Genomic DNA, 70,891 nt, shown 5'->3' with positions numbered 1-70,891 from the left:
AAACATTGAAATAAACAACAAACTAAACTTTGTCAAACCTGTCATCGAGGAATGGAAATCATGCAGTCGTCAAAACACACCATGGAGTACATTTCAGGTCATCTTCTCAAAAGACACACCCACACCTGACACTCAGCTTCATACTTATGAAAGATGACAAACCAATGTGCAAGGAGTGTGGATATGAACTAACAATAAACCATGTTTTACTTTCATCTGTGCCAGACTCGAGAAAAAAGGAGGAAAACATTTTGTACAATTTTGCAACATCCCTTTCCATCCCAGCATGATCCTAGGAGAGACTGCACTAGTCCAAATACCCTGCATTTTTGGTTTTCTAAAATGACTCAACGTTCCTGAACAAGCCGCATCCTAAAGAACACTACTCATTACACACAAAATAAATACATTAAACCTTATTCTTGGTGCATGGCAGCATCAGTCGGGTATGCATCATAAAAACCAACCCAACGCTTATAAGCTTTCAGTCTGATGTGATCCTTATTCACGTGACAGCGCTGTCATGCGGGTCTAATGTCCCAGCGATCGGAAAGTGACCTTTTCTAAATGCTAGCATAAATTTAAAAACTGTGAAGGCTATTCTGCCGATCTATAAAGACGCGCGGGTCTAAAGTTACGTCGGACGTACCTTTAGACACTTCGAATTTCGAAGTGTCTAAAGATACGTCCGACGTACCCATTAGATTCTCGTAAAGATACGGCGGACGTCGATATACAGGCTCATGGCTATATGCACGTCGAACGCGTTTGTCGCACCGCGACTCCCGATGAGGTGCTACGAAGAGTTCATCCATTCTAACATAGATTACGCTCTTCACTCAGGATTGTGTACGGCAAACATCGCTTGTCACGCACATAGCTGCAGGCGATGCGACGTACTGCACCAGCTCCACCAGCTGGCATCGAGATACGCACATTTACGAGCAGCTTTCGCTTCGCACTAAACTATCACCTCGATCTGCCTGTAATGCAAGCGAGCTATTCCTAGCATTTATGCTGTCTTAGGTCCTGCATCGACCTCCGAAGATCTAGCGCCGGCACAACACACACACACACCTCGCCGTGCAGAACATTCGGCAGTCCAAAGTATGTATGGGAAATGGCATTATGCTCGTTCCTCACATGCAGGCCGAGGAAATAGGATGTTTCTAGCTAAATGCTTCGTTTAAATTCTACCTCAGAGCCGTGGCAGAAGACATGCCGAATTTACTAGAGGCCTGCACATCGACTCGTCAAGGCGAAGACCTACTGCACCGCACCGCAAGAGTGCACAACCGGAAAGCCGGAAGCGCGAATGATCCGAATTCCCTGTGAACAGCAATGTTCTTTGGTATTTAGGGGAAGACTAGACTAAAGTGCTTAGCCTGCATCTACTTCTCGTCATTGAATCTTGCGTACATGTAGTTTAAACACCCGCATGCTCGAGGTTAGCGTGACGCGACTGAACGGCCGCGCAGCTTTGAAACGATCGGGATCGATATGCATGCATCGCCGGACTTAGGTACGCGGTAGAAAATGTGCGCTGCACATTTCGTTGCAGAAGCTGACTCTTGGAGTTTTGCAGAGTGTGCCATGCAAGTGATCGTTGCTACAACCACGCATCCATGTTCCCACGGCTGGCCTACCCCGAGGCGCATAAATGTTCAACCGTGGACGTATCAATAAGAGAGGACAGATTTTCACAATATTGGGCGCGAAATCGATAGCTACCAGTGCTCAGTGTTAGACAAATTCTGCCTTGATCATGCGCAATTCAGTGTTTCAGGTGTGGTCAGTAGCTATAAGTTTCAACAGTTCACCTTTCAAGTCAGCGACGCCAGCGATGGACCGGCGGAGCGATTTTCCACGCTACACTGCTGTCTTGCTAGAAAGCCTACCTAGGTGGCGTTTGACATTCAGCTGCTTTTTGTAGACCCCGTAATTGAAAGCAACGCCTTCAGAAACGCGTTAAATGTTCAAAAATGTATTCTCTTCAACAGTTTCACTCCAGGCTGTCAAAGCAGGCGGACGTTGATAAAACAGTTGAGCACTCCAGTCTTTTGAAATCTGTAGAATCGCCTTCAGTTTGTAAAATTATTGAAATAGGTCACTTTCCGATCACTGGGACATAGACCCTCATGACAGCGCTGTCACGTGAATAAGGACCACACCAGACCGAAAGCTTGTCTCATATAACATAGCTAACCAAGGTGTACCTTACAGCATTGTGTTGATTTTTATGGTGCATAAGCGACTAATGCTGCCATGCACCAAGAACAAGGTTTAATGTATTTATTTTATGTGTAATGACTAAAATGTTCTTTAGGATGTAGCTTGTTTAGGAACATTTTAGGAAACCAAAAATGCAGGAAATTTGCACGTCTCTCCTAGGATCATGCTGGAATGGAAATGGATCTGTTGCAAAATTGTACAAAATGTTTCCTCTTATTTTCTCGACTCTGGCGCACGTGTAAGATATGGTTTATTGTTAGTTCATCTCCACACTCCTTGCACATTGGTTTGTCCTCTTTCATAAGTATGAAGCTGTGTGTGAGGTGTGGATATGCGTTTTGTGAAGATGACCTAAAATGTCCTCCATGTTGTGTTTTTGATTACTGCATGATTTTTATTCCTTAATGACAAGTTTGGCAAGTATAGTTTGCAGTTTATTTTAATGTTTCAAAACTCCTGCCATTTCACTCTCACTTTTCTTTGTAAAAGCTTCTTGGTATCTTCATGCAGCATATTCACCCTCTGCAATTTAGCATTGCGTCAAGGTAATCTGGTTATTTCGTTTCATCACCTTTCAAGACAACTGTCCCGATTTCATAAAGTGTAGGGTTTCTGACGACAGGAACTCCTTGGAAGTCATAGAAATAAATGAGATCCACAATCATGAGCTATCTAGGGTATGCATATATATGTCCATCGCTCAGTGGAATGGTGTCAGTACGCTGTTAGAACAGGTCTTGTGGTAACAACAACCATTGTCTGAGGTGGTCCTTTAATGAGCATTGAAATGCTATGTAACTACAGGTACTGATAAAACTCTTGATCATGTTATGTGATGATGCGATTCTTGCATGTATATATGTATACATTTCAGAATCTGCAGTGCACCACTTGACCATTTGCCACCAGTTTGTGTGAAAATGTATTTTTCATGCATGTTAACCAGTATTTAACAGATGAACCCTGTGCACAAGCCAAAAGTGCCACGAGCCAAATGTCACGAGACCACACGACATGACAGGAGCTGTTAAGTCAAGCTTAAAGAGTTATATTTTAAATATGTTCTGGGATGTTTCAGCTCCAATTAAGAAAGGTTGAGGCTTACGGAGGTCTATGCCAGGTTGTCTATCACCTAACAGGGCAGCCTACGACCGTATGCTAATGAGTATATCTGAGATAACAGAGACATGAATTAAGGAATTATTAATTATGTTTGTAGCAAACGGCATGTAAATTAATGGGAATCCACAGTGGGATCTGCAGACAAGAACCATTAACACTGGCACAGAATACCCTTACAGGTGGAGATTAGGTGCCTCCCTATTTTTTTTGTCTGCTCAAGGTTTTTCATTTCCTTCGTTCTTCCAGGTGAGGAAGATGTGAAAATGATAGCATCGAGAATGCCAGAGACCATCGTTAACAAGGATGCTGATCTGAACAGCATAAAAAATATTTCACAAAAGATAGGTGACTAGTAAAGCTGGCAACAGTTGAAGCTAAGTGGAAAGGCATGAAATTGAAATGCAACATATGCAGAGATATGTTGCGAGACGACCAGTCTGTGGTGTGCGACATCTGTCTCCGTTAGTTTCATCAAGTGATTGGCCAAAGCAGATGGGGCTTGTGGTTTTGTGATAAGTGCAGTGTAGTAGCATAGATGCAACCTTGCCCATTCATAATTGGAGTGGAGTAAGTGCATTGTTTTGTTTTTGTAAGATGTTCATGGTTTCCATGCAAACATTATGAGAAATTTTTTCCTAGAGAATGTTTGCTGAAATTTGAATATAATGTGCAATAAAACTAGTGTTTTCTTGCTATTTACTTTTCCTTGTATACATTAGTTCTGTGAAGAAAACCACAGGCTAGAAGGAAATGTAATGGCATGCATTTTGATACTTGGCCCCGTTGTGCTGGCTCAGTAGTTAGAGTGCTTGGCTGCTGAACCCAAAGATGCAGATTTGGTTCCAGCCACAGCAGGGGCATTTCAATAGAGGCGAAACAATGGGCCGTCATGCACCGTGCGGTGTCAGTGCATCTAAAAGAATCCCGGGTGGTCAAAATTATACCGGAGCCCTCAACTATTGTGTTCCTCATAGCCGTAGTTATTTTGGGATGCTAAACCAGATATATATCACATCATACTCTGAGTAAGATGCTATTCATGGTCAGTTAATCATACACTAAATGATCAATTCTTTTCTGCATGGTACAGCAGCTGTTGTACAATTTTACTTTAGCCTTCATGAAGAATATCACACTGGCTCCACATGGCCTTCTGTTGACCCTTGATATGCGTCACAATCACACACCCGAGTATGTATTTGTCTAAGGGCACCTATGCATGCAAGGAGGGGACCGTTACTTTCCACTTGTCAGAACTGAAATGCATGATCCACATCATTTCTGTAATTCAGCTACCTGCTATTTGAACTGAACTGTCCAGCATTGATGCAAGTTTCAAAGAACTGCAATTAGCAAATTAATGCAAGCAGAAAATCATGCCAAGAACTAGTTCGGTTTCATCTTTAACAACTGTTTGAGAACTAAAATTAGCCAAATGTTGCAAAACATAGATGAGAGGTTACAAAATCTAAAAAAACAATGCAGCCTACCTGTGGCATGTAGGGTTTCACATCCTAAAGTGACATATGAAGCTTTGAAGAATACCGTAGTGGAGAGCTCCAGACTAATTTGACTGCCCGGGCTTTGTACTTTGCGTTGACATCTTGCAGGAAACAGAAGCATTTGCATTTCACCTGCACCAAAGTGCGACTGCCATCACTGGCATTAAACATCACGACCTTGGGGCAAGTAGCCGAACGTGCCACTAAAATGTCGCAGCGTGTACGTACAGTCGATGTCACCCCTGTGTAGAGCGCTCGATCGGCGCACTTCCCTGCATAAAAATCGATAGCTCGTCACAGTTTCTGCATTTTACAAGCAATGCTTCTAAGGAAGTAGAACCACACAGACCTATGAGGAAGATGAGGATGAGCACTTTGTCCGCAAATGGTGGGTTCATTTTTAATTTGTTTTTTTATTGCGCGATGAGCACTGCCCGAGCGCCCTACACAAGGGTGACGTCGACTGTACATGCTATACACGTCAACCTTTCTAGCATTAAAGCTGTCACATGCATGGCAGATATTCATGCTGCAGCTTTGGACTGACAAGTTTAAAAGTGTACTATTTGTGTTTGTCTAGCATGAAAAACAAAGGAAGCTAAGGAAAAACGAAAAAAAATGAACATATGTTGAAAAAGCACGTCATTAACACATAAAGCATATTCGTTCCTTTATTATGATAAAGTGGCCTTCAACAATAGTACAAAGCCTGAACATTTAGGAAGGTGCTGTGCCAGGCAGCTATTTTACAGAAACCTGAACCATTTCACCTGTAGTAATGCGCATCCCGGCGGTGTGGACTAGGCACTTATTTTTGGGTCCACTCCAACATGCGAAAACTGCATCATGTGCATTCCTATTTTCCAAGTTTTGAGCTCTGTAGCGCAGGCTAACAAATTGTCGATGACTTATTTTCGTCTGATTGTTGCACACCGCGTGTAAATAAATTACCACTGCACCTAATAAACACTGACATGCACGTGCAACATCGCCGATCATAAATGGACACACTGATGTCCGTCCGGACATCGGCGCACTCATCACAGCACTCTTCGTAGTCTCACACAGTACTCTAGTAGGACATAATCCGTACATCACAGCATCTCACGGTAAGCACAAACCACACCTCCAACAAACACGAATGACGCGATGCTTGGGCTAGAGACACGCCGGCGGTGCCCAGCTTTTTCAGCGCCGCTTGTACTACGTAGAACTTGCAGCACCAAACCTCAATGCGAGCAGAAAGCGACGCGTTACGTGACGCATCTCATCACAGATGGAAGTGAGGTAACTTTGAAGAATCAAAACTACATAACTACATAAAGACCGTTGTAGACGTTAATCCACATGATAACGAGGACCAAATGAGCGGGCGTGCGGGCTGGCCGTCAACGCCGCGATTACATGCGCTTGCGCTCTGGTCGTGCTTGCCACCCTGCCGCAGTCCAACTCACGTAAACCTATCATCATGCCATCACGTAGTATATCACCCCTTCTAGGCACTATTCGTGCCACTGTACTACTCTTTGTAATTTCACATTTCACGCATGCAGTATGTAGTACATACTTCTTGCACCTCGGCCTCGCACGTACACCTCATACCAATTTCGATTTGGCTACATATGGCTACCATGTTGTTGCTACCTGCAACCACATCTGGGGATCTCGGATCCGTCCGGCTTTCCCGACGGATCCCAAGGCCCATATCGGAGAAAAATGCGTTGGGTCCGTCGGAAGAACCCTACCGATCGGGTCCGTCCGCCGTACCTCTGAAAAATATTTCCCGGATCCGTCCGACGTATCTCGAAGAAAAACGCACCGGGTCCGTCGGACATACCTTTAAGACCATTGATCGGGTCCGTCCGACGTACCTTTAGACACACCCTTCCAGTAAACGTAAACGTAGGGTGTCCGCCTGGGGGCAACGGCTCCTGTTGAAACGATTACTTGGAAGTCCGTCATTTGTTCGTGTCACTGATAGACTTCCTCGCGATTAAAACGTGGGCGCAAAATACTGACCAGGGTGTTAAAAAACAGGGGCATGAAATACCCAGAGTGGCAGAATATAAATATCTCGGAGTATGGGTAAACAAAGGATTGGCATACATTTAAAATTAAGGCAAAAGGGCGAAGGGCATTGTGGGGTTACAAGAGGTATGAGCTAGGTCTTAAGGGGTATTTGGAAAGGAATTATGGTGTCCGGGCTTACTTTCGGAAAAGCGGTTTTGTGCTTAAAATCAGAGGTACAGTTAACATTAGAAATAAATCAGAGAGCCGTCGGACGATTAGCAGTGGGTGCGATTAGCACCACAAATGAGGCGGTACAGGGAGAGATGGGCTGGGCATCTTTCGAAGTACAGGAAGCTCAGAATAAAATATTATATGAGGAACGTCTGAGGAAATTGGACAGTAACAGATGGGCAGCTAAAATATTTAAATGCCGTTGACTCACAATGGAGGAAAGAACTAGGAAACTAACCAGTAAGTATATGCTGGTCACAAGAACGAAGAAATAAAGAACGTTAAGTAACAGGTGAAAAACACAGAAGGTAAAAATTGGATAAATTCTACGGAAAAGAAGCAGTGTGGAACTATACCGAAAGTGGAAAAGGCAGATCAGGAAGGAAACTTTCTTTGATAACTCAAGAGGCGGTGCCCTACTTTTTGAAGCTAGATCAGGGTGCCCTAGAACACGCAGCTACAAAAACAAATTTAACAATGAAGATGACACATGTGCAATATGTGGTAAATCCACAGAAACAATTACCTATATTATACTCGAATGTAATGGTATCCATCAGGAAGTCGATGCAGGCTCAGTCATGCTTCCTTAAGTTCTGGGTTTAGAGATACTGCAGTGGCCGGGTGAATGAGCCTGCGGTGGAAGCTTGCAAAAAACGATTGGAAGATTGGTGGCTTAAAAGCAGAAAAGTGACATATAATGTTATGTAAATTCAATAAATAGAATATGGTATAGTTAACCAGTCTAAACAATAATTAAGATATAGGGGTGAAAATGAGCATGATAGCAACTGCTACCATCCCATTTCAAAGGGGACACTCCTATATTCCATTCCATCCATGCATCCGGGTACAGGGGGGTAGGGAGCCATGGAGGAATTTTCCTTTCTCCGTGGTAGGGAGCCTACATGTGGGTGGTGTCACGTTCGCCGCTCGGCGCGGGCGCCACGGGAGCGCGACTGTAAAGCCTCTTTATTGTTCGCATGGTCATGGTAGCGGAAAACGCCATGGAAAGGCTTCAGACCCGGCTTTAGGCGCGGGGACACGGCCGCACTCGCCCCGCCGGGGTAAGACGCCCGACTACTGTGCCGGAGTTCCCGGGTTCGAACCCGACCGCGGCGGCTGCGTTTCGATGGAGGCGAAACGAAGAGGCGTCGTGTGCTGTGCGATGTCAGCGCACGTTAAAGATCCCCAGGTGGTCGAAATTACTCCGTAGCCCTCCACTACGGCTCCTCTTTCTCTCTTTCCACTTTCATTCCCTCCTTCCTCCCTTCCCTTACGGCGCGGTTCGGGTGTCCACAGAGCAAGTGTGACAGTTACTGCGCCTTTCCCTTCCTGTGAACCAATTTATTTAACGGCCGCACTGAACTGTCTCACTTGTTTCCTGTGGACACCTCAACCGCGCCGTAAGGGAAGGGATGAAGGTAAGAGGGAAAGTGGAAAGAGAGACAGAGGAGCCGTAGTGGAGGGCTACGGAGTAATTTCAACCACATGGGGATCTTTAACGTGCGCTGACATCGCACAGCACACGGACTCCTCTTCGTTTCACCTCCATCGAAACGCAGCCGCCGAGGTCGGGTTCGAACCCGGGTACCCCGGCACAGTAGTCGGGCGTCTTACCACTGCACCATCCCGGCGGGGTCAACCGCGCCGTAAGGGAATGAGTGAGTGAATGCAGAGAGAGAGAAAAGGGTGCCGTAGTGGAGGGCTCCGGAGAAATTTCGACCACCAGCGGATATTTAACGTGCGTTGCATCGCACAGCATACGGACGCCCCTTCGTTTCGCCTCCTTCGGTGGTCGAAATTATTCCGGAGCCCTCCACTACGGCACTCCTTTATTTCTCCGCTTTCGGGCCGCCAGGGGGCGCCGAGGAGTGAAGACGCTGCCACGTCGAGCTCTGCTGTTAATGGCCTTTTTCGGCGGCTTTTGGGTGCACCCAGCAACATCTCACTTCGGACCGATTTTCGGTGCCCCGCCGGGGTGGTGCAGTGGTAAGACGCCCGACTACTGTGCCGGAGTTCCCGGGATCGAATCCCGGCCTCGGCGGCTGCGTTTCGATGGAGGCGAAACGAAGTGGCGTCCGTGTGCTGTGCGATGTCAGCGCACGTTAAAGATCCCCTGGTGGTCGAAATTACTCCGTAGTCCTCCACTACGGCCCCCTTTCTCTCTATCCACTTTCACTCCCACCTTCATCCCTTCCCTTACGGCGCGGTTCAGGTGTCCACAGAGCAAGTGTGACAGATACTGCGCCTTTCCCTTCCTATGAACCAACCAACCAACCAACCAACCGATTTTCGGAAGTCCCGAGGATCAAGTGGAACCAACTCTCTAAAAGGTGGGACCACCAAATTGTTCTTTACGATACTTTGAAGTTCGGAGCAACAACGCCGCCAAGTTAAGCCTAGCGTCCGAGCCTAGCGTCCGGCCTAGCCGCCCTCGAGGGAAGACCCTCGGAGCGTGGACGGCATGGACTGGCAGGGCGAGGAAAATCAGAGCTACCAGCCGAACTCTGACACTAGTAAGGACGGAAATATGGAGGCGGTTGAGGCCTTAGAAGAAAATTCATGGTTCCGCTGACAAGGAGGCCGATATGTGAAGGAATGCGACGCAGCGTCCCAAGCGAAGAAGGAGGCACCCGTGAAGGGGAGCGAAGGGACCGAGGCCGCCAAATCGCGGCAAAAAGCGTTAGGAAGGTCACTCGCCGAGAGATCCGTAGGCACGGTCAGATCGAAAATACCGAAGGAGATGTTCCGCGTAGTGCTGCGACCGCACGGCGGCGCCGATCAGCTGACAAGGAAAGCGGGACCGAAGCTGCGCCAGATCCTGGTTACGGCTTCAGGCCTCAAGCTGAACGGGGAAGACAGATTCATCGCCAACCCGAAGAATCAGTCCCTACTAATTATGACCCCGGAGCTCGGCAGGGCGAAGCGGTACGAGCAAATTACGACCATAAAAATCGGGCCAGTTGAGATAGACGCAACTACTCACGCGGCCATGCCGGAGGGCGGCAAGGGGGTCATATACGACGTTCCGCTGGACGTCACGGAGGAGGAAATTCGGCAGGGACTCAGAGATAACCCTGGCTACATTGGAGCGAGGAGGCTCGGGAAAAAGTCTAAAACCGTGCTCATCATTTTCGAAGACCAAGAAGTCCCGCGAGAGGTGTGGTTCAACGGATTGCTATACCGGTGCAACCTCTACAAAAAGAAATTCGATGTGTGCTACGCATGCGGCAACCTAGGACATCGGCCGGACGTCTGCCCGGACCCCACCAGCCCTCGATGCCGAGGGTGCAGAATGCTTAATCCACCGGAGGGGCACGAACAAAATTGCGAGCCGCAATGCCTACTGTGCGGCGGCTGCCACCCCCTGGGGCACAACCGCTGCAGAAGCATGTACCGGACCCCGCACATTCTCAAAGTCCGACAAGCAGAGAAAGAAGCCACCCAGGCTCAAAACAAGCAGCAAGAGCCAACGCAAACCCGGGGCAGATCGAGAGGAAGAGGCGACGCCGCGGGCACAACGGGTCGTGCGAGAGACTCCAGCGCATTCGTCACCAGAGATGAGCCCAGATCCAAGAGCAAGAACAGGGGGCCGCCACAACCACCGCCACCCAAGGACGACAAGAACCACTGGCCGAAGCCCGGGGAGACGCCGGCCGGACAAGCAAAGAAGAATGAAGAAGTTAACGCAGGCGGTAAGTCGGTCAGCTTCGCTAGCGGGGTCTCCAAAGAAAAAAACTTGGAACTTTCGGAATTACAACAGACTCAAGCCGAGCATAGCAAAGAAATCAGAATCATTAAAGAAGACATCAAAGAGATTAAAGAAACCCTCAAATCCCTAGTCGAGGTAATTAAAGAGTTAAAAGAGGCAAAATCTACACCTGCACCGGCACCTCCGATGCTCAGGCCGCCCGTCATACGGGGCCCCGGTGGGGCAAGCGAGAGCAATTGTGGCAGGGACAGTGACGACTCAGATGAAATGAATATCGATCAGGCTAGACCTGCGAAACGTAAATCAGACAAGACTAGTGTAATTGGACAAGCCAGAAAGCACGTGGCTTTTAGAAAATTAATCAAGGATGAAATCATAGACTTCGAATTGAACCTGAATAAGAAACTTGAGGCGAGATTTGGAGTGCTAGAAAAGATGCTTCAAGTCCTTTGCAACGCATCGGGTATACAATATCAAAATCATAATGGATCCCAAAACGTCTAAAATTTGGCAATGGAATTGCCGGTCGTTGTCAATGAAGCGATGGCTCTTGCAACAGTACGTAGCTAGCCAGAACACACAGCCTTTGGCAATGGCTCTGCAGGAAACGCGAGGTGTATGGAAGCTTTCGGGGTACAAAAGCTACGATAGCGGGAAAGGAAGCAAAACACAGGTCGTGACGTACGTCAAAAACAACGTCGCCGTCGTCCAGCACGAAGTAGGTAACAGGGAGACCGAAACGGTCTTTGTGGAAATCCTGACCGGTAAAAAGAACAGAGGCAGCATATTTCTACTCAATGTGTACAGCTCCCCGAAGTGCACGAAGGCGAGGTTTGGCCCGATATTTAAGAGAGCGATTAGCCTGGCAGGTAAGAACCCACTAATAATAGCCGGCGATTTTAATGCCAGACATCGAGAATGGGGTTACACGACCAGCAGCCCGAAGGGTCAAACGCTGTTCGAAGATATCACTGAGTCAAACCTCTACATCGCTAACGACATTAGATGCCCGACGAGGGTGGGCAACAGTGTGTCAGCGGACACAAACCCGGACTTGACTCTCTGCCATAGAACTGGCATAGTCAAGTGGACGAACAAGCATCAGGATCTAGGTAGCGACCACTACGTGCTAGAGGTAGAACTAAGTAGGAAAGTGAGCGTTAAGCGCGCTGTGTGTCGGACGGAAACCCAAGTGGATTGGGATAAATTCAGACAGATCAGAGAACGGGAAGAAATTGGAGATATAGAGTGCATTCAAAATTGGGCCGCCCAATTAATTACCCATGTCAACGAGGCCACCGAAGAAATTAAAGGCGAAGCTCTGCCTGAGGCGATGGATAGCAGGCTATTCAGCATGTTCAAAAAGAAAGAAGAGCTAACGAAGAAGCTCAAAAAGCAAAAGTGGAACCGCAATCTCAGGAGAGAGATAGCCAGACACAACGGCGAAATAGAAAAATACGCCCGGAAACTCGAGTCGCAACGTTGGGATAACAAATGCGACGAGATGGAGCGCACCATGAATGGGGCCAAGACGTGGCAACTGCTCAGGTTCCTGATAGACCCGACTAAGTCCAAAACGGTCGCCAATATAGAACAGGTCAAGGCGAGGTATAACTTTAAGGGTACGGACAAACAGCTCATTGACAAGCTCAAGTCCATGTACGTAGCTCCCCCCGCCACAGCGCTTTACAGAGATTACAACGGACCGGCGAACAGCGAGCTTGACGCGTCCATAACAGTGGCAGAAGTCAGAGCGGAGCTGCACGGCCTAAAAAGACGCTCGGCCCCCGGGCCGGACCTCGTTAATAACAAGGTGCTCGCAAATCTGGACGACGAATCGATCAATGCCCTAACAAAATATTTAAATCAGGTGTGGGAGAGTGGTCAAGTACCCCAAGAGTGGAAGAGGGCTAAGATCACCCTAATCCACAAGCAGGGAAAACCACCGGGCTTGGAGAATCTCCGCCCAATATCACTAACATCCTGCGTAGGCAAACTACTTGAGAAAGTTATTCAGAGGAGGCTAACCAAATACACCGAAGAGAATGATGCGTGGCCGGCTGAATTGGTCGGATTCAGGCCCGGCCTTTGTACGCAAGATACCATGCTCAGACTACATAACGATGTTGTCAGAGACTTCAGGAAAAAAAATACGAAAGCTATTCTAGGCTTAGACCTTAAGAAAGCTTTTGACAACGTCAGTCACGACGCCATTCTCGACGGGCTCGCTGAGCTTAGAGTAGGCGAAAGAACCTACAACTACATTAGATCATTCCTGCGAGACAGGACGGCGATCATCAGCTTTCAGGGCTTATGTTCGGAGGAGTTCCCGCTGGGTAACAGAGGCACTCCGCAGGGGGCTGTGCTCTCACCTTTCCTTTTTAACATCGTAATGAGGAAGCTCCCCAGTAAGCTTGGCCATCTCGATGACTTAAAACTAAGCATCTACGCGGACGATGTGACCGTCTGGATGTGCGAAGGGAACGACTCGTACATCACATCCAGGCTCCAAGAGGCAGCAAATATAATCAGCTATCACGCAGAGGACGTAGGTCTATGCTGTTCGCCAGAAAAATCGGAGCTCCTGGTAATGACCAGCAGTAGTGGGAAGATAACTCCAGATATCAAAATTAAAGTCAACGGAAACGAAGTCCGGAAAGTAGATGAAATTAGAATATTAGGTATGATTATCAACCGCAGGGGTAGTAACAAAAGCCTGATTAAGAAATTAAAAGATCAGGCGGAGCTCGTAGTCAGAGTATTTAAGAAGACGTCCAACAGAAGGAGTGGTCTCACGGAGGCTAGTAGACTCAGACTCGTACAAGCTTTTGTCACGAGCAGAATGTGCTACGCGACTCCATTCCTAAATATCAACAAGACCGAAGAACACAAATTAAACACCATAATTAGGAGATGCACGAAGTGCGCTCTAGGACTCCCCATAACTACTTCTAACGACATTCTAGAGAAAATGGGGTTGCATAATGAGTGGAAAGAGCTGGCTGCGGCGGTCAGGCTGTCCCAGAGAGAGCGACTCGCAGGGACGGCGGCGGGTAGGCAAATCCTCGATTGGGTAAACCTACTAGCGCCTGGGGAAGGCGAAAGTGTCAGAGAAAGCATAGATCGAGAAATCAGAAAGCATCTATACGTCTCGCCCATACCGAAGAACATGCACCCCGTACACGACGAGGGGAGGAGGAAAAGCAGAGCTAAGCACCTCGCTAACAAATTGGACAAACTCCCGCCGGGATCGGTCGCCTACACCGATGCAGCGATCGGGAAAGAAGGCGACGTAACCTCGGTCGCCCTATTGGACACTGGCATCGCCATAGGAATAGAAAGAAATCGAGATCTACCGCCGGTAGAGGCGGAGGAGATTGCAATAGCCATTGCCATTGCACGACCAGGCGTGAAACACGTCATCAGCGATAGCAAAGCGGCGGTTAGAAATTTTAGCAAGGGTAGAGTCAGCAATCGTGCTGCAAAACTTCTGAACGAGTCGTCTCTCGCCGAAAGCGTGACCATAATCTGGACCCCAGCACACGCCGGTCTCGCCGGCAACGAGGCTGCCCACTTGCTCGCCCGCTCCTCGCTACCTCGGGGTGCTGCGGACGCCTCCACAACATCTAAAACCAAAGAATGTATAGGTACCTTTAGGGATGTAACCGACAACTTGAAGAAAGACCGGAGGATATATCCGCCACCGGTTAGATCCCTGAGTAAAAAGGAATCGTACGACTGGAGAAGACTCCAAGCTAGCAATTTCTTTTCGCCCCTGTGGAGGAGTTGGACAGGTGCCAGAGGGCGGAAGAGGGACGGTGCAGAAACCGAAATTTGTAAATTTTGCGGCCACGTGGCAACATTAGATCATATAATATGGAGATGCGTTCGTGCCCCAGGGCGCAACGCGATTAAAACTAGCGATGAATGGGAGACCACGCTAAGAAGCTCCGACGAAAAAACACAGCGATTCGCCGTCCGCCTGGCGGCCGAGGCTGAAGACCTCTTCTCCTAGACGAGGCCGGGTGTCCTCTGGCCGCGGTGTGACAGACTGCCTCCCCGGACGCCTGCGTGCGGACACGTAGGTGGCTGCTGCACCATATTCGGCGGAAATAAATGTTCTTCCTCCTCCTCCTCCTCTCCGCTTTCGCTCCCACATTCCTCCCTTTCCTTTCCGTTTAAGTTAGGTATTGGTGAAATGAAGGTGCAGTATACTTTTGGGCGAACACCTACGAAATCATGGACAGCCTTACTTAATTATGTCAGGACTTGAAGGCTAAATTTAGTGTCACATGAAGACCTGCTATACTATAGCGTAGTGAAGCTATCTATCGGTTCCATTATAAATTGGTTTATAAGAAAGCAAGGGCGCTGTACCTGTCAAGGTCACTTGAAGGTGAAAACTTCAATGTCGGCGACGGCTGCCCAAAGTAGCGTAATGAAGCTTTCGCTGCAAAAAAAAAAGAAAAGAACTACCAAAGGGAAAGAATTTTCACCATATCATTTCAACTCCTTCGCCGCACCATACCATAACTCCCAGAGGCCTGTATTGTAGGACTCTAGTACGCACCTACAAGGCTGGAAACAAGGCCACCGAAGCTAGAGCTCGAGTATACAATAACCGGGCTCCACTGCCAGAGTGATTTCGAAGAACCTAGAGCTTCCCATGAAATATACTTACATTACCCTGCCTTACAGACGTAATGCATTATGTTCTCCACATTACCTGAAGCGAACATTTGAAGAAGCTCTCCCAACACCGTTGGCGTTTGGACGGTACAACATCGCTCCTGTCGCGTGGCGTTCCTTGGCGAGCGTTCAGGTGTGGGACTGCAGATGGCAGGAACGCTAGACAAAATGAGACTTCTGGTTGGTCGCTTCGATTTTGGTGGCTGGTGATGTCACTTCTCTGTCGACCAATGTTCACCTTGTGAAAACTCTTAACCAACAGTCACATCCATGACCCCTTACGATCATCTTGAACACCGCTTACAGTGTGGATTTTGCCAAGTACCAAACATCGTAGCACATATTGTTTAGAGCTACAAGGAAGAGCGTTGAATCACACCAAAGACATAGCTTAAGGTCAATGAGAGTCTCAGCTTTCAAGCCCCAGCCTGTATGATCAGCTTAGTCTGGCCAAACGGACTGGGTGATGGCTTGGCTCGATGGTTTCATGTGCTAAGGAAAGTACCCACATAAGAGGAGTCTTCTCACCTGCTCTGAATAAAGGTATAGTTTCTCTCAAAACCGCTTTCCTTTCATGATGTGGTTCGACTACAAACACGGTGTTTGATAGCGCATTCTTATGACTCATGCACAATTCTTGGTAACGATATTTGCTTTTAGGAATGCCGCTATCGACTACAGGGCATAGTTTGGGTACGACGGAACTCGCCCGAAATAAGAATACCAGTGATAACAAATATACGCTTTTCTACGCATTTGCGAACACTATCAGTAAGACGCAGGAAAGCACCTATCGTACCGGCACAACTGCGAACATATAGATGGCATAAGTAATTTCATTATCAGGGAGCCGCACTGTCCTGCGGCTTGACGTATACTTTCGAGGTCCAGCTGCAAGAACAATTATAATATTCACGTCAAAAGTTTGCTGATCACCACACGCGCTTTGTACTGCCGACAAACTACGTTTCCTTTGTCCTGTTGAAACGACAATGCGTCCATTATAAACACTGGTAGCCAACGTGAAAACAGTTCTGTAGGGTTATTCAGAAGACTAAGCTCTCGTCACGTCTTTTTGTTTTTATAAAACATGATCTAGAACGAAGTTCAGCTTAAACCTACGCGAAATCTATTCTTCCCATTGTTACCCATTCTTAATTTTGCTGTCGACAAAGCCTGAATACAAAATATGCTTTAATTTCCATTTTTTCTTGTGTCAGCATTAAGGTTTACAACGACGAAAAATGGCGGCGGACGTTTTTTTCTCTATTTTACAGTACTGTTGACAGGGAAATGCCGTTACAGGGTGGGGGCAGACAATGCAGTTTTTCATAATAAAAAATCAATGTTTGTAGAAAGAAACAAAGCAACAAATAACAATAGAAACATGGATAAAAGTTAAAGTGTATTCAAGATGCAATTCAAACGTTTTTATTAACCAAATTTTCAGATGAAGATGACGTTTTTGTCTTCAACGGCAACTGACAAACAATTCCATCATTCAGCTCTAGTATGGGGGAAAATGAGCGTATTCATTATTGTGTGATTGTGAAGTGCGGTAATTACAAACATGCCTTCTTCGTAGATTACTTGTTTCTCGTAAAACTAAATATTTTGTCGTGTCTATGTTAAAGACGGCGAAAGAACCAGTTTCTTTTCGGCCGTTGAGCAAACCTGGTCCACGTGGGCATTCCAGCTCGTCACTTGCTGTTTCCGTAGTGCCTATAATGCAACTGTAATCAAGTGCATGCTTCGTCTTGCTAGTGACTCTTAGGACGACTGTTTTTGTCTCATTAATTTTTATTTTCCACTGGTAACAACAGTTTTTAGCCCTAATCATGGCGTCACTTAAATAGTCTTGATCTGCCTTGGTCCTTATTTCTCGATAAAGTAATTGTAAGCGAAAATACGTACGGTAGCACATTTATTTATTATTAATAGTGACGTCGTTAGTATAGATTAAGAATAAAACTGGCCCGAGGACAGATGTCCTTGCGAAACTATGGAAGTTAAGCTTAAGCATTCCGATTTATGACTGATTTATTACCGTTAATCTCAACATACTGAGCTCTGTTTTATAAGTACGCAGCTATCCAGGACGGGCGGACGGACGGACGGAGTGGGGAAAAGCATTTATGGCGGAACGTACGCAAGGTAAATTAACCTGTAGTCATACAAGCCACCGTCGTACAACAGCGTACCATCCTCAGATAAACGGACTTACAGAATGTCTGAACAGTACCATCTCATATATGATTGTCATGTACAGTCATAGACAAAAGTGGTATACTCCACGTGATCCACAACGATTGCATTTTTTTAGTATAAAAAACTGTGCCACACAAAATTGCTTGGACAAGATGGCAAGTATATCAAGGAGGGCATGTTATGCGTATCTCCGAAATAATTGCTTCTCTGGCGGAAAAATCTCGACGCACCGCTTCCGCATGTCACAGAAGAGGACAACATAGACGTCGCCGAGTGCTCTGCCCTGATGGGGCTGGTGCAGGTGGGTCACCGCTGCTTGCGGCGGGGGCTGGCCTGGCACCGAATTTTTATCTGTTGTAGGCCGTCATTGCACACGCCACCGCTGGTGGTGGACGACGGCTGTTGTTGCGGCGCGCGTCTTTCTTTCCCTCTTCCTTTTCTTTCTTATCTATATTCTCGTCTATCTGCACGAGGCAGCGGAGGTGGCTCAGCTACAGAGCCAGTAGCAGGCCCGTGCATTTTCTTTTCCTTCTTCCTGCAGCCACAACAACAACAACCCTTCATCGAACTGCAGAGGAAACCCATCGTCTCGCCCGGATGCGTATTAAGAGCAGCAACACCCGACTCCATAACTTGTTTGTTTGTTTGTTTGTTTGTTTGTTTGTTTGTTTGTTTGTTTGTTTGTTTGTTTGTTTGTTTGTTTGTTTGTTTGTTTGTTTGTTTGTTTGTTTGTTTGTTTGTTCGTTTGTTTGTTCGTTTGTTCGTTCGTTCGTTCGTTCGTTCGTTCGTTTGTTCGTTCGTTTGTTCGTTCGTTTGTTCGTTTGTTCGTTCGTTTGTTCGTTCGTTTGTTCGTTCGTTTGTTCGTTCGTTCGTTCGTTTGCTCGTTCGTTCGTTTGTTTGTTCGTTCGTTCGTTTCTTCGTTCGTTCGTTTGTTCGTTTGTTCGTTTGTTCGTTCGTTTGCTCGTTTGTTCGTTTGTTCGTTCGTTTGCTCGTTTGTTCGTTTGTTTGTTCCTTTGTTCGTTTGTTCGTTCGTTTGTTCGTTCGTTTGTTTGTTCGTTCGTTTGTTCGTTCGTTTGTTCGTTCGTTTGTTCGTTTGTTTGTTCGTTTGCTCGTTCGTTTGTTTGTTCGCTTGTTCGTTCGTTTGTTCGTTCGTTTGTTCGTTCGTTAGTTCGTTCGTTTGTTCGTTTGTTCATTTGTGTTTAGCGTCCCAAAGCGACTCGGGCTATGAGAGACGCCGTAGTGGAGGACTGCGGAAATTTCGACCCCCTGGGGTTCTTTAACGTGCGCCGACATCGCACAGCATACGGGTGCCTTGCTTTTCGCCTCCATCGAAAAGCGGCCGCCGAGGCCGGAATTCGATCCCGCGTCCTTGGGCACAGTGGTCGAGCGCCCTAAGTACTGCGCCACCCCGGCGGGGCTCACAACTTGTGACGACGCGACGCAGAGTGCAAGCCAAGAGGCCAAGTCTGGGTTTGGACATCGATACGCCATCGCGGTCTAAGTGAAAAAGCTCTTTCTAATGTTTATGTTTTTCTAATAATTTTCTAATTTTCTAATGTTTATGTTTTCTGCTGTGCGATGTCAGTGCACGTTAAAGAACCCCAGGGGGTCGAAATTTCCGGAGTCCTCCACTACGGCGTCTCTCATAGCCTGAGTTGCTTTGGGACGTTAAACCCCACAAACCACCACCACCACCATCTTCTCTGTTTATTTTGGAATATCAGACCGATGTTTCTTTAAGGGGGGAGTAATGTCGCGAACCTTTGGGAGCTCTATTAGTTGTTTTTGTTAACAGCCTCCAGCAAGCCGCCTTATCATTTTGATATTGTAGAGCATGGAACGATTTAGTGCTACTTTGCTTGTCTATGCTCAGTGTCGCTAAACTGGCCTTTATCATTTTCTTTGTAGTGCGAGATGCGCCGAGATTAGTCTAGAATGGCTGCAAAGAAGTACAGCGAAATCCGCGTTGTTCCACACTTTTCCAGTATCACTTGTGGTCTATTAGAAGTTTTTGTGCCGACTTTAAATTGAGCACCACCGCAATCAGCGGACATTCGTAGATCAATAACCGCCGAGCACGCTTGCTGCTATCGCCACCGTCGATTCACTTTGTTCTTTAGCGGGTGTTAGTCAGCCCAATACAGAGTTTAATTAAGTGCTTTACAATCCCTACTGAAAAACCAAAAGTTCTACCGGGCAATAACCTCACAAAATCTCACCGAATCGCATAGACTCTCATACGGTGGACATCATTATCATAAAATATTTCTCATAATTTATGATAATGTGCAAGAAACTATGAGGCCTTATGCAATTATATGCGATTTGTATGTGATTTTTTATGCGAACTGAATGAGATTGTGTGAGAAAATGTGAGGTTATTGCCTCATACAATTTTTTCAGTAGTCTTCTGTAAGAACGAGGTTATAGATAGCTATCATTGTTTCGTGCCCACGCACACTCGCTTGTACAGTACTATGTACGAACTGCATGGCTAACATCAATTTTGTTTCCGACAAGCATTCTGCAGATTTTAACAGGTTTTGATTTTAAGTATGTATCTATTAACCATACCCCTGACGACCACGACCATTACGCAGAGGGAGTGTGGGTAACAGTGGGCTAGAAACTAAGACAGTGCTTAGAGGAATGTTGAATAGCACGCGAATAAAATTTTAGCTTAGGCTTCCAGGAAGTTCATGTTAATTAATGCGCGCGATTTCTGCGAAATGGCGGTTTCATCCTGTTATGGCTGGAGGAAATAATTATTTTCCGAGGACAATGGTCAGAGAGGGAGGACAGCATGCAAGCCCAGCTAGGTACCGGCAACGCAACAGGTCTGCGCGTCCAGTCCCTATGTTCTGACATTCCTAGAATTGCTAATTTTCTTAAAGCGGTGTTTCCATTGAGCAAGTTTATCTGTACAAACTACATTAGCTAACAGCTGCCGCTATGTTAACTTACCATTTTGCAGCGTTTTAAGCGGCGCGTTCTTCTTTCCGATTGCACGCATGAGTGATCGCGTAGAGTTAGCGTGTACCCAATGAATTTAAATATTTCACTCTAATTCAGTTATGGCCTGTGTTTCATCAACTGAACGTTTCATTGTGAAGAAACATTAACCTTTGAATCATGGCAGGCACACAACCTATACAATACGGGGTGGTTGACGTTGCGAGTAAAACAATAATTATTAATAGCTTTTTTAACTGGTGCGTTTCCCTTGGCATAGCATTATGAGTAATGGTGTGCAATAGGCTGAAGGTAAGTTGTCCTGACAGTCAGTGTGGTTAATTATTGTTGAATCATTAGTTTGTTACTTATAATGCTAGGCTTCTGATACAATGTTAGGTTTGTAGCCCATTTGGATGGATGGATGGATGGATGGATGGATGGATGGATGGATGGATGGATGGATGGATGGATGGATGGATGGATGGATGGATGGATGGATGGATGGATGGATGGATGGATGGATGGATGGATGGATGGATGGATGGATGGATGGATGGATGGATAGATGGATGGACGGACGGACGGACGGACGGACGGACGGACGGACGGGTGGGTGGACGGACGGACGGGTGATGGATGGATGGATGGATGGATGGATGGATGGATGGATGGATGGATGGATGGATGGATGGATGGATGGATGGATGGATGGATGGATGGATGGATGGATGGATGGATGGATGGATGGATGGATGGATGGATGGATGGATGGATGGATGGATGGACGGACGGACGGACGGACGGACGGACGGACGGACGGACGGACGGACGGACGGACGGACGGACGGACGGATGGGTGATGGATGGATGGATGGATGGATGGATGGATGGATGGATGGATGGATGGATGGATGGATGGATGGATGGATGGATGGATGGATGGATGGATGGATGGATGGATGGATGGATGGATGGATGGATGGATGGATGGATGGATGGATGGATTGGACGGACGGACGGATGGATGGACGGACGGACGGACGGAGCGTCCCCTTTGAAACGGAGTGGTAGCAGAAGCTATCATGCTCATTTTTCTCCCTATATCTTAATTATTGATTTAGATTGGTTAACTAAACAATTATTCCATTTATTAAATTTTTGTTTCTACATTACCAACATTATGTCACTTCTCTGCTTTTAAGCCACCAATTTTCCAAGGACGGACGGACGGACGGATGGATGGAGCGTCCCCTTTGAAACGGAGTGGTAGCAGTAGCTATCATGCTCATTTTTCTCCCTATATCTTAATTTTTTTATTTAGATTGGTTAACTAAACCATCATTCTATTTATTAAATTTTTGTTTCTACATTACTAACATTATGTTACTTCTCTGGTTTTAAGCCACCAATCTTCCTGTCGTTTTTTGCTAGTTTCCACCGCCGGTTTATTCAACCGGCCACTGGTATCCCTAAACCCCAGAGCTTCAGGAACAGTGACTGCGCCTGCATCAACTTTCGGATGGGTACCATTATATTCAAGTATAATGTGGTCAATTGTTTCACTGGAGTTACCACATACAGCACATGCGTCATCTCCACTGTTAAATTTCTTTTCGTAGCTGCGTGTTCTAAGGCACCCTTATCTAGCTTCAAAACGTAGGGCACTGCCTCTTGAGTTACCAAAGAAATCTTCCTTCCTAATCTGAATTTTCCACTTTCGGTATAATTCCACACTCTGTTTCTTTTCCATCGAAGTTTTCCAATTTTTACCTTCTGTGTTTTTCACCTGTTGCTTAATGCTCTTTATTTCTCCGTCCTTGTGACTAGCATACTTACTAGTTAGTTTCCTAGTTCTTTTCCTCCATTGTGAGTCAACGCTTTTTAAGTACAGGTATTTAAATACTTTAGCTGGCCATCTGTTAGTGTCCAATTTCCTCAGGCGTTCCTCATATAATATTTTACTCTGAGCTTCCCGTACTTCGAAATATGCCCAGCCCATATCTCCCTGTACCGCCTCATTTGTAGTTTAGCCGTGGGCACCTAGTGCTAATCGTCCGGCGGCTCTCTGATTTATTTCTAATGCCAACTGTACCTCTGATTTTAGGCACAAAACCTCATTTCCGAAAGTAAGCCCGGGCACCATAATTCCTTTCCAAATACCCCTAAAAACCTCCTGTTGTATTCCCCGCAATGCCCTATGCTTCATTATCCCGGCATTTCTTCGCCCTTTGGCCTTAAGTGATTGTTCATGCTTTCCAATGTATGCCAATCATTCGTTTACCCATACCCTGAGATATTTATATTGTGCTACTCTTTGTATTTCATGACCTTGTATTTTAAGACCCTGATCAGTTGAGCCGTTGACAATCATATACGATGGATGGATGGATGGAATGGATGGATGGAATATAGGAGCGTCCCCTTTAAACGGGGTGGTAGCAGTAGCTATCATGCTCATTTTTCTCCCTATATCTTAATTATTGATTTAGAATGGTTAACTAAATCATCATTCTATTTATTAAATTTTGTTCCTACATTACTAACATTATGTCACTTCTCTGCTTTTAAGCTACCAATCTTCCAGTCGTTTTTTTGCTAGTTTCCACCGCCGGTTTATTCACCCGGCAACTGTTATCTCTAAACCCCAGAGCTTCAGTAACAGTGATTGCGCCTGCACCAACCTCCGGATGGATACCATTACATTCGAGCACAATATGGTCAATTGTTTCACTGGAGTTTCCACATACTGCACATGCGTCATCTCCATTGTTAAACTTCTTTTTGTAGCTGCGTGTTCTAAGGCACCCTGATCTAGCTTCAAAAAGTAGAGCACTGCCTCTTGAGTTATCAAAGAAATCTTCCTTCCTGATCTGCATTTTCCACTTTCGGTATAATTCCACACTCTGTTTCTTTTCCATCGAATTTATCCAATTTTTACCTTCTGTGTTTTTCACCTGTTGCTTAATGCTCTTTATTTCTCCGTCCTTGTTACTAGTATACTTAATGTTAGTTTCTTAGTTCTTTTCCTCCATAGTGAGTCAACGCTTTTTAGGTACAGGTATTTAAATACTTTAGCTGCCCATCTGTTACTGTCCAATTTCCTCAGGCGTTCGTCATATAATATTTTACTCTGAGCTTCCCGTACTTCGAAAGATGCCCAGCCCATATCTCCCTGTACCGCCTCATTCGTAGTTTTGCCGTGGGCACCTAGTGCTAATCGTCCAACGGATCTCTGATTTGTTTCTAATGTCGACTGTACCTCTGATTTTAGGCACAAAACCGCATTTCCGAAAGTAAGTCTGGGCACCATACGCATACGCCGTCTAGCGCCGCCTAGCGGAGACATTATGATGACGTGATTGACATATACGGTGCATTGTTTCCGATAGATCTCATTACGACAAATCGTTTGGTACCACTCCCGTTTATTTACGGCTGCCGGTTACAGAGTTATGTCCCCCTTCGTAAACGTCCCAAATCAAAATCGGATTCGTTTGAGGGGTTTCGGCGGTCCAGGATTCGGTCGCTAATTTGATATATTAACGGTTTAATTAGTAATTCGAAGTGTTCAATGTGTAGGTTTTATTTAAATGTAATTGTATTTGTATACCACAAACCATAGGGTTATACTTTCGAACTAAATTCGGTATACAACTGTTCCGGGAAATGTGGTTCGTGTGGTAGGCGTCAGGCAGCACCACAAGACACGAGCCGTGGCTCCCGATCGCGCTCACCGACGGTCGATGACCGCGTCACGAGACATTTCCAGGCGTGAATCCCCCTTCCCATCTGACAACTGCAATAATAGTATGGCGGTGCAGTGTGTGGTTTGCTGACTAAATAATGTCACCTTATTCCAATCAATGCTCTGGTCAGACATTTAATAAAAACATAACTTCAATACAATTTGTCATTCAGCAATATCAGTACACGCTGTCAGCAATTCGGAGTGCCACTATTTGATATGTGTGGACTGGAAGTCAACATTTGTGTGTCTTTTTTGTGAGACATGTATTGATTGAATTTACGTAAGTAAACAACTGGAACACATACTTTACACTCATTTTTGTAAGGGAGAAAAGCAGTCTGTCACGTGTCCAGAGGCCTATAGTAAAAGGGGGTAGAGAGAGAGAGTAGAGAGAAAGTCTTCAACTCTACCTCGAGTCCTTTAAAAACTTATGCGCAAATCTACTCCACCTTGGGGGATTCCCCTAAATATTTGACCGTCATTGGAGTACATTGATATCTGGACGGTGGAAGGGAGGTTCTCTGGGAGGGCGATGAGTGTTCGATTAAACAGAGGGCTGAGCACACCACCCTGGGGCACGCCATGGTGGGTAAATACGCTGGAGTAGAGCCACCTCTGTACTGAATAAAAAATGCTTGTCAGATAGCTCTCTATCCCCGCAATCTTCCGACCACCGATGCTCACAGTTTCTAGAGCATCAAAGATGACTTCATGGGCCATGTTGTCGTAGCGCCTTTGACATCCAGAAAAAGTGCCACGGACAGACGTTTCATTCGTTTCTGTTGCTGAGCCGTGGACACGAGGTCAACGTTATTGTCGATAGAAGACCCACCGAGAACCCACCGAAAGCCATCGATTGCTTTAGGATATATATTATAGTGCTCGAGGTTCCACTCAAGGCGCGTCAAAATCATTCTTTCTTTGATCTTTCCCACATAGCCGGCCAAAGCTATTAGCCTGTAGGATGTGAGCTCTAGCGGAGGTTTCTCTGGCTTTAGTAGGAGGGGGCGCAGGCGAACGATGAGCTAGTTGGTCACACATCTCTTGGAAGAAGGCAGCAGAGCAGGTAACACCAACACAAAGCACAAAGGACTACGCACACAACGTAGTCCTTGTGTGCGTGTGTGTGCCTCTTGTGCTTTGTGTTGGTGTTACCTGCTCTGCTGCCTTCTTCCAAGTAATTATCGTGACCTTCTTCACGCGCTCAATTGCGTAATGAACACTTCCGATCAATTGAAGACCTTCTGCTTCGTGATTTAGCAATTCGACTAATATAACTCACCGATACATTTGAGATTAAATATCATACTGAGTTGACAGAAGTATGCATTGTAAATGTTAACTATCAGACACTGCCTCATGCTGTAGTAACGTACGCTTCAGCTTCCTTTTCTTCCGTAAGTAATGCCTTCTCATTTATTATAGATTTATGGGCGAATTATGCGGATTCTTAACAATCTTATCGTTTAGCACCTTGCTCTATTCGATGATGGTGGGCATGTTTTCTCAGCAGCAATGTTGTATGAAAAAGAAATATTAAGCGCAAAAGTGCCGGAGGACAGAAAATCCCAACGTCACCGCGATGGTTCAACTGATCATTTTGTTTTATTGAGTAGCAAACAAAACGCCAGGAAGAGAAAGCGTGATCAAGAGTACTGAGGTGTATCTTAATTCGCTTAATATGGTACCAGGCTGCGTAAAAAAGGACGCATGATCAGCTTCGGTTACTGCCTTGGCGTTCGTCTCTTCTCTGTCCACGTATTTTGCGCTGTTTCCCATTTTAACTTTAGCTGTGAATTCCCCCCCCCCCCCTCAATTACACTTGGTGAATAGCGAGAAGAACTGTACCCGAACCCAAAGCGAACCCGAAAAAAATCTCTTTCGACACCGTGGTTTTAGGGTCCCTTAGCCTGCCTTAGAAAACAGGCATACAGAGATCATATGATTTGCATATTTAAATGACAGTGGGCATCTCGATAAGTTCTACTTTCTACCTTGCATGTTACTAGCATTAATATTTCGTGCACTGAATTTTGTCCGCCCGTTTGTCGGACCATGCATTTTATCATTTCATGTAACATTACTCGACGATGCACCTTAGTAAGCATTTATAGGCTGCATTATGTCCTCCCCGTTATTTATTTTCTTTATTTACCACACCGGAATCCATCCATCTTCCTCTCCCCAATTTCCTTTCCCATGCAGAGAAGCGGGCCAGAGAATTTTAACAACAGATAAATTATGTTTTTTTTTTTTTTCATTAAATGGTTTCTCACTCTCCACCGGCGACCGAAAGGTTCCCTTTGTTAAGAAAGTCGAGAAAGGTAGCGTTAGTATCAGTGTCAAGCGTCGTTCGCTGGGAACCTGTGTAGTCTGTAACTCGATTATTTGGGGAGACATTGTGCTTAATTCGACTTAGAATAAAACTTCTTGAGGACACAAGGATCTGTCAAACTGCTCGTAACTTAAGGGCACTATAACTATATAAATCACGGCAAAAGAGCATGCACCTTAAGAAAGCTATATTAAAAACCAACGCTGGTGCTTTTCCTCATCCTTGCAACGGCGCAGTGCAAGCTAACTACTATAGTTAGCTTGCATTCCCACACTTATTAGGCAACAAATGTGTAGAATCTATACACAACATTTGTACGTATGTTAAGCACCTAGGGATGTAGTGAAAGTCGCGTATTGATAGTTGCAGTCTGCTTACAAAGGGCCCCTGAAATGCTACTGGCGGTAAAATCTTAATGCGAGAAATCCATAGATGTTGTCTTCGTGAGTACTCGAGTGAATCTTGAAAGCTCTAGGTGCAGCCGATAATTTGCATATGAATTTCAAAAACTGCGCTTCACGACTGCTAGCGACCGATTTGGGTGACACATTCACGCTCGAAAACCTCCCCCTGACGTCTTCGGGGCAGCTGCGGGCACGCCCGATCATTAGAGGCTCCCTAGCTACGTCTCCCGCGACACAATAGTGGTGCAGGAGAGATCCAACTTAGGATCTCAGTCTACTCTGTCCCTAGCTACGCGGGTGGGACAGGGTGTATTGGAGCGCCATAGAGACTTGTTTTTCTTGTCTTGCGCGCCGGCATGGACTGAGTTCAGGGGCAGAGGAGGAGCGTCATTTCCGATCACCGATATGATCAGCGCGAATGAAGCTATAGCATTTTTTTTTTCGGTGCAAACACGATTGATGGGATGCACATTGCTTACGTGCGTTTTATAATTTGATTACATAACTCATGTGCCCTTTAACTCCGCACACGTAAGTTCGGTCATGGGCGTATTTCTTCTTTGGTTTAAAGCGTATTTGACATGTTAAAATGTATGTACAGACTGGCCGGCAAAGTGACGCCCGCTTTTAAGCAAATTCACGCATCCAATCGGCTTGCTGCTCTGTTCTATTGAAATTTGGCAGATACTAAATGATGAGGGATGGAGTGACAAACGATTCCAACCAATGGGCGTCGATTATCAATCGTCATTTATGTGTCTCCTAAGTGTTTCGTCTAAGTATTCATGCTAACCTTTTTTTTAAATGAGGCAGCAAACATTTTGTTACACATAATTTATTTTCTGTATCTTATTTCTTCTGTCATTTATTTGTACTTATTTAAATAACAATTTGTCTCCTCTTTTGGCTCTTCTCATACAAGAACGCACTTCTTGTTCTACGGGACAGACGACTGCCGCCGGAGCTTGGTTCTTCGTAGTACTCAGAGCCTCCCGTAGTGCTCTTGGCGGACAACATCTTGTGGCTGCAAGTCGTGCACCGATCGTCGGCCTGCAATGTCCATTCAGTGGTTGCATTAACGTCTCGAACAAGCAAAACAAATCTTGGCGCCAGAGACTCTGAAGTTCAACATTGCATTGAAGAAAATCAAAGATTAAAAAAAAATGGCAAGCATCCATACGATGTGAATCGACAAACTGACATTGCCAATAGTATAACACTAAGTTTCAATTTTATATGGGCCGCCTCTCTGTTTCTTCTGTGAATATGAGTTTACCCACGCTTATTCGATTCTCTGCACCTTTGGCTTCTGATGGCGAAGCCGGATGGCGGAGGCTTCACACGCAGTTTTCGGGGAACGTTCCTCATACTCGTGACGTGGTAAGGTAGTGACGGGAGGGTAATATGCCACAAGTTCGCTACAGAATGGCTTTCAAACTTTCCCACCAGTGCGTTTTAAAATGTCACTAAACGTGCCTCTCAGACGATTGCCGTGCCCAGCCTCATTCCGCTAAAAGGCATTGTGAAGCCTTTAGTTCCACCGAAGATGAACCTGAAACTGCAGTAGAGAACGCCTTTAACGCGCTTCGCCGCATTCCTTTCTAACTAGTGCTCGATAAACACTTTCGTGAACAAAAATCCCCTTGCACCTGTATTTGCACCTGTATCCCTACTTAAAAACGAAAAGTTCTATGGGGCAATAACTTCACACAATCTCATCAAATCACATAGACTCTCATACGGTGTACATCATTATCATAAAATATCTTCCATAATTTATGTTAATGTACAAGAAACTATGAGATCTTACGCAATTATATGCGAATTGTATGTGATTTCTTACGTGAATTGAGTGAGACTATGTGAGAAAATGTGAGTTTACTGCCTCATACAATTTTTTCAGTAGGGATATGCTATTTGCTTCACGCCCGCAATGGTTCGCTACTAGTTAATGGCAGCGATACTAGCCAATGCGTTTTCTGTAGCGGAAAAATATGACTCGCATCTGCATTGACATGGGGCCTATAGTGTAAGTTTTCGTTTTCGGAGTTCGCAGGCTGGTACTGCATCGTATGCGTTTCAGCTACCTGTTGTTCGGAGCAGTATTTTTCACAATAAACTTCGCTTGTTCTTCTTACTCAGGTGTGATAGCCGAAATAGACCGTTATCATTGGCATTGCAAAGTTGCCTGGTTTAGCATTAGTCAAGGGCAGTGTTCAGCAAGCAAATAGAGAGAAAATGAGTTGCTGTACGTCATGAGAAACGTAAGAAGGGAGCCTAGAGCCAGTGACACAAAAGAAAAAACAAGAAATATATCCGATGTTGGTGTATGTGAAGTGACCAAGTAATTGGGGAGATAAATAACTAGAACGTAAAATAAAACAGCCACACGCCGTTGGCGGGATCCAAAGCGCACACATTCGATATACCGTGTCATGTCGATATCAGTATTTCATGTGAAATGGCGTGACGTCAGCCAAAAAGTGGACTAATGTACCGATGTCTGCTACACGCGGGGAAATTAATTCGTCCCTCAAAGATTTTACGCGAAGAAATCTTTTTCTTGTTTTTTACTTGTGCAGCGCTGCCAAGTTGATCAAGACGAAGTGCGTAGTTCCAAAAGAATAGTATCTGTAAACACGGATAGACACATCAAGGAAAATAAAATATCTTGTGTGGTTGACAACTGATTTTCTTTCATATCATGCCTTGCGCAAATTGTACATTTTGTAACATTTTCACGGACCTCTTGTAGTGCATTTGCAGCCCCACAAGATTTCCTTAAGTGAAACCATATAACGCGTCCTGTAAAACTCCGTGGGTGTTATTAATGCGTAATCACTGTATGCCTAGCCTATGTAGGCGAGCTTTGCATGGGCGTGACATTGTCCGAGCTGTAAAAGAGAAACTAGTTAGTGTATCGGAAAAAAAATGGTATACCATCGGATAGAGCGTTACGTAAAGGTGTGCGAGTGACAGAATGACTGATGTGGGTTAATTAGGTAATTAACCCATATCAGTCATTCTGTCGCTCGTAATTAATTCGAGCCAATTAAGTGTTATTTAAGAGCCAAGATGGCCGCCAGCCAACTTCCGTTTTCGGTTCTCAGCTTCCGGTCACGTGTCTCAGTGCAGAAATGCGAAAGCCTGAGCGTTGGTGCTGCACACGGTAGAACGCTCGTTCCTTGTCGAACACAACCAGCGTTCAGTTGAAAGCACCAAAGTTCACCGGCGTTCTATAATTGGGTTACAGGAAATGAAAGGCGCAGTATCTGCCTCTCGCTTAATCTCGCTGACACATCTCGCGGACAGCACAGCAACGCTTAGGCTTACGCATTTCTCCAGTGCAGATTCTGCAGTGATCTCGGAAAAATTTTCCCATTCACGCGTTATCTCACCTTACATCAAAACACAGCCAAGACAGACTCGATTGAGCAGCACTAATAAAATTGCATTTATAGTAGTAGTTTCGGCCAGCATGCTTTGGTATTTTTTCGCTTGTTGTTTTCCCCACAACACCGCGAAGTAAATTCGAATGTTGTGCTGACAAGCACGAACAGGACTAGAGCCTTAATGGCGCACAAATTACTTTTTTTTTAAACACTGTTAGTATAAGAATGATTCAGAGCTTACCCATCAGCGTCAGAGCCCTGTCGATTTCTGTCCTGAATATGTCCAGCATCTTCATTACACCCGACATACCCTAGAAACGAAAAATATATCCGCGCACCCTAAGTGCATCATTCGTGAAAATACACTTAACGAGCGCTGGCATAGTCGAAGTTACCTATTAGCTCCAATCGTCTGTAAATAGGTTTGGTTTGGTTTGTTGGGTTTAACGTCCCAAAGCGACTCGGGCTATGAGAGACGCCGTAGTGGAGAACTCCGGAAATTTCGACTACCTGGGGGTGGTGCACTGACATCGCGCAGCACATGGGCGTCTTGCTTTTAGCCTCGATCGAAAAGCGGCCGAAAACTTCCAGACACAAAAAAAAAAGTAGCAAATAAAAGATTAAAAAAGAAAAACCCCTCAAGCCTAAACGAAGCTTAAACTAATGCTGAAACTTCTTAAAAGGAAGTATATATGCGAGTATATATATGTATAAGCATGCCCCTAATGAATAACTACGTGTTATAAGGAGGGTTCGCTCGAAGATTAGCACATGGTATATTTTTTTGGATTACCGGTTGAAGAAACTTTGCTGTTCCGCTTGTGGGTTGGTGTAGCATTTACAAACTTATTCTTTTGTGGTAGGTATGGCAAATAGCCCTTCATGTACAAACTGCGGGTGCGACGAGACTATAGGCCACATTCTTTGTGAGTGCCCCATATACAGCGAGGAAAGACAGTGTCTATGCCGTGCGCTGGAGCGTCTAGATGGACGCACACTGACTGAAATTAAGATCCTAGGTCCCTGGCCACGGCGATCGTCTGTGGTGAAGGCCTCCCAGGCACTGCTCCGCTTTATGAAAAGCACAAGACTGATCGAAAGGCTATGATTTTTTATGTTACGTGATATGACTGTGACGTGATGTGATGTGACATGTCTGTGATGTGACTGTACTGTCTTCACCCACACTCTCTCACCCACAACTTTTATACCCACCTACCCCTCTCCCCCAGTGCAGGGTAGCAAACCAGTTCATTTACCGGTTAACCTCCCTGCCTTTCCTCATCTTCCTCCTCCTCCTCCTCCTCCTCCTCCTCCTCCTCCTCCTCCTCCTCCTCCTCCTCCTCCTCCTCCTCCTCCCGGTTGTATATCAAAATGTGCGACCCTTATTTTCGTCGACTACCTAAGAATGTGTAAAGGATGTGCATCAGAATGCCGACGCTGCTTTTGCTGTTGAACCAACACGTGAACTCTACAGGCTTCTTAAAAATAAAAGAGACCTGCTTCCTGAAGTTGTTTATGGCGGGTTGGACTTCGCTGTTTTTTATTTTTAGAACACTCGGCTGCCTTTTTCGGTGTTCATATTCCACGAGGCATATTTTGTTTTCTTTTTTTTGTCGGGAAATAAAATTTCTGATGACTGAATTACTGACTTTTTTCAGTGATTTATTGTGAAAGTCCTGCGTGCTAAAGCCTCACATATATCTGCGTTGTATTTAACATCAACAGCCTTTTGCCACTGATTAGAGTGGATGTGGCAGTCTCAGAAACGGTGCATTTAGATGGAATTTACATCGCTATAAAATATAACCCTACTGAAAAGCCAAAAGTTCTACGAGGCAATAACCTCATAAAATCTCATCTAATCGCATAGACTCTAATACGGTGAACGTCATTATCATAAAATATCGTACATAATTTATGATAATGTACAAGAATTTATGAGACCTGGTGAAATTATATGCGACTTGTATGTGAATTTTTATGTGAATTGAGTGAGATTGTGTGTGAAAATGTGAGGCTATTGACTCATACAAGTTTTTCAGTAGGGAAGTACCGCACGTTAAGCGAGAAAGCTGGAAGACACAAAAAAATGAAGGGGTTTAAAGTGAATAAACCTAGTATAACATGTGAAAGCAGTATTGGCGCTGTTTATCTTGCTAGATGGTACGAAAAAGCACTGAACAATTAACCCTACTGAAAACATTGTATGAGGCAATAACCTCACCTTTTCTCACACAATCTCACTCAATTCACATAAGAAATCACATACAAGTCGCATATAATTGCATAGTTTCATATTTTCTTGTACATTATCATGAATTATGTACGATATTTTATGATAAAGATGTGCACCGTATGAGACTCTATGCGATTAAATGAGATTTTATGAAGTTATTGCCCGTAGAACATTTGGTTTTTCAGTATAGGGAAGGGTTGAAGAGGAGCCTCAGTTAACAAGCCGGGTCAATGTTTCAAGAAGGGGGCTTGTCTTCGTCTGGACGAAGACTTGAACTCAACTGCTGTATAGCCATAGATCGAATGCCCGAATACTAACCATTTTGGCTAAAAAACGAGTTTGGTGCACTTCTTTCGACTTTTATCTGTTTATATTGAAAGACCCAAGCCTTATTTGAATGCTGCTACGTGTCACCTATCTCCGTAGCGATTAGGTTATATTTGATTATCTCGCACACTATAAGGGGATCCCGACCATAGTTATAATCGGTGATACCGTTACCGAGCATACTTTCAAAGCACTCATCAAAGAGCCTAGACCGAAAATCGCTTGCACTTCTCGCTAACTTCCTCGCGCAGTAACTTCCTATCTTCTAGGTCCAATAGGGTTTAAGTCTTTTTTTTTCTTTTCTCATGAAAACACCTATTCAAAGCCTATATCCATAACGCCTTGTATACACAGTAAAAGAAATCGCACCCTTTTCGAGTACACCCTCCAGTAAGGGTATTGTGAGGTACTGTTACACACTTTTATTGAGTGCAGCGAGCAGCATTGCACCCATTCTTGGGGGATTACTACATCACTGCACCTTTTTTTTTAGCTTTCTTGAGAGTTTGTGTTCGGGACACGAAATACACCTTAAACGGCGTGATCTGTTTTACAATGTAGAGGGGAGGCATTTGTAGAGTGAGTGTTCTGAATAGCTTTTTGCTACAAAGTGGCTTTCTTTATGAACATGTAAGCGTGTACAAATTACCTATTCCCTAACGCCGCGGTGACGAACATTAGAAATATTTTCCGCGACCGCATAAATTTGTCGAAACAAGTAACGTCTTCTAACGCTGCACTTCATCACGCGTGTAAAATTCACATAAATACTTAAACAAGAGTCATATATTCTCTAGTAAGCATGTAAATTATTGCATGTTTTTCATATAGCGTTTTATGAGTTAAGAACGGCAAAAAAGAAAGAAACCAAGAACATCGATAGAAAAGTTTGCGTGTACAATAATAGAAAACAGTGCATTCCTTCCCTAATGAAAAAATTATATGAGGCAATAACCTCACATTTCCTCACACGATCTCACTCAATTCGCATAAGCAATCACATACAAGTCGCATATAACTGCGTAAGATCTCAAAGTTTCTTGTACATTATCATAAATTATGCGAAATATTTTATGATAATGATGTCCACAGTATGAGAGTCTATGCGATGTGGTGAGATTTTGTGAGGTTATTGCTCCGTAGAACTTTTGGTTTTTCAGTAGGGTTTTTATCACAGGCGTTGTTCTGCAGCACCTCTTCCATAAACGCATGTCTTAACTTCAGACAGTACATACGTTGTAGGCGAGTCCCCATAAAGCAGGTCTACCAACAAATACCGCTCTCGCTCCCAGAGCAAGAGCCTTGATGACGTCAGTTCCGGTGCGTACTCCGCTGTCCAGGTAAACCTCTATGCGTCCTTGCACAGCTGCTACAATTTCCGGCAATGCCTCGATCTGCGGACCCACGAATAAACATCGTTATCATCATCGCCACAATGCGGTTAGTAAAAACACGCGCGCCTCCTCCAGAAACGATCTGAAACATGCACCTGCCCTGCACTATCTGTGACTTGATTAAGGCAGAAAATATGTATACTGAGCTAGGCACTCCATTTGCACGTTCTCCGGTCCCGATCGTCATCATCTCCTCTTGGTACCCAGCCTGACACGCTGTTATCAGTTCAGCCCATTAACGGTTTTATTTGTATCAGTACCATCTTCACTTCAGTTAAAGGAATAACTGATCGGGTTTTGTTACTCAGCACTGCTTCATCCTGTAATGTGTCGCTACACCGATAACTGATATTGTCAAAACTCGATTCGCGTTCTTTATTCAAAGTTGTAGGATGATGAGATGGGCGAGTTGGTAGTGATTCATTTGGACGAAAAAACATCGCAAAGCGTGCTTCCTGTTCCTTTGTCCTTCGTCCCTTCGCGCTGTTTTCCCATCCAAATGAATTATTCAGAGCTGCAACGTTTTCGTTTTTCTTCAAGGTACCGTCATGTATGCGGCTATTTGCAAAGTATAGCGCAGCGTATGTTAGCCGTAAAAAATATATACTTCCTATTTACAGTACTATCCCTACTGAAAAAAACTGTAAGGGGCAATAACCTCACATTTTCTCACACAATCTCACTCAATTCACATAAGAAATCATGTACAAGTCGCATATAATTGCATAAGTTCTCATAGTTTTTTGTACATTATCATAAATTATGTACGATATATTATGATAATGATGTGCACCGTATAAGACTATGCGATTAGATGAGTTTTTATGAGGTTATTGCCCCGTAGAACTTTTGGTTTTTCAGTAGGGTATAACTGATGTGAACCTTCCGAGTCACGAATGACTCTTGAGCGCATCATGTTTTATGTCTCAAGTAACATTACTCGAGGTGTAAGCAGCGTCACGATGGCGCCAACATTTCTCATACTATACTATTTGACTGCCGCTCTGCACCTGGTGCAAGCTGCAACCAGTTATGTACAGCTCTGGACAGCTCCGTTTTTTTTTTCTCAGATGTGGCTTCACGGCATGAAAATTATTCATTTGTGTACAGGCAAAAACGAGAATGTGAGTAGTGCGGACTTTGGAAAAGTTGGCGAAATACTGTTGTAATTAAGAACGAAGCAGACGAGATGAAAACAAAATGTATACCCACAAAACCAAGCTTGACTCGACCACATCCCGTCCGTTTTGTTCTTAAATTTCAGTCAGGCCACTGAAGAGCATTGTTCAATTAGATGAAATGTTTGCTCCGTCAGTTGAAAGAAGTACTTGCTCAGTTGGTAGCGCGCGAAAGTATTAATTACTAATTTGCTTTCCTTGAAACTGCATCGCCGGAACCTTCGTCCACGACTGAACTTTTCGGTAGAAGGCATGCCATCAAGATTTGTGACGCTTCATAAAACTGCAGTCATGTTTGCTTTTTAAAGCCAGATAAAAGAGTCGCAGTCCGTTTCCATTCGTCACCTATAGGAAGTACGCTGTAGATACAGTCATAAGTAGCCCTATCGTTAGACTCGCTGATATGCAATTAAACATGAATAATACTAGCGACCACGCCTGCTTATCTGTGGGAACGATAAGACATTGAACCGACAGAGTATTCAAGATGAACTGTGTGACTACCGTGAGCTGCACAAAGCCTTTGAATGACACGTGGCTTGCGTGTGGCCAACTGAAACGTTAAAACGGTTGTCCCTCGTAATATGCGTTATTCCGGTTGTAAGTTGCGGCTGAGATTGTGGCTGACTACACGCCTCTTGTAGAACAAAGTGCATTCATAAATAGAACAAGGACAGGGAAGACGCAGGGAAAGAGAAAAGTTCCATTTACTTATAACAACTGTTTCTGAATTTATGATGACTTCTTTTTTTACGTATGTTTTTAGCGACATCAAAGAAGAAACCCAAAATATTCAAATATACAATACTTTAAGTACCAGCTTTTATTGTTAAAGATGATTCACAAATGTGAACTACCGCTAGAGGTCAGTTCAGTTCAGTCGTTCAGTCGTGTCCGACTCTTCGTGACCCTATTGACCATGTCACGCCACGCTTTCCGGTCTCTCACTATCTTCCTAACATCACATAACTTCATCTGCAGTGCCTCGAGGATGCCATCTAACCATCGCGTTCGCTGCCTACCCCTTCTCCGTAGGTACTCCGTGGTAAAAGCAGCACAGAATGTTGACAAGTAGAAAAAAAATGAACATGCTAACGATGCTACACATCCGTTAGAAAGAATAATGAACAGACTCTGGAAATATTTTTTTTCACTGTCAGGTTTCAGAATACAATGATCTTGTAACCAAATGCTCCGAAAGGGTTGAACAAAGTTAACACAATGGTCTCCTATTGTAAACTCTCAGTTAGAAAACAATGGCCGACAGGCACGTGGAAAGAATTGAGGACATGAGTAGACACCTGGACAAACGATTTAGTTAAAGCAGTCATAGGAAAAGCAGCATTGGTAGACAAATGACGTAGAAAAAGACATATAACTATGATTTTCTTTATACTGCACGCTGGTAGTATGACGGTGTTGCTCTTCCCAAGCGGATTGTAAGCCAACTCGCCCAGAAAGCACTTTGCTCCGAGAAAGTCTGTGTCATTGAGAGTTATGGATGACTTGAACAAAAGTAAAAGTAGAAGGAGCGAAAAAAAAAAACTGGGACAGAAGAGGAAGACACAAACGACAGGACTGTTGCTGCTCTCCCTCTTCTGTTCCTGCTTTTGCGCTGCTCCTAATTATGCTTAAGGTGATCCATCGACTAGCCCACACCAAGATTTGGCTTGAACAAAGCCTGAAGATATGTTTAGAGAAAAGTGGCCTTCGCCTGCCCAGTTGTTATCGATGGTCTGTTGTTGAAAGTGGTTATGGTGCAGTAACTTGAGACAGCATCCGTAAAAGGCAGTTCACAATACCCTGTGGTACTAAGAAAACGCTTCTCGAATGTTAGTTATGCTTTATTTCATCGTCTTCACCGAAAATTTATTTTCTCATTGTTAAACATTCTCCTGTTATTGAATGCTAACTTTTAGGAGCTTTGAATGCCTCCGATGTGGCAGTTGTGTTTAAAATTAGCTATCATTTAACTTCATGGCAAATTCTGTCTTGATAAGAGCCAATGCTCGATACATCTATTTCGATCTTCTAAGGCTTACTATAATATAATGTAACATTGAGGTCGAGATTACCATTGCGCGTTTTTTATTCTTGAAGCCTAACACGAGTTTTTCGAAACTTGCTCTTAGCCTTTTTGAATTCGGAATATTTTTTTATTTCACTTCGCTAACTGTCAGCACACTTTACAGGCGATAATATGCGCTGCATTTAGGGTCTCTGATAAGGCTGAGCGTGACACCCGTGACGAAGGGAAAGACAGAATAGAACCATTTGTCAGTTGACGCGAGTCTTGTGTACCGGCACGCCTTCTGATTGTGCGGTACTGTTGTTCCCCACGCCTCTCAAATGTAGGCGGACAAGCTCACACTGAGATGTTTCTCCGAAATTAAATGTCCCAACCTGTTGTTTTCCGTGAATGTTCTTTAACATCCCAACCAAGAGTGCAGAGTAGGAGTACTATGGAAAACTAGAAATTTTTGGCATTAACAAGAAAATAATTTGCGATTGAGTATGCACGCAAGGGAAATATACCGCACTGAGTATGGCCGGTGAGACAATACACGGTTTGGTCACACAAAATAAAATACACTTTTTACTATCCTCCCGGCCATCGTTCTGTGGATTTAGCTATAAGGCTAGGAAGGAGGGAAAGAAGACAGTCATTTCTGATTGTGCTGCATCATTGCGGCAAGCAGTTCGGCCAGTAACGCAAAGTAGCATAAATGTTTAGCCAGTTAGTTTACAAAAAAAAAACACAAAATTCTGACAATAAGATAAGATTTTGTTTTGGTACGTACATTCAGGGATTAAGTGAAGTCTGTTTATTGGCTGATACATAAATAATATAAAAAAAATCTACAGTTTTTGCGAATTTATTAATTTTTTTTCAATCTTCTAGGGTCTATTTCAAACGAAAACATTTTTGGCGCAACACTATACAGCCAAGACTACAGGTCATCAAAAATGTTCTCCAAAGACAGGTAATTACCGTGGACGGTGATCCATCTAGCTGCCGACCTCCGTGATTGGACACAAGAATAGCGTTCGCTCCACGGGCTATAGCGATCAGAGCGTCCTCCGCTGCGAATAGCCAGAATGTGCGAGCGATCTCAGGATATCTTTCAGGAAGCGTTTCTTCGCTATGCAATATAGACTTTTAGTTTAGTGCTACCGCTTACCGCTACCGGCTACCGCTACAACTCGAGCGTCTGTACGCATGCGCAGATCACACCAAGGGCGACAGATGGCACCACGTTCCTGACAAGTTCTGGCGGACTGCGCACGCAGGGGCCAATCAGCGCGTGCTGTGCTGACGGCGCGCGGTAGCAGTAGACGGCCGCGGTAAGCGGCAGGAGCAAATTAAATGTCTCTATTTTAGTTCGCCTACCCGTTATTGTGTCGCAGAAAAAAACTGCCGCTCCGTTATTTTGCGCCTTGTAACACAAATGTGAACAACCTTTCTTCGCAAGTCAAATCATCAGGAAAAAATATGTAATCGTGGACAAACTTACGCAGAATATGGATGAGCGATGTCCTCGTATTTATGAGACATTCATAAATATTAAATATTACTGCGAAGTTCACACAAAAAATTATAATCGCAGCTAGGGTTTTCAAATAAAACAAGCATTAAAACTCTCTTTGGCATGGACTTCCGCGTGAATATAAAGATAATGTCTTTTTATATTATTTTTAAACATTATCAGTTAAAAAGATACATTTCTGCAAATTTAAGCTTGGTAGAATGCCAATGGGAGTCATTTACGAAAAACGTGCTGTGACAACTCAAATTACTCTTTTTGCCGCCGGTAGACGTAGGTATAAAGAATGCACATAAATGTGAGTATGCAACAGAACGATGTCCTCTACGTGATTTTTTTTTCTCCCAATAATAAAATGTTATAGGCTTTGAAAAATTGCCGCCTGGCGTTATTTTAGCTAAAATGTGATAGCGCAATATTTTGGCTAAATATTATCATTTCATCTCGCACGTTTTATGTAGAGATACACAGTTTTGTTATCCATCACGACAACTTTTAGCTAACACAGCATTTCATGTATTATTAAATGCTGTGCCGTATACACTGCTTAAGCATACTTTGCATCAGGATCTAGTTTTACGGTATTTTAGGTTGTCAGACATACAGGTTTTATACCCTACGCTGCCGTGGGCTGCCAGTGCTTAGAGGACAGGGTTTGTAGACTCTCTTTATCTCTGCGTGTGTAAAACAGCTGTTTCGTTTCGCACAACTGTGTACTGCAACGCTATGCAAATTCTATTGCCTGGCATTGGCAACAACGAAAAGATTTTGCTGTTATACCTTAGCACTCTTGGCGGCATTCTTGGGTTCTTCGTGTCACGAGTTTTAGCTGCTTTTATATATGTCTTTAGTAGATTGTCGTATTCATTTAACACGAGTTTTGTTACGTGTTTCATCAGGAATTGGAATACAATTTCCAATTGTTGTTATCGGGGTGAACTATAGCTATCCTTCCTGTTACCTTACGCAAACGACGTTACGCTTAGCGTTTTTTTTTTTTTAATCTGCTGCAACGGAAAGAAACCTGCATCGTTCTGATGAGTCTCAATCGAGGCTAATTGTAGAAAAGTACAATTAGGCACAGGTTCTAATTTGTGCGCACATTAGAGATCCACCTCCAGGTCATGCAAATCAAGAACTTTGCAGCTCACCTGTTATGATTCCCTTGAGAACAATTGGAAGACGCGTAATTCGCTTGAGCCAAGTTACATCATCCCACGTAAGAGACTGATCGAAGAAGTCGTTCGTGTACTTGGTGAGTCCGGAGCCTTTGGTGATGTCGAAGTGGTCGTACATGGAGTTATGAAAATTTGCGATCCTATAAATATGAGAAAGATGGTTGGTTGGTTGGTTGGTTTGTGGGGTTTAACGTCCCAAAGCGACTCAGGCTATGAGAGACGCCGTAGTGGAGGACTCCGGAAATTTCGACCAGCTGGGGTTCTTTAACGTGCACTGACATCGCACAGCACACGGGCGCCTTGCTTTTCGCCTCCATCGAAAAGCTGCCGCCGAGGCCGGGATTCGATCCCGCGTCCTTGGGAACAGTAGTCGAGCGCCGTAACCACTGCGCCACCCCGGCGGGGTAAATATGAGAAAGAGTTGGGATTGTTAGAACAAAAAGGCATTTGGAAAAGAAAAGAAAATCTTCTAACTTAGCGTGCGCCTTCGCTCACCCATTTTCTGATAAATAAGAAGGAAATAGTCTAGCCACCTCTGTGTATATCGATCTATGACAAAGACCTGAGACTTTAGGTATCGCTTTGACAGCATAACTATATAGGAAGGCGTTTGTGCTAAATCATACCTTTAAGTGGCATGTGTGTGCGTGTCTGAGCGAGAGAGAGAGGAGATAAGAAATGCGAGGTGGTTGGCCATACACGAGTCCGTTTGACAGCCCTGCTGGAGGAAAAAAAATATCAAAATGAAAGCTAGATGGCGCCAGGAGAGCAAGGAGTATACTTATGGCGCGTATATATGTCGACCCGCTGAAGGCTTCTGAATCCTGTCAGATCTAGTTAGTGGAGCAACAGCCCAATGACTTCTTTGGAATGGAGGACGCACTTTATGTCGCTGCATTAGAGATCTATTTATGCATTATACCAGGTATATACCAGGTACGACCGAAACGCAGCTTGAATGAAAACAAAGTCTGCATTCCTGAAAGGCTACATACCTGAAAAACGGGCTCGTAAATCCGACGAGGCGAACTCAGGAAAGTATACTTTACAATTCGCGCCAACAGCATAGGCGCGATGTCACGCATCCCAATAAACACAAAACAAATTGCTTCATCAACGCCAAAGAGCGTTGGTGAGCCGATGAGCCGCCATGTTATGACCGGACAGGCGTCTATGAGAGCTCCGCTACTAGTTTAAATATGCTTTATTCCCGCACGTTTTAATGCGGTGTAGCTTAAAACGAGCGTGAAGTACATAGCACGTCGCCTGTAGCACATAAATTGTTTTCTGGTTTGCTGATTTAAGAGCACATTGTTTGTTTTCTAAAATTAAGGACACATGAAGACTAAAGCGTGGGTCTAGTCCTTATGTGCTCCTTTGGTCCTCTCTCTCCTCTTAGGTGTTACGTATTATGAATTAGAATGACACAATTAGGATTGAGATTAATCATCCACATAAAAGGACTGCAGTCAGCTGCAACTTTCTTGCGGCTCAGAAGAAAAGAAAAAAGAAACATCTGGGAGTTTTCCTTGACTCACGTGATTCCCTTGGGTATGTTGAATGCATTGCGGACGTCCACTATTCTCTGTCCCCAGGCGGGCGTGTCCACAGTCAGCACCAGTGCAGCGTAACCAGCGCGTTCTGCTCGCCGGATCAATTCGATGGTGACTGAGCGGTTCTTGAAGACGTACAACTGCAGCCACAGCAGTGCATGTGGCGCTCCCCTCCGGACGTCCTCGATGGATGTCGAGCTCAGCGTGCTCAAGATCATCACCGTGCCGAAGGCTTGCGAAGCTGCGCGGCGTACCGGATCCGTTAGACAGCGCAAAACGTTTGCCATCCTCTGCCATATTTTATATTTTCTTTGCTCACTCTGGTTTTGCTTCGATCGAGTGGAAAGTATTAGGGAGAGCATCGGGAAAAGTAAGGCGAAATGGTACAGGAGTAACTCAAGGCGCTGTTGGGTCAGATTCGAACAGCTGCTGCGCGAAAAGTAGCGTGGACGGAAGGGTACACAAAACGACACGGACGTTGTGTTCTGTGTAGTACAAGACATCCCTGAAGGGTGTGTTCCAGATCGCGTGTGTGCACCACCGTGTTGCAAGCAAAATCTACTAGCGATTCCTAGTCGAAAAAAGTACAGAACTTCGTCAAAAATACGACAAAATATCCTGTAGTTCTGTCGTAACCATCAGACTTTTCTGTAGTTCTGTAGTTTTTCTGTAGTATATTTCTGCTGTCTGTAGTTCTGTGGCACTTTTCTGTTGTAACTACAGACGCTACTGATGTTACTACAGAATGTTCTGTTGTCACAACAGGTTTCCCGTCAAAAACCGCACAGAAATTCTGTAGTTTTTTTCGACTGGGAATTGGTTGCGGATTTAACGTTTAATTTTGTTTTGCATTTGAAGGAAGCCGGAGGCGTCTTACCTCTGGCCGTGCCGATTTCCCCGTCTGGGTGCGCCATCTTCTGCATGGCCGAAGGTGCAATGCCGACCGGCATGGCTACGAGATGTCTTAGCAATGTTGTCGCCAGAACCCTGCGACGTGCTGTGTTTAAGACCCGGTAGCGAAGCCGCAACCTGTCCGAACACAGAAGGAATATACTTAATTGTAAATTTAATTCCTTGGCAAAGGTACAGACAGTCTATGAAGTGGATCAGAATGGACGTTACTACGCATCCATTCTTTGTGGCATAACTTTTAACCGGGTAACTTAGTGCAGAATCCGGAAGACACTGTAGAAAGCCGTTTGCAGCAGCTCGTTATCACCTTGCCATGAATAAAACCATATATTAGTTAATGTGCAAATTACAGTGCAGCCTCCAAATTTTCAGAGAACATTTTAGGCTGTTCTGAGCCACGGGTAGTTCGAGGTACCTGCCCACACGATATGAAGGAGCACTGAACAAGGGTAAAGGGGCCTCAGTTCGCAGGTCGAGTCAACGTTTTGACAAGTGGATTTGTCTTCGTCCACTTGTCCACAAGTATTTTACCGTTGTTGAGTGCTCCTTCATACCGTGTAAACCATCTCCTTCATCTCGTTCTACCTGCCCACACGATAACACACCTCTCTTCCCACATGCACTGGCCTGATTTGGTCCGTCAGACTTTTACACGGACAATTTTATTTTATTTAGTCCTCAAACATGTGTGCCCTTTTTTAATGGTTACGCTACTTTGCCGCTGCGCTCTCATTGATTTACTGGCTCGTGCCAGATGTCCCAGATTTACATCAGACTGCTTTCTTTGGCGGGCATTCAAGGCGCGCACGGCGGAAGGAAAGAATAGACAGGTCGCTTTTTATATGCAGGAGAGCTTGTTGCTAAAACAAGCTAAGTTTCATAACATGCATATAATACGCTTCTGATTGTACGCTTAGATAATACAGCATGAGCCCATCGATTTAGGCTTCCTCGACAATCTCTAGACGCAAGCCCAAAACAAGTCCAGTTCTCCGAGAATCACTAAGGTCGCATATTATAGTGAAAGCTTCTCAAAAAAAAAAGAATATGCGAATAAAATATTTCTGCTGAAAGAAAAATCTCTCCAGCGACCACCGTCCACGGCGTGCATGCAAGAGTGCCGCCAACACCGCGAATAGAAGACGACATGGGGATGATATGCCGCTGTGACTTCAGTGGCCAATGGTTGCCAGATCAGCGAGCTGTTTTCGAAATAATAATAGAAATATTCATTTCAAACAATACCTACTGCACCGATTGTGGTCAAATTTCGAGGAATTATAAGTTCACGCGTGTGAAGTGGAATGCATTCATAAGTTTATGCTCAAATATTAGCTGTCATGACCCCTTTAATAAACACAAATCCCAAATCAAAGTTCCTAAAACCTGCGGTACCTGCACCAGGTAGCATTTTAGGCCCTCTTCCTTTTTAAGTTAATAATTTAGTGCTAACTGATACATTTTGCAGCCTTACTATTTATGCTGACAACTGTATTATGTTTCTAACATGTTTCTCACCGAAAGACATCAGGGAAGTATTTTACCCCATGCAAGCTCAGTTTGTTTTGAAGTTCGAGAATGAGCCCATGTAGCAACCCCCTAGTAAAGGAGTCGATAACAAATTGCGATTTATTTCTTGCACCTGGTAATTGAGTTGAAGCCCCTGATAACTTTATCATTGGTCCATATACCATAAACACAGACAAATGTGTGAAAATACTCGGTGTTGTTTTTTTTTCGAACACGTGCTATGGAACGACCATGTGTTGGCCTCATCTGCCCCAAAGTGCGAAAACCGGTTGAATCCTAAATAAAATAACGCCATTTATTTCCTACAATAACTACAAAAAAAGCTCGTATATAACACCTTTTTTCACTCCCAGCCTAGCTACTGCACCTTGGTCTACTTCACAAAATTTTAACATCTCGCTGCAAAATCAAGCAGTTCGAGCAATTGAAAATGCACTGCTTTATGAACATACTAAAAATCTTCACTGAAACGAAATCATAAAAGCTGATTAAGTTTACAACTATGAACTCATGAGAAATTACTGTATAGAGGTACACGTAAAGCTTGACACTTTTCTCACGCTCGCTTGTCTACACAAACAGGGCCCCGCTTAGCCTTCAACCGACATGTAAAATTTTTTTCTCGCGCACTATGGCAGTGAAAGATTTGCTTATAAACTATCAAGAACATAATGGAATTAAGCAAAAAGGATATCTTACAAATATTTTGGTAAAAAACTTGCCTCAAAAATTGTAGCATAGTCGTCTTATCCTGTCTTATTTTGCTTTTGTATTTCATCGCAAATCTGCGTGTAATATTTATTTTACTCATTGTGTGATATGTAGTGTGTATACTTGCACAATCATGTCATATCTATATTATGCAATTTGTGTGTGGAAGTGTAATATAACTTTTAGTAGAAAAAATTCTTGAACTCCGTTTTACTGTTACCTTGGTGGCTGGAACGTTGCCAAGCTTCTGCTGTGCAGCTTTTTCCCCATCTCCTTTTTTCACTACGTATCCCTTGTTTGGTGGCAATAAAACGTGGGTCGATCATTGATTGATTGATTTTTTGATTAATCGATTCGTTAATGATTGATTAAATGTTTGATTAATTGATTGGTTATTAGGGGTATTTCTCCAAATTGGTAATTATTGACTTTAGACAATACATGTCATTGTCAAATTCGGGCAGCACAATCATAGTGCAACTTATGGCTACTCTGTTTCCATGCTGTTCTTTCTAAGGTTAAATGGAGGTCGAACCTAAGCATGAAGTAGTGCTAGGCCTCTACGCTGAGTAGGGCTGCCGCTCCGAAATACTCTTATCATACCGCTTGAATGCCGCCACGTTCTCCGACAGCGTCTGCTCCTGGTCAGCGCCGCTCTCGTAGTAGTCTCGCACGGACCTGTTCAGCCTGGGAACACCGAGCTGTCTGAGGTCATCCACCGTGACCACGGTGATATTGTTGATGGCATGCCTCCGCGCTGCGAGGAGAACGGACAACCTTCTATGCAGCTTATCCGCCATTGGAAGCTCTAAACTGTCCCACTCCACTCCTTGTGAACGGTGCTTATGCCCTCTTATGCTCCCTCTTCTTGCTCCCTTAAAAGTTGAACTAGATGAGGTGCTTCACTGTCAGGTAAGAGCTAATTGTAATCAGGATGTGCCGATGAAATACCGCGTTGGAATAAAAGAAAAATAGCTATTTTAATTAAACAATACCTTTTAGGAGGCACACAAGAATATAAAAATGATACATGAGTGTCGCCGAAACCGTCATGGTTATGTGCCTTATATGTACAGAGGCGAGCAGAAGAGCCGCCTGTTTCGCTAGCAAAGTCCTGGTTATGTCAAACAAATTTGTGTTTTTTAATGGCCCCGCCGTGGTAGCGCAGGGGTTAAGATGAGCGCGATTAGGAAATATGTTTAAGGGATGGTGGGGAACCCTTCAGCTTCACGATGTGAGAAGTTCTGTTGGCTTCCAACAGAACAAGCAAGTGGACGGACTTGAGAGTACATCCGTGTTTCTTAGCTGCGTCGAGAAAACTGGAGCGCATGCACGTATGCGGTGAAGTTTTGTAAACAACTGGGAAAAATGTGCTGATTGACATTTGAAATGACACAAAGCTTTTGCAGACTGCCGTGAAGACGTCCAGTCCAGCAATGTTCCGGTAGCCATGTCGACAATGGCTACGAAAGCTAATAACGGTTGTGTGTGCGTGTTTTACTGAAAACTAATCAGCGTTTTCAATGTCCGTATGATTGCAGAAGAAGTAGGAATTCTGGGCAATTAAACGTAATAACTTGTGATTAAGACGCACACGTTCAATATCGGCGTCCCTAGCCGTCGCTGACGGGCGCCCGGACCGTTGCTGTACTGTACGTCTGCACACCGTCTGCAAATGCTTTGTTCCATTTGAACGCTCACAGTCAGCAAATTGCATCATTGCCTTGATCATGACGAGATGCTCGGTAGGCGACATCCACACTTCGTTGCAAACCTTCACTGTATTCCGCTATTTTGACGTTTGCTCCAGCTTTTCTCGACGCAGCTAAAAACCGTGAGTGCGCGCTCAAGTCCGTCGGATCGCTTCTCCTGTTCGAAGCCAACTGGCCTCCTCACACTGCGAAGATGAAGTGTCTCCCATCATCCCTCTAAACCGGTTTGCCATCGAGTTCGTGCGTGTTCAACGCCACGAGTAGTCTCAATAGATTCAGAACATCTCCTGTGGAACAAGGTGAAGCTTAGTAGGTATTTGATCATAGCACTGCAGCACCAAGAAGGATAGTAGGACGAAGTACACACAGCAATACTTTGTGGAAAGCTCTGTGAGGAAAGTTGGTACCGCAACACGCTCTGCGCCTCACAGTGCTCCGCTGACGAGTGTGAAGCACGCTTTCACAGGAAGTCCAAGAGTGTACACTCTGAGAGTGTTCACGGAAAAGCAGGATGAGGGCAAAAGAATATAAAGACTAGGCCTCCGAGTACAAGTCGTCCGGATTATTCAAGAAACAAACCTATGATTGGTAAAGCATGTATGGTATTAAAACGTTGATGGAAAATATAAATGTTTCGACAGTGAATTCCTTGCTCGCTCACGTGATTGCATTAAGTGAACAATATACACAGTCATGCCTTACCATGGGTGATATCTTGGTTGTGGAGCGGCAAATATTGAGTAGCACTGCCGTGAAATGCCGTAACGAAGACGACGACTGGCAATAATATGGTCGCCATGAAGACCTGGTTTCCTTATCTTGCCTGCGAAAACGAGGTGATGGTGTGCGCTTCAAAAACCACTGTAAGCCGAACAAATCGGGGCGTGCAAAAGCGACAGTTTCTAGGCAAGTAAACGCTAAAGTTAAGGCAGTAGCTATTTGTTGCCCTTCCCGGCAAAGTGATTTTCTTAATGCTATTCGATACAGAAATTGTAGAGTACCAGCCAGATCGCTTATATGCATGACATGTCTAGAAATAATGTAATATTTCTCACTTGTTTAGTATAAATTTTGCGTTCAGTACTGAGCAAGGATGAGCGCCACAGAGTTTAGTGGTCCCAGGGATTTAAATAAGGCATGCCTCCACTTTTTCTCGAATACCTAAAGCCTTTGTAAAACGTCCGTAGCCGAGCAGGTTTGATTCTTAGGCACACTGGGTGGCTGGTGAGGCTGTGTTGCAAATATCCCAAATGTAAAAACATATATCGTACTGCCTCTTCCAAAGGGAAATATTTCCCCTCCGAAAAAAAATGCTGTAGCCTAAGTACATGGCTTAATGCAGACCCCTTGAGCTCTGAGCTCCTAATGGGGGGTGTATATGAAAGGGGAAAGAAGTTTTCATATACAGCAGTGCCGAGCAAGCCTTAACATCAGATATGTGCTGAGCACAGTATATTGCAAAGAAAATACCCAGGAATAATTCTTAACCGGAAGTTTAGCTCGAGGTTTTTCAAACTTTTCCAGGTTAATTGCAATTAAAAAACCGTCCATAACCAAGCATCGTAGCAGAAGAAGCTTCAACGCATCAAAAACTACACACAAGGGCAATTGCTAGGAGAAGAAAAAAGAATGTGGTAATCCGACTATTACTTCGCCGAAATCTGCTGCCTCCACTTCCCCGTCTCGTGTTCTCTTAACCAGATCGCAGAACAATACTTTCAGCCTCATTGAAGCTCCAACTCATATGTGTCGCAGAGCGAGAAGGTACAGATGGCCCGAGATTTTTAGTAGTAGACAGACTTTAACATTATTCACGTAGCTAAGGCAATATAATGCTGCCATTGTTCCTCGAGCGTGGAGATGCTTGTCTGCTCATAAAGGTACCCGGTTTTTTCTTCTTTTTTTTTTACTAAGGAGTCCTTTGAAAGCTACCTGAATAACTAACGAGAGATAGGAAGCTATTCTAAAAGGTCATCAAGAAGAATTCTACGCGACGTTACACAAATGAACCAATCGTACCGAATGCATAGTTTTATCGCGTGCATGACAAATTAAAACTTTTACCTAGACGCAGTCAGGAATTTATCAAGAAAAAGTGATGGATTAACGGTACCAAACTTCCGAACAAGATACTAATGGATGTAAAAATGATACAGTAATTTCGTAATGCAATTAAAACGTACTATGTCGAAATTAAGGAACCGGCTAAAAATGGACTGCCGAAAACTGTAACGTTTTCGATAAAATCATCGATGTGCCACGGACACTGATGCTTCCTTCGTTTTATTCACTCTTCCTTGGCATATCTCTATCGCTTAATGCTGAAAAAATTCGTCATGGCCTTTGTCATGTTTTATATGCATACCCTACTGAAAAACTTCTACTGGGCAATAATAACCTCACAAAATCCCACCAAATCGCATAGACTCTCATACGGTGAACATCATTATCATAAAATATTTCGCATAATATATGATAATGTACAAGAAACTATGAGATCTAATGCAATTATATGCGATTTGTACGTGATTTCTTATGCGAATTGAGTGAGAAAATGTGAAGTTGTTGCCTCATACAATTTTTTCAGTAGGGTACTTTTTCATTATTCTGTGATATTATTAACACAGCAACTGCTCCTTTCCCTGTCCTAATTTTTTCGCCTGATTAGCATGATTCTCCTTCATATTTGATGTAAACTTTAGCTCTGAGTCTTGCCAACATCCCCTAAATGAGAAGAAAGACGAAGAGAAATAGCGATGGTATTGCCGTAAATTTTCTGATGTTTGTTTCTTCAAACTCAACGGTGGCATCTGACGTACTGGTCGAGAAGCCATCGTATTTATGCTCTGCTTGCGGCCCTACGAAACGTGCTGTGTGCCAATAAAGATGAAGCGCACAAAGCGACAGCGTTTCAACCACATCCTAACACTGTTTTCTATAGGCGCGTAGAAACACAGTTATGTAGATCGCGGCATCTTGATTGGTCCAGGTCGCCGTTATCTTCCGTAGTGCGGGAAAGAGATTGTTAAACAGGGTATAGTATGCTTTCAGCTGCGTAAGCTGGTTTTGTTTATTGTTGCGACAGGTGATTGCCCTGCGTCGTCAGTTACTAAGTTTGGCCTGGAGAAGTAGAGATTCTTTCTCTCGACAGCCGCCCTCTGCAGTACGCTTAGAGGACGCGAAAGAACAGCACACGTTAACACAACGCATAAACATAACAGAGCGCAGGTACAAACAGAACAGGGAGAAACCGCAGAATTACAAAAGAGCATGCGTAAAAAACAGCACGCGTCAGACAGCATACTACGAGAAACAGCACACGAAAACAAAAACAGCAATACAACAAAAAGGCGCTGCGCATTACGGTGCATCACTGCGGAAGCGGGAAATTATCATAGCCATAACGGCAAGAGACAAAGACGACCTCATATGGCAGCGACGTTTTGAGTTAATGTTGTTTTCGTGGAATAATTTAAGAAATAGGGTTGCGAGCTGGGCGAGTCATAGGCTGCTCGTTATGTGGCGGTGGCTTAGTGGGGTTATTACAGTGTCCAGCGAGCCTGACCTGTTCGCTTCGGTCTCAGTTCGAAACTCACTCGAGCGCGTGAAGTTGTTCTTTTCATTTCAGTTCAAGAAGCTGTTGGCCGCTCGAATTGGCAGAGAGACAACAGCTTTTTGGACTGAGAGGAAATCTTGTTACCAGCGCACTAGAAATTATTAATCACCGGTACTCTACAGTGCATGCTATTGCGGCTGTCGCCATCACCACGCTTAGTTCATCGAGGGCGCAGTCCTACCCAATTTTTTTTTTTTAAGAATGGTTTGGTTTGGTTTGTGGGGTTTAACGTCCAAAGCGACTCAGGCTACGAGAGACGCTGTAGTTAAGGACTTGGTGAGACCAAAAGGCAAGGCGTCCTGTACTGTCGATTTCAGTGGACGTTAAAAAAGTCGATTTCATCGTTATTTTTGAAACCCTTAACTACGGCATCTCTCATCGCCTAGGTAGCTTTGGGATGTTACATCATATATAATTCAAAACGGAATGGGGGCTGGGGTGGCTTTTCTTCTCAGCAGTTGTGGGGTTGTACTAGGGGGATAAATACGTTTTCCCCGCTTAGTCCCTGCTGACAGTCAAAACCACCGACCCCACCCAGTGATCGCATGCGCTACCGAGTGGACGCCGACCACTGCGGGCCGTGCTCTTGGAAACAAAAGGACTCCTTTCTCTTTCTTTCTTTCTTTCTCTTCCGTGGAATTTATGCAATTTTTACCTTCTGTGTTTTTCACCCGTTGCTTAATTCTCCATTCCTTCGTCCTTGTGACCAGCATACTTACTGGTTAGTTTCCTAGTTCTTTTCCTCCATTGTGAATGAACGCTTTTTAGATATAGGCATTTAAATACTTTAGCTGCCCACCTGTTACTGTCCAATTTCCTCAGGCGTTCCTCATATAATATTTTACTCTGACTTTCCAGTACTTCAAAAGAACATAACAGTGTAAGAAGATAGCGCCGCTCCGTGGCGGAGGCACGCGTAAATAGGAAAGGGCAGGACGGGAGACTCGGCGCTCACGCACAAGGCACCGTACATTATAGGAGGCGCCACCATCACAAAACAGCTACTCCGTAAAAGCTGCATTTGTTCTTTATCTTTATACTGAAGAGCGGTACAAGTGGTTTGACCTCGACTTCAAGGCTTGTTTCGATTTTCTCAGTAGCATAAATTCTGAGAATTCTATGTGCTGCGTGTCACGCAATCGGGTATTTAATGACAGGCAATAAAAAGTTGCTCTTCAATCTAGCTGCAGGAAACTTTCAACGATCGTACTTCGTTTAATAAAAGCAGCGCTTTATACGAGTTCTTTCAAAGTTATTTGTGCTTGGACGTTTCGAAGATTATTTGGGACACCCTGAATGTTGGAATACCTTTTTCTTTCTTCTTGGGTGCGATGATGAAGTCTATGATTTTGATGCTCTTTCATTTCAGCCATCCACTTACTTAGAAGAGGGCGAATACAGGCTGATTGGTACCACGTTGACGAAACGGATTAAACAGCCTAGTAAAATGGGAGCGACAAGTGAGCGTTGCAAACACACGTGCTGACTGGCAACCAATTAATATATTACAACAAGTGAGACAGCATATAAAAGAAAGAAGACAAGTCAATAACAACTAAAAGGAAACCGCACAACCACACTTTCGGTATGAAATCGCCCATCGTCATTGATTACGATACGCCCATTCTTTTGGGAATAGAGCTGCCGACGGGCTGTTGATGCACGTTTCACTTAGGCTTTGTATATTCTGGGTCTCGGAAATGAGCCTCGAGGTCTCATCTTTTTACCAGCAGATGATAGCGGTCCCTATGAGATTCGCTTCACAATAATCACCCTCTGCGCAATATACGGCTAAATGGTTTCAGCGTGATCGATTCTCTACATCTCTTGCATGTTTAGGTAGTCGATCATTAATGCAGCCTCCCGTCTCACCGATATTAAAACGGCAGCATAACATCGGCATCTTATAAACAACTCCAACGCAACAGGCAGCAAAATTCTTGTGCTTCTTCTGGCAGCAGCCTTTATTTTTCTTTTACTTCCTTCCTAGTTCAAACGTTTTAACAATCCGCTTAATTCATTCCTGGCCGAAAAGCCCAACCTAATGCTTGTTTTGTTTCCATTTCCTTCAGGTTGTGCGAAACTTTATGCATGTATGCGATGAATGCGCCTCTCGTATTTCTCTTCATTGTTAGCAGCCTCGGTGCGGTTGTTTTCTCGCGTTAAAATTGTTTCCCGGACTCCGAAATGTTCGACACAATTTCCCTGAGGTATCCTGTTGTATCTAGCCGAGAACATGCAGAGACTTCACATTCCAATGCAGCAAAAGCAGCCAGAAAGCTACCCACTGCCAAACATACAAGATTTTGCATTGGCCTTACATGGCGCTACCGTATTTTCAAAATAAATAATATTCGAGCGCATCGCCCATTCTTGTAGCAGAAAAATACACCCCTAAAACTGTGTTCAGGATGTCATTTGGATTGTTGGATGTCCTAAGGATGTCATTGGGACTTCATAATACTGCGCAAACCACACAGCGTTTCATCGACTCCGTCGTAAAGTGAGTCCACCTATGTGAATGGTAATAGCCGTAAGCAGTGGAACACCAAGAATTATGGAGATGAAAGAAATAAAAAACTGGAAAAAGGAGTTCAAAAGGGTCAAAATGTTCGGAATGAAAGGCATGCTTCTTGATGTTAAGAAATATTACTGTTATTTATCAATTCAGTACTTGTAATGCATGACAAAAACTGATAAATCGGAAAAACGCGCTTCAAACGGGTCAGAGTCCTCATAATAAAAAACCAATGCTTGATCATGATAATGAAAAAATTTAAGATGCATGACTATTAAATTAAATAATTGAAATAATTAAAAATGAATACTTGAAGAAAGCAAGATTCAAAGGTGCTAAATGCTCAGAATTAAAAGCCAAAGCTTGATGATAATTAAAAATTTATAGTCTGTAACTGATCAAATAAAATTGCCATAAGTAATTAATGAAAATTGTGATAAGTAGTTCAAAGATGTTAAAATGCTCAGGATGAAAGGTCAATGCTCAAGGATACCAAATAAGCAAATTTAGAACGTCTGATTGATGAATAAATAAACTGAAATAATTGAAAAATGAAAAATATTGAAAGTGGACTCAAATGAGTCAAAATGTTCAGAACGAAAAGCTTATGCTTTTGAAGGTAATTTAGAAATTTCAGAGTATATAATTGGTCAATTAAATGAAAATGCGTTAAAAATTGTCAAATTTCTCAGAATGGAAAGGTAATGTTTGCTGGTGCTATGTGCCGGTGTATAAAAATGTAAAATAAGAAATGAAACGTTAAGTAATTTTAAGCATGCAAAATTAAAGAGTGGAAACATAATCAATATGCGTGAAGCGCTATCGCGTCGTATACCCATAAAGGCGGAGCTTCGCGCCTCATTTTTTTTTTTATTATTATTTACAGCCCACCTTTTTCTCTCTGGGTTACGAAGGAAACAACCGAAAACAGGGAGTCTCTATTGGATGTAACGTTGCTCCTGTATCGAGTGACCTTCTTTGGATTAATATCTTCAAACAAAGCTCGATCCCTCAACCGTTGTTAATGAGGTACGTCGTTGATGTTTCAATTTTATATCACACTGATGAAGGTCAGAAAACTACTGCCGAGAGTTCTGACGTGTTCTGTAGTAGACCTCATCATTTTCGAGTGACTGCTTAACTTCCAACCAATAATAGGCTCCGATTTTTAGACCATGCTTGCTGGAGCTATATCTCGCAGTGGTCCAGGAAATGTCTTCTGTCTTCCAATCGGTTTACTGCAAGATTATCAAGCACAGAATCGCAAACGGATGCGTAAAAGTCGTGTTGCAAAGGTCATATGTGCATCAAATAACAGCCAGCTTCCACGAACAGGTGAAAACGCTCTCTGCAGCAGGATACGCAAGACGATTGTGTCTATATATAGTAGCTTTAAAAAGTCCCATTTAGCCGAAGTGGGAATACGAAAAAAAAAAAAAACAAGCGCACCGATGCTGCAAGCAACCAGGAAGAGAAATAAGAAAGGAGCATGTATCGCATATGTGCATAAAGTTTCGCACAAATTGAAAAAAAAAAAAAACTGTAAGCAAATCAGGCATTAGTCTTGCCTTTTCGGCCAGGAATAAACTAAGCAGTCTGTGCGAGAGTGTGAATGAGAGTGTAAGAAAAAAAAAAAGCTATCAGAAGAAGCACAAGAAGTTTTTGCTTGTTGTGTTGGGGTTGTTTATGAGACGCCGTCATCATGAGGCCGTTTTCACATCGGTGAGACGGGGCGCTATGAATTAACGACCGACTATGTGAACATGGAAACTATCTAGAAAAAGATCACGCATAGCCATTTAGGCTACATTCTGCAGAGAGTGAAAATTGTGAAGCGAGTCCCATTGGAACCGCTATCGTCTCCAGCATAAAGACGAGGCTCATTTCCGATGCCTGCAACATACAAAGTCTAAGTGTAAGATGCATCAGGAGCCTGTCAATAGCTCTATTCTCAAAAGATTGCGCATATCTTAATCAGTGACTATTCATGGTTTCTTTCGTGAAGTGTGGCTGTGCTGTTTCTTTTTTTCTTGTTATTTAAACGTCCCGTCTCCTTTATATGCTGCCTGACTTATTTTAATAAATCATTTTATTTTTATTCGGAGCGAGTGTTTATCTCGATCACTTGCGCCTCTTCATAGCGCTGTTTAATCCTTAACCTTGGTTTTGGGAGAAATTTGGAGAATTATCAACGCAAAAGGCAAGAACGCGATATTTGAACCATGTTGCTGTTTCTCAAAACTGCTCTAGTCCTGGCTTCGCTGGCAGAGGTTTTCAAGATTCCTATTCCTGTGAGTAATTTAATATGGAAACTCAGTTTTTGCTCCTGCAGTCGTGTGATGCGAAACGTTAACATATTATAGTGAGGCTACCAAAAGTATTAGAAAATAATTGGCTTCTGCCCGTGCTACTAGGTAGCGTAACGTTAACAGCGTATTTCGCGAGCAATACTCTGTTCCTACTTCTGGAAAACCCAATCTCTCATTTTCTACTTTTGTATGCTTTTTGTTGCGCGCATAATATAATTCGCCCTGTCGATACCCGGTTCTCTCATTTCATAAGGTGTCCGGTCTCAGACCCGTCTACATCATCGCCCACATGGTGAACTCGATTAGCGAGTTAGACCATGCTATGGGAGAAGGAGCCAACTCCATCGAGACCGACGTCACGTTCGACCGAAGTGGCAACGCGACGAAAATGTACCACGGCAGGCCGTGCGACTGCTTCAGGAAGTGCACGAATTACGAACGTGTTCCAGATTTTCTACGCTATGTCAGGAAGACAACTGATCCATGTAAGCAGATAAAGCTACCATCAGGTGAGCAGCGGTTTAGAGGGAAAAAAAAGTGTTTGTGAATTTTAGATACACCACCTAGAAATGCGTGTCTTATCAGCGCAATGATGAGTCATTAAGAAATATTTATTTTTTCACCAGCTGGTCACCAGTAGCACACATCGCTAATTTACTCTCTGGTCGCGTTCGCTCAAAAGAAAACAAAAACGGTTACCAGACACCTTCCAGTTTGCCTGACTCCCTATTCCTAATGAAGCACTCTGCAACTAGGTTGTTTAATTTATTTTAAATTTTTGCCTTTAAATGACTACGAACAAGGTTGACAACTTCTTGGCATAGAGTTTGCATTTCTAGATGAATGGAAAACATGTGAAACCAAACACTGGAACAAATGCGAACAAAAAGCACAGTGGAGGGGTGCGAAATCTTTCGCTGATAAAATAACTGTAATATAATAATAATAAGCCATAATAATAAGCCATAATAATAAGCCATAATAATAAGCTGTACTTTATCTCGCCTCATGAAATATTTCCTTAAAAGCTACTGTCACGTGGCGGTTACAATGCCTAGATCACAAAAGAACACACAGGCGTAGCAGCACTGAAATTAACTCTTTATTCGGCTGACTTGCGCTCTCAAGATAACTGAACAACTCGGCGACTGCGATAGCAGCAAACGGGCTCGCTGGTCGTAGAATTATGAATGCCTGTCGGGCATGTCAACGCTCCATTTAAAGGCAGCAAAGAAACATCTAGATAAAGCCGCAAACGATGACTAGCATAATCTGGAACGTTGTATAGAAACACACACGAGTGGCTGGAATCACCGAGATACATCTTGATGCATCTTGCGCGACGAAGAATATAAGATTAAGCGGCATCTCGCGACAACCAGCGAAATCATACAAATAATACATAAGCGCTAGAATCACAATGATAAGGCCGCATGCCAGCGATTGTCGAAAAAAAAAACAAATGAAAAATTTCAATGGTTCGCGCCACTATGACCTCTCAGGAGCAGTTCGTTCGATCTGAAATATATTTTTGTAACAACAAAGCTTACCAATTGTGCAGTGAATTTCGTGTAATTGTACAGGATGATGTGAATTTGAGAAACCCCCAAATTAAGTTTGTGTGCTATTTGCGCATCTGCATAAGCAGAGTCATGCAGCGATATCACGTTTTTTTCTTTTCTAAGCAGCAAATAAATATAGGAAAATGAAGGGCTCATGCGATAACATCAGAAAGAAGCCAGCGGCCACTGGCTTACAAAATAACGTATATTTTTCTGTCAGTCAAAGAAAAATATAATTTATTCTTGAAGATAATTGATTAGACGAGTGTAGAGAAAAAACCAACCACATGCCACCGGTAGGAATCGAATACATTCATTTTATTTACATTTACATTTATTTTATGTAACCTTGGCTCGTGACAAGTGCGGCGATTTCGTTATTATTTTAATTTAGTGTAAACTTTTATTGAACATCGTGCCTGCTGAATACGTTTTGACAATCGGACCTCAACTAGCCTCTGGCTATTAGTCCAAAAAGTGTTTGTACATTTTTCTGAGACCTCTGAATAAAATAAATGAATGAATGAATCAGTCAATCAATCAATGCATGAAGACGGAATTTCACGTGCGGGGGTCTACCACTGAGCTACAGCAACGAGCGTTCAATCTTGTGATTTCGTGTGTAGTTATATTGCACGTCAATTATTTATACGAGTGTTCACCAGCCCCACCCACCTCCATAGCGGCTCACAGAGTGCATCCTACGTTAACGCTAGTACCATGAAGAACACGATCTAACGGAAAGGTAGAGCGTGCGTTAGACCATTACGCTATTCACGGCATCATAGTTGTCGTAATCGAGACCTCTGCCAGTCTAAACAGGAAACGAATGAAAAGAAAAGAGGGATACATTATGACATACGAAGCAAGCTAACAGGATTAATCGAAGTACACCAAATGGGATTTTTTCTACCTAAAATTTTAATGTCTGGTATTCTTCTTTGTGATCGAATAATTTTTCTATCATGCGTGATTTTTCTTATATCTTTGCAATAGGTTATCTTCGAGAATACAACATTATTTCACACTAACCAATAAAAAATCGCCTTCGCTATCATTGGCCTCAGTGGCTGTTAGCATTCTTCGTGTGCCTCTTAATCAAGTGTGGTTTTAGAAAAACATCATTAGGCGAGTATTAAATTCCCACTGCCACCGTACAGCTTGCTCATCAAGCTACTCGTTTACAGTTTTAACTCTCACTCTGTATGTAGGTTAAACAGCAAGAAATCGGGAAGAACTTTTTTTTTATTCGAAGCACCAGGATTTTTAATCAACGAAGTAGTAAACGCGGATCATCCTGGCTGCCTAGGGCTCTCTAGGTTAATTTATAAACAGGGTAGAAACCAGTAGAATGAAAGAATGTGTCTTTATAACTACTCTCTATGCCGTTATACGGCTCCAAAGAGGCTCCCCTTGATTCTTTCCGAAAGCATAATATAAGAGTGTGCTATTGAATACAATGGGCAAACAGTACTGTTAAGGAAAGACTAATAGTACAAACAAAATTAAGATCGGTAGAGGAATGTAAGCTGAAGATTAATACTTCCTTTTTTTAATTTCTTGGATAATACACAGAATGTACAAAAAGAGTACTCATAAAATTCTTGTTCTCAATGATCTGCTGATTTGATGGCAAAATTTTTGTCGCCCTACATATCTATTTTGTGCTCAAAACTTCAAAAAAAAAAAACTTCCTGAATCAATGGTCATGTTTTAAAGTGCAGTTGTTATGTTCCAGACAGAGGCAAATACAGGAAGAAGCTTCTGTTCCTGTTCCTGGACCTAAAGGTTCAGGATCTTCACGAGAACAAAAAGTACTTGGCGGGTACAGACATTGCGATGCAGCTTTTGCGCAGCCTGTGGCAAGGAGGTAAGATAAGTATGGTGCCGGTGCACTAAAGAAATTGTGCGAACAGGATAGCCGCCATGAACGGCATCACAAGGCCGTTCCTGCCTGCGTCAGGTAGCCAACAAATTAGAAGTTATCGCCACGTAGATGCGTAGATGGTATTTTCTGGAGAAAAAAGCTGCATTACGAAGAAAAAGGAAACTACGCCCATTTATATGCGTCCACCATATTGCGCAGCAGAAAATTAAAAAAAGTAGTGAAAGAGAGGCATCAATGCGCGTCCAGTGGCTTTAGAACTTTTTGAAAGGCTCTCCTTTTGTCAAAATACTAGATAATGAATAGAGCCACCCTAACTTCCTTTCTCCCTTCCTCATCGTGCTTAGATCGCGATTTGGATGATATAGGCTTCTTATTCTTCGCTGTGCCATTTACCTTTTGCGAGAACTCTAGCATCGGATACAACCATTCGAGAGCACTGGGGAACCTGCACGGAAGACGTGCGAAAGCCTGAGCCATGTAGCTACTGTTGCGACGCAAGACGCTTCATTATATTTTTATTTTTGTGTTTTTGCGTTTCAGTTCTTGCTTTTGTTATTTCATTTTATCACTTTTATTTTTATCACCGAAGGGTGCTGGTTTGATTCCTGGCGGGGGTACAATTTTGGCTTCTGAAGTACCAGTTTATGCTTTGATGACGTCACTCATGAGGCAATAAACGCCTTCGCATTAAAACAATCCACGAAAATCTGGTAGCAGTTGAGATGTGCTGCTCCATTTTGCCAGTGGCCTGATTTCAAAATTTTCGGCATTAAGTCCTAGTTTCACTTCCACAAGTGCTGCCTCGAGCTGATCTGGCTGATCACAAATCAACAGCGCTTGCGTGTCCTTGAGACTCCCATCTGAACCTCTGATAAAGTAACTTCGCAGTCGGGAAAAACTACAGAAAAGTTTCTAATGTTACGACAGAATTTCTGCGCGGTTTTTGACGGGAAACCTGTTGTGACAACAGAACATTCTGTAATAAGATTAAAAATTTCTGCAGTTACAACAGAAAAGCGCTACAAAACTACAGACAAGAGAAATATACTACAGAAAAACTACAGAACTACAGAAAACTACTACATAACTACAGAAAAATCTGATGGTTACGACAGAACTACAGGATATTTTGTCGTATTTTTGACACAGTTCTGTAGATTTTTTCGACTGGGTTGTAAAGATAAAACTTGTAACTGTAGAACTTTGACCTAAGCCACGCGGTCTTGAACGAGATGGAGGCTCTCATGCAATTATAGTTGCAAGGAAAACACTTTCAGTTACCACTGGCAGCTCGGGCAGTCAACCGATCAAAGAATTTATTCGCAACGATAGTAAGCAAAGATTCGTGTAAATCGTTACGACAAAACGCGGGCCCACGCAGGAAGTGCATCAATGTCTTGCATAATAAGTCACGCAATTGTTACACGCAGAAATCAAAAGTGGAGGACTTGGAAGTGTACGGTAGTTGCATGTAGAAGTGAGAAGTGTTACACTCAGGCAATTATACTTGTTGCAAACATAGTACCAGGTGATGCATATCGAAGAGCATCATTGGTTTATCACAGAGTCACGTAATGAATATTTCTGAAAAAAAAATTTCTATATCCGCTAATGAAAAATTATGCATCTTTAAGTTAGTAGGTAATTTGCTCCAATCTAAGCCAGCAGAATACACAAATGTTCTATTTACTGTAAGCATTTTTAATAACTTAAAGGTTAAGTCAACAGGTGTAAAATATCATGTCGACCGATCTTGATAAACACAAATTAAAGCACTGGGATGTTATAGTTTAATGTGTGTAAAACCGCACAAGCCAGTCTGTAATCCCTCACACCAAAAACTTAGAATAGGAAAAGTAGCTCTGTTGAAGCTCTTAGTGCAAAATTGCTGACGACTCCAATAATTTATTTACCTTCGTCCACTGATCACAAAAAGAGCTTTCTAAAATGTAGAAGAATATTGCGGGCTAGTACAATTATTTACGGTTTTGTATATATTCTTACGTGGTAAGCAGTCTTCTAAACCATGGAATTATAGGCCGAACAAACGTACTCGGATTTCTCACAGTACTTGTAGCAGTTCTGGCGTGACAAAGTCTGGCGCCATGCTTCCCACGTGTTGGAACACGACTTTAAATCTTTTTTTCTTTTCATGCTTCAATGATTTTTGGTGCTTTCGTGTCGGTTTGCCACGACTGACCCTCCGTGAAGCGCCTCAAGCCGTTCTTTCGAGATGTGTTGAGTGTTGATTCTCGTAAATATTTCATCAGGCACATATGTTGCGATCTTTCTCATTCATATGTTACCGTCCCGTGTACTTTGAGAAAGGGCTTGGTTAGCAGCTATCTGCAATTGTTCATCACTAGCGTTTCCTTTTATATGTTACTAAAGAAGTCGGAATATCTGCAGCATCGTAAATTAACCTATACCTTTCGGTTATGGATATCCTCCTCTTACTCTTATAGCATACTCTCGAGAGTCCAGGGAGCATACAAAGTGATATCAGGAAAGGCGCTTCAGAGAAAAGATGATCTAATTATCTGAAATGTAACTTAAGAAGTTGAGGCAATTGTAGCCTTTTTTTTTTCATTATCCGAATTATCTTTTAAGGTCAGTAAAGAAACTGCTGCATATAAATGGGACCTTAGTGGGAACATTTCTTTCAGATGTCGTTGAAGAAAGTCCACAACATCGAATCGAGATTTTATTGTTCAAGACTTTAACTGGAAAGTTGGTCATCATTATTTTCACGTCTTTAAGAACAAAAAAATTCTGCGTGTACATTACAGCGCGTGACGCTCAGCAGCTCCAAGATGGTTGAGCAGCGGTCAGACAATGCGTCTTTTTCTAAAGCTTAGTTGCATGTAGCAGCGACCCACGTAGATGGACCCTGTCTTATACAGGTGTTTTATCTTACCCAGACTGGTTACTTAGACAGGTGTGTACTTGATGTGTCCGCCACTGAGCGTCATGAGTCAGCGTGATCTCCTTTTGGTCATTAAGTTGGCCCGCCTTACAATGTTCAACGCTCGCACGATACTGCAAATGTTCAAATGAAATTTGCATAGGTGATGCTGTCCACATAGTGGACGAAGGCACTGATTAAAATAAACAGAGAACAAATTAGAGGCAACGAGAAGAGAATAATTATGTTATGGCGCTATGCATTTCAAGCGTGAAGACGACAAACTTGATAGAAAAAGCACGTACATTTGCTCTTTATCCTCGTTCGCTCACACACGAGCGCACAAGAAATGGTTTAAAGTACAAGTGAATGCCTAAGCCGCAGCCTCTTTCGGATTGCTTTTTTAATGCTGTTGGCAGAGCGACGAACGTCTGTTAAGAAACCATATTAGACGTACTACTTTTCAATCAATCTTTCCTATATCATGAGGCTCGAAGGCTTTAAAACCCGAATGAATATTTTGAGCAACCATAGACAGGCTGATTGTCGTATTCTAGGGGTAGTATTGAAGATTCCTCGTTTTTTTCCTGGGTATCTTGATCAAAATGGTGCTTCTTTTCAATGCACCAAGGCCTTAATTGCACTCCTTTCAAGCTCAGTTGAATTGCATAATCTGCAACGTTGTGTGCACCTAGCTTACTGAAACATGCAGTCGCGAGTCACCAAATGATTAGCTCAAAATAACGGGCATCACGTTCCTCCTTACTTTCTTGCCCGTTGGGGTCGATTTCCTCTTGTATGATATCGCGCCTTTGAATTCCCGTTGCAGTCTCTCCTAGGAAGGCAATGAATGTCCTGCTGTCAGTTCCGAGTGTACGAGACAAGGACGTGTTCCAAGGAGCAATCTCTGCCATCCGGCGCCACGCACCCGCCATGCTGAAAAGGATAGGTAATGGTGCAGTCTAGCAGCTTTTGTTTCTTTAATTCTTTACCGCTTTAGCTGCAGACAGCTGCAGTATTTGGAATATTTCCGGCTTTGCAGCACACACTTATCACGGTGTTTTAAAAATAGATTGATTTCAAAATGGTGTAAAATTCAAAAGTAATTTCAAAAACGGCCCTGTCGGTTTAACAGCTGCAGCTTCAAAAATTACTTAAACTTCTAGCATAATCTCTAAAAACAAGTTCTGGTCACCACCAGGGCAAAAAGTGGGCTTTTTATTTCTCTGGGTGTCTGTGCTTCTATCGCGTATGCGTTGGATAAGGAAAGCTAATTGTTTTTTGCAACAGTGCATGCAGTTCTTTGTGAGTACGACGACGGAAGACGCACAGTTCGCCACTCCAGAGGTATCCCGTCGTTCATTTGTCACCTTCACACGACGCTGTTACTAAGAGCTATGCAAGTTAATCCCCTGGAAGATAAACTCATGTTCCTATTAATGCGCAGCACCACTAAATGCAATCAAGGATTTCGCCGATGTCTCTCCGAATACACTCTCCTCCTCTCCCTTGATAAAATTGAACGGCGAAAGAGAAGCTGGTGACGTGCGCGTCACGAGGCTTATTCAAGGAGGCAGCGGAGTGGTCGCACAGATGCAGCCAATGAAAGTGTGGCGTGTATCACAGAGGCGACCGTCGTAGCAGTCACCGTGTAATATTGTACGAGTGCGTGTTACTATGAACTGAGAAGTCGCAAGTCGATCGTGCACCCTGACCTTCGGTCGCTGCGGCCTCACTGTCTTCGCTGCTGTCATCTCAGCATTCACGGACAGCACAAGTACACGCGTGGTGCTCCCTAGACCCTGGTTTCACCTCGCTCGTCGCATTGTAAAGCAGTTCGGGCTCACCATCACGCCTTAACGAGCGCTCGCTTTTAATTAGCTATACTTCATTGTTCTTTAAAGTGTCAAGATGCACATAAAAGTATAAGAGGGCTAAGCAGTGCAAGCGCATCTACATCGATTTTCATTAACTATGCGAATCGGTTGCATATATTTTTTCGGTCACTTATCCCACTTCGCCAGAGGCGTCCTGCATACCTGTCCCCTCGCATGGGACGTCTTGGTTTGTTGCGGTGATATCCGGGTGCATGCTTCTCAACAGCCTTCTGTGTCGAGCATCACCACCGTCGTCATCGGCGTTGCTGGCCGTCAGCGAAAATTTCGGGTGGAGCTATAAAGTACATGAACAAGTAAAAATATTTGAATTCACGCCAAGTTTCTGAGAGAGGTTCCGGTAATCTAATCAGAGTACTTAAGCTGAAAACAATTTCGGTTAATTTGGATAGGGGAGATAATCGAACTCAGGATCCTCGAATTGCGAGACGCTAAAATTAGCCTAACCATTGTACTCTAACCATAGCCCACGGAGGTTTTTCCTTGGTGCACCTGAACGACTCTCTTTTATTGATTACGTGAAAGCGAATGAAGAATTCTAACCATTTCATATCACTCAAATACGTATTGTGCCTGCTCTGTCACAATACGTCACTGTTTTGCCGTGGCGTCTCATCTATGCGGAGTGCTGCAATGTGATTGGCCTTGAAGCGTTGTTGCCCCATCCTCATCACCAGCCTGACTATACCCACTGTAGGGAGAAGGCCTCCCCCATATCCCTCCAATTAACCCGTTCTTGTGCTAGCAGCATTCACTTGACCCCTGCGAACTTATTAACCCCATCCACCCACCTAACTTTCTGCCTTCCCCTGTTACGTTTTCCACCCCTTGGGATCAAATCTGTTACTTTTAGCGACCGTCCGTTATCTTTCTTCGCACTACATGTCCTGCCCGTGCCATTTCTTTTTGCTTTCGACTAAAATGTCATTAACTGGAGTTATTTCTGTGACTCACTCCGCACACTGCCTACCTTAACGCTACACCTACCATTCTCCGTTCCATCGTTGTTGCCACGGCTGTCTGCAAACTAAGGGCGACCCTTCAGATGACGGCACTAAATGTACCCCCATTTCCTTCTCACCTGTAGGCCTTCCGCAAGCATGAACCGAAGAACCGAAGTGGGATCGCCGGCGCGCTTAGTTGGTGCTACAACTAGAGCACTTTACGCTTGGGGTGGGGCTGCCCATTAAGGCACCCTGTACGCTATCTATCGGCGAAACGCGTACGCCTCACTTGGACACGGAGCGGTGAAGCATCTTCCTGGGGCCATCTCTCGGCTCAGCACGAATGATCGCCTATACGAAAGTTCGCCTGATGGGACTAGTAATGATTCCGCTTTAAAAACGCACATTCCGCGAACGCTCCGTGTAAATTTGAGTTAAGATGGACTTAGTGAAAGCGCGATGCGAACAGTGTACGTACCTGGTAACGCCACTGTTTTACATCTAAGGACAAGGGATGTTTCTACCAAGTTTTCTTTCAGCGCCCCTCATAATAACCAGTGTGGCCACCTTATTCGCTGGTCATCCGCCAAGTTCCATACATGTCCAGGGCTGCGCATGACTAGCACCTGCCCCAAAAAATTCCAGGGGGCACTGTTGACCACTAAAGTGCGATGAGGCGAAAGCCTCTGTCGCTCGGTGGTCGGAAGTCCTCAACTACGGCACCTCTTTCTCTCTGTTTTCACTCCCACCATCGCGATAGCGTAAGCTACCAGCCAACATATGAAGCCCCGCTTTAACCGAACCGTATCAACGTGCCTGCGTGGCCTAGGGATAACGTGAAGGCAAGGGTCTTTGCAGGCTGATTCTGATACCACCCTCATATGAAAGGAGAGGACCCAAATTGGCAGCTCCTGCCAAAGGTAATGTCAGGAGGCCCTACGTCCAATTAGTGCTAGGCCATGTCGGCTGCAAGCTACCGCCTCCCACGTAACGAAAACGTTACGGACACGATCGGCGAGCATGAGCCATTAGAGGCTATCACCTTAATACGTGGAAAAGCTTATGTAAGGGGAAAGGAACATCGAGGTACAACGCTGATGCCCTGTTAGGTCCATGCGGGCGCACTGTGTACGCGCTCACTCGGCGCGGATAGCAGTGAAGTCATTGCCTGTCAAAAACGAAATGTATGTTTCACGCCACCCAGCATGTTTTAAGAGCGTAAGCTCTTACTTCTTCGTTCGCCCATTTCCTGTCCGTCCGTTTGTCGGATACACCATGCATGATCAAATTGCCGCAACATTTTAGTCATATGGTGCATTCGTCTGAGGCGCACTCCCACCACGCCAGCGCGCAAGGACCGGCAAGCACGGCACGAGTAGGCCGTCCCTGTGTGCTCCCGCGGAACGCGTGAGAGACTCGCACAGTGCCGTCGGTCTTTATCTGTTCTGTATATCCTCCGAGACCCTTGACTGCCTCGGAGGTCACCCTACATTCACACAAATGGTGTGTGTAGCGAGTGTTAACGAGCGACGCCGGAGAATGCGTGTGAAATGTTGAGATTATGGTGGCGTAGGTTTGTCACGCACTACAACGTTTCACTTACCTGTATCCATTGCGCATTGTACAATGCGCACATTGTAGACTTTCAGCTACGCACGGGTCATCAGCCGGTGGTTGAGTAATAGTAGCGTGCTCTGCAGTTGCTAATATGTTCATCAAATGATGCCTACTTGAGATGTTGTGTCTTTTTCTTTTCGTCGAAGCTTGCTATCGGTCGATGTAGAGTGAATATGGTGCCGCACACTCGTGTCATGCTCGCCCCAGCCGAACGTAAGGCACTTCACGAGAGGACCAGCCGAACGTGTGACAGCGCACGAGTGCGCATGAAAACTACACGATTGCCGTCAGGCGAGTAGAGCATAAGTGCCGCCATTGTAGACAGGTGATCACTCACGTATAAGGTTGTGATGTTATCACGCAGTTTGATTATGTATATCACACTACTAGGGTAACCATGGTGTGACCTCATTACGTAAAAAATGCAGCCGCCTTGGGTACCTATGTTGTGACGTACTCAAGTATGTCACATGAATAGGGAAGCCATGTTGTGATGTCATTACGTAACTAGGTAGTCGCCATTGGTAGCTGTGTTCTGACGTCATGTATCTTGGTTGTGTATACCACATGACTGGGTGGCCATGCTGTGACGTCACAACAGGTCCCCCTCAAGAGCGCCCGGCCGCCGGGCCAGTAGTTACTCCCTACGCTGTCATTCCGCTATATTGTCACGTATTGGTGACAATGCCGTTGGAGACAAATGAGGAGGCTTGAAATTCACTGGAATAAACTCTTTAGTGGGCTGACTTGCGCCCGCAAAACAACTTAGCGATTCGGCGGCGGCGATAACAGCCAACGTGCTCGCTCGTCGTCGAACAAAGAATACACGCCGCACCCGTCAACGCTCAATTTAAATGCGGGGCAGAAACATTCAGATAAAGCCGCAAATAGTGACTAATGCTACCTTGAACATTGCAGAGACATATACGAGTGGCCGGAATCTCTGAGACACAACTCGGCGCGTCTTTCACGCCGAGGTCACTGCGAACACGTCGGGTAGAGGCCGCAGTAGCGGCTGCAGATCGAAGAGCCCACAGCCGCCTCGATGTCGAGTGCCATGGCGGCGCCGACGGACGCCCAAAGCGGGCCAAGCGCTGCACCTCTGAATCCCAATGGCATCCACAAAATCCTCGCTGCCGATGGCCACGTCATTCGGAGGTGTCCGCGGGTGGCAGCGACTGCACAGCCAGCCGCTCAACGACTGCGACAAGGTCCTGTATGTTTTCCAGAGCTCTTGACGGTGGACCCGAAGGCGGTGGTACTGCACACGGGGGTGACCTGAGGCAAATGGTCGGCGAGCACGCCAGCACAGCACAGCGTGACAGCCTATAGCTGGTCGGACGGCATATTCTGCAATAGTTTGGTCGCGTGGTCTCAGTTTGGAGATGAGCACCCAGGTCTTCGTTTTCTATTTCCAGCCTCTCGGCGCCGAAATGCCTAGCTGGAAAACATCCTACGATACAGTGCCGTCAAACGTAGGTAGATCCACAAGTCTCGGTAAATACTGCGGTGAGGAAGTACCTGCGCCTAGCACATCGTTAGCAAGTGTGACCGCAAGGCCAGAGACAGCATATCCGGAGACAGCAGCAGCGGTGATGCCCAAAGACAACGGACCTACTGTGTTCAGGTCTGTTGGTATACTTGGTGACGGACGTTGCGCCAGAAAGCTTCCACTTCCGCAGCCAGTCGGGCCTCCCCTGCATCTAGATGCTCGGTAGGACCGAACCCCTCCGAGTACCTAGGCCTAGCCTCAAGGCTTAGGAGTCATCAGCTAGTGGTGAACGCCGGTTGTTCGTCACGTCGGGACGTCGGGACGTTGGCTATGGGAGCGGGTGTGTGGCATCACCCAACCGCTACCACACTCACCAAATTTAACGGTGTGGGATGGATGCCACTAAGGACATAGGCACGGACACACCACCGACCCAACCGTCCTTCTCTCCTTTCTCTTCCTATCGCGCCGCGCGCTCGCACAGCGCTTTCTCGTCTTGCACACCGTAAAAATATATGCTGGCCAGACGAGTCTATCCCTGCTGTCAAAATTGTAGCCCACCCGTTTAGCGCAGAGGGTTTGGAGTAATCATCGACGATTCGGTTTGATATGGAGCACAGAATTACTTGTCGGATTCGCACAATGACCGTTAGTCCTCGAAAATGCAGTGTGATGGTCGAACAAGTGGTCGCAAAGGAACGGTACTTCGTGGCAGAGTTACACCACTACGTCGCCTTGAAGAAATTGAAGCAAAACGTAAAAATTGCGTTTAGTCATTAAAATGTAAAAAAAAATGTTTGAATAAACATGAAAAAAATTGTATGAGGTAAGAACCTCACATTTTCTCACACAATCTCCATGAATTCGAATACAAATTAACATACATGTCGTATATAATTACTTAAGATCTCATAGTTTCTTGCACGTTATCATAAATTATGGAAGATATTTTATGATAATGATGTGCGCTGTAAGAGATTCTATGCGATTTGATGAGATTGTGTGAGGTTATTGGCCCTTACAACTTTTGGTTTTTCGGTAGACTGCCAAATATGAAAAAAAGAAAGAGAATTGCCGATTCTCTTCAATAGAACACCTACAAAGGTGGTGGTAAAGTTTTATTGTGAACTGATTTCAGTTCATTTATTTATTATTTATACGAGCCTACAATGCGTAGTGTGAGGCAGTATTCAATGATACTACGTGAAGAACGGCGGACGTAGTTCACATTTTAAATGAGGAAATTTTATATTTTTCAATGTTTTCAAGATGTCTATTTATTTGCGTCCATCCGCGGTGGCGCAGTGGTTATAAAACGCTCGACTGATGTTCCCACAGATGCAGGATGGAGTCCCAGCCACGGCAGCTATTTTCGATGGCGGCGAAAAACTAAGCGCGCGTGTGCGATGTCAGCGTACGTTAAAGAACCCCTGGTGGTCGAAATTTCCGGACCGCTCCACTACGGCGTCTCTCATAGCCTAAGTCGAATAGGCACATTAAACCCCATAAGCCAAATCAATCATTCGCAGTGAAAAAAATGCGCAAAAAGGGAAGCAGTGCATAGCTTATTTTTTTAATGCTTAAACGTTTCTCAAAGTAGCTGTCTTTATGACAGCAAAAAATGAAATGTAATGGGGCCGTGACAGTAGTGGCTGACTGTACTCTGTTGTACAACTTGCTCAGGTAAACTTTCTGAAGTGAACGCTCAAACACTCCTCGCATCGTAATGTTCACGATGTAAATTTGCGTCTCTTATCAGCTTTGGATCATTTTGTAGTGATTGTGTTCTTTACCGCACTGCACTGTGAATATCATAGCGTCTTGCGTTAATCGAAGTATTTTACGCTTTTCTTGGTTAATACCTCGCGCCTGGGGACTAAGAATTGTGAATACGCCATAGTTACGTATTTGAGAGCTTGTAAGTGATCTCCAAATTATCTGCCTTGTGGTGCTCTCAATTTCAGGATTCGACGTCAGCAACAACGACAAGCTGGAAAACATTCGTAGACTTTATCAGGAGCTCGGCATATCCAGGCACCGGTGGCAGGGAGACGGCATCTCCAACTGCGTGTCGTTCCTTCGCCCAGATGGCAGGATGCGTGCCGTCATCTCTAACAGAGACTCCAGAAGAGCCGATCACTACGTTGACAAGGCTTACCAGTGGACCATAGATACATCGAGGCAGCTGCGACGATCACTCAGGTGGGCAGTATGAGCATGGCTGTCAAGTTTTATAACCGGTTCTGATGTTCCTAATTCTGAAGGGCCATGGATGCCACCCAAGTGTAGCGTAAGGGGCTAAAACGATGCGGGGGTCAGGACCGCGTATACATCAGACGAGTTGAACGAAGGTAAACACACTCTGGACGTTATCCACCACAAAGCTACTGAACAAGGCGCTGACGACCGTCCCAACAAATTTTTTGCATGATGTAGCACTCCTTGTTCCCCCGAACCCTAATGCAATTCTGACGCAATAGAGAGCTTTAGTGTAGTACGATCCGAAATCCGCTACCGCGAGCCGCCAGCGCGTAAACGCGCGGATTGGTCCATACGCGGCACGTGTGCAGACTTCCGGCATGTGGCGCCATATAGCGCCGTCAGTGTGATCTGGGCACGCGCGCAATGTTACGCACAGTGGCGGATCGCGCTATACTCTGAAGCTATCTAATATAGCCTAGCAGAGGGGTTTAAAACTGCCACAAAGCTGCTAAATGGCAGTGTACCTAAACTATACTGGTGATTTTACTATTGCTATAGTCAGCTTTTAATGCATTTTCCTTTTATCATTTCACCTGTTCCAGGAGGGGTATAGACGGCATCATTACAAACAAACCTCGACGCATGGCCAGCATTCTGACGGAAAGGGAGTTCAAGCGCAAACTTCGGCTAGCCAACATTCATGACAGCCCCTGGACTCGTGGTCAAATTTCTCCAAAAAGCCACCACGTCGTAGAAATGGACATTCTTGGACATTAGCAAAATTTGCCACCGGCGCAACCTCAGCCTTTGAGCCGCTTAAGTCTGCAGCTAAGAGCAAAAATTAAGACTCTAAGGGTTGACAGGTGCAGAGTATCTTTGAGACGCCTAATCAAAACAATACGCTAGTGCCATCCGAAATGTAGCATCCCATAACTGGGCTCTGTGGACTGGAAAAGGGGTAAAGCTCCCCATATTGGAAACCACAAAGAAGCAGGGAGGCGGCCTAATCGTGCAAAGAAGGATCTTATGCATGAGTAACGTCACAACGTGTTAACACGAATTAAATATGTCATGCCACTTCGACCGCGTGTTTGTTTTATACGCGTATGATACTTATAATC

At 44.3% G+C, this 70,891-nt stretch overlaps 2 protein-coding genes across 2 annotated transcripts; one reads left to right on the top strand and one right to left on the bottom strand.

Annotated features, from left to right (window-relative positions):
• Positions 1-27,970: 27,970 nt before the first annotated feature.
• LOC146189831 (uncharacterized) lies at positions 27,971-48,586 on the bottom strand. Its single transcript, XM_084604595.1, has 10 exons — positions 48,473-48,586; positions 47,525-47,645; positions 45,714-45,867; positions 42,835-42,986; positions 41,943-42,198; positions 40,378-40,544; positions 38,674-38,765; positions 34,345-34,503; positions 30,785-30,854; positions 27,971-28,201 (listed from the first exon to the last, which is right to left on the bottom strand). The coding sequence occupies exons 2-10, from the start codon at positions 47,619-47,621 to the stop codon at positions 28,134-28,136; spliced, it is 1,215 nt and encodes a 404-aa protein (XP_084460721.1). The 5' UTR covers positions 47,622-47,645; positions 48,473-48,586; the 3' UTR covers positions 27,971-28,133.
• A 6,947-nt stretch (positions 48,587-55,533) lies between these two features.
• LOC146189830 (dermonecrotic toxin SPH-like) lies at positions 55,534-70,693 on the top strand. The gene is made up of 5 exons (XM_084605352.1): positions 55,534-55,774; positions 58,566-58,697; positions 62,450-62,569; positions 69,533-69,770; positions 70,373-70,693. Exons 1-5 carry the CDS (start codon positions 55,555-55,557, stop codon positions 70,545-70,547), a joined length of 885 nt encoding a protein of 294 aa, XP_084461478.1. The 5' UTR covers positions 55,534-55,554; the 3' UTR covers positions 70,548-70,693.
• Positions 70,694-70,891: the final 198 nt, after the last annotated feature.

Source organism: Amblyomma maculatum, chromosome 5, assembly GCF_055883805.1.
Source record: "Amblyomma maculatum isolate TAMU_Amacu chromosome 5, ASM5588380v1, whole genome shotgun sequence".
Classification (NCBI taxonomy): domain Eukaryota; kingdom Metazoa; phylum Arthropoda; class Arachnida; order Ixodida; family Ixodidae; genus Amblyomma; species Amblyomma maculatum.
Note: the sequence above shows the minus strand (reverse complement) of the source record. Positions and strands in the feature narration are given on the sequence as shown.

Bases quoted from the DNA above. Each gene is read 5' to 3' on its own strand.
- LOC146189831 (XM_084604595.1), bottom strand. From the start codon at position 47,621: ATGGCGACCATATTATTGCCAGTCGTCGTCTTCGTTACGGCATTTCAC. The intron at 45,868-47,524 runs GTAAGGCATGAC...TTCTCCTCGCAG, and splicing joins CAACCAAGATATCACCCATG to CGCGGAGGCATGCCATCAAC. The intron at 30,855-34,344 runs GTATGTACTGTC...TTTCGTTTCTAG, and splicing joins TATGGGGACTCGCCTACAAC to GGTATGTCGGGTGTAATGAA.
- LOC146189830 (XM_084605352.1), top strand. From the start codon at position 55,555: ATGGTGAACTCGATTAGCGAGTTAGACCATGCTATGGGAGAAGGAGCC. The intron at 55,775-58,565 runs GTGAGCAGCGGT...GTTATGTTCCAG, and splicing joins GCAGATAAAGCTACCATCAG to ACAGAGGCAAATACAGGAAG. The intron at 58,698-62,449 runs GTAAGATAAGTA...TTCCCGTTGCAG, and splicing joins GCGCAGCCTGTGGCAAGGAG to TCTCTCCTAGGAAGGCAATG.